This window comes from Amia ocellicauda, chromosome 6 (genome assembly GCF_036373705.1).
Source record: "Amia ocellicauda isolate fAmiCal2 chromosome 6, fAmiCal2.hap1, whole genome shotgun sequence".
NCBI classification, from domain to species: Eukaryota; Metazoa; Chordata; class Actinopteri; order Amiiformes; family Amiidae; genus Amia; species Amia ocellicauda.
In genome coordinates, this window is record NC_089855.1 from 19,338,973 (window position 1) to 19,406,913 (window position 67,941).

The following is a 67,941-nucleotide window of genomic DNA, read 5'->3' on the forward strand; positions in this document are numbered from 1 at the left end:
ATTAAAACCTATTGAATTCTTGTTTAAGATTTTAAGATAGCTAAATGTTAGTTTTTGTTTTTTCCACAGATGGAAATCCTTCACAGAGGAGTGTACATGACACGGATCATTTAGTAGCACAAGATTAAATTAACCAACATATATGGAAAATGTATTTCTATATTTAGTTTGTTTCCTTTCTCTACTGTGGAAGGTTGCTTTAAATTTCAGCTGGCCAGATATATTTTTTAAAATGGTCTTGGGATAAAATTTCTCTCCAAAACTGAGAAAAAAATTGAAAACATCTGTTTTAAAATTAAATTGAGGAAACATTCTGGTTTGATTTGAAAATACACAATTCATATTTTTAAAATAGCAATCTTTATTAAGATTATTTTATTGGGAATTAAAACCCTTCAACCTACAAAACCAAAACAGTAATACAAATTGTTTTTTCTGATAATCAGGCAGAACCACCTGCTCAAATTAATAATTCCAACCAGGATCATACCATTCCATGATCGAACATAAATCATTATTGCTTCTTCATTTATCATTGACCTTGAGGTCACAGGTTACGTGAAATAAAATACATTGTTCTATCATATCCATGTCATTCACTCATCCTGTTGAAGCTGTTTTTCTGCAGACATATTACATTTAATATATATGTATATAACACTCTACCCAGAATGCCAGTATACTTTTAAAAGATTTCCATATAGCAAATTCAGTTCTGAATCACATCCATCATGGTCTCACATGAGCTTAGTATATCCATAAATTACTGGTTTTCATGTAGTAGATACAAATACATGAAGTCATAATAATTTCATCAGTTTATTTATTTTTTATTCATGTTGACAGTGTTTGAGGCAAACTCCAATCTTTTCAACATGTCTTGCCAAAGCTATACAAATCATATTTTTTGACCTTAGCTACAGCACAAAACTGCTTATCAGATACAGGATACGGGAAGCACTCTGTTTATGGAAATTAAAACAGAAGGAAGAGATTCATACATTGACACACAATTATGTATGTGACCTGTCAAAAGCATTTTCAATTCAATTCTTTCAACAGTCCTACAAAAAAAAAAATATAGCAACATAATAATCAGAGCTCATGTTTGACATTTTTCCACTAATAATAAATACTACTACTCTACTAGTAATAAGTGCCCACCCTTTTGTTTTACAGCCACCTCTCTTGACTAGAAGTCACCTTCATGCTTCACTGGTAATATTATTCTGGCATGAAGAAGGAGTAGAGTTTAACAATCACCCTGTTGCTTTTATGACACCAGAAGCAGTTGGATTCAGCCTAGATAATGTTTCACTATAGAAAAGTTAACTAGTCTGTAGCTTGTGGGCTTTTATACAGGTTTTTCTTTTTTTTTTTTAGACAGTGTTCATTAACCAGAAAATGACAAAGGCGTCACGGGAAGGACTTTTCGTTTTGAAGCCAGCAGCATCAAAGTTCCTGCTGGCTCAAGGGCACATAATGGCATAACTTCATTAAATGCAGGAATTTGGGAAAGCATTTCTATTGTGTGCAATCATGTGAGAAAGTTCAAAGGTTAACTGCACAGGCATGTGAACTTGGGACCTGCCTTTGAGCTGATGACTATGGATTTTGTATTTATTTTGACAACTGAAATACTTCACGCAGAAATATTTCACAGAGGGATCATTTTAACACATTAATTGCTGTTGGTTGTGAAATTATTATTCATGATTTTGGTTATATATAAATATATTAAAGCAAACAAATTATAGGCTATATAACAGCTGGTCTTGCTTTTCTTTACCCTTTATTTGTTTTCTGAACATTTCTTCTACTCTCATTTGATCCTGTGAAAGCTAACTTCTTTTTCATTGTCCTAAAGGAAACAGCCCAAAACATATCAAACTTCAGTCCAACCAACCAGCTACAAGTTTCAAATTCAATACATGACGGTTTTCTTGTTTGTTTGACAGAGGATTCTTGCATCTACCTCAGGCAAACCCGCCAGGAATTTGTGAATGGCTGATCGGTGCCATAGTCCTTCTATACTTACCTAACAAAAAGAATCCTGACAAAAACATATACATATTTTATTAATTCATAATATTTTCTCTTAAACTATGGTATCTATTCATTAACATGTATAAAGAAATACAGTTTCCAGGAAGGGGATTATTAAACTTGTATTGAGTGGGCAAGGTTCATTTGCTTAGAATGCAACTGCACTGGCATAGTATCCTCAAGGCATATCCTTCTTTCTTGTATGAGGCTAAAGGGTTCTTGGATGTATTGGTTTATTTCCTAGGAATCAATTGTTTCCAAGGCACACTGCTCTTGAACTCTCCCGTGGCCCAGAGACAGATCTTGGAGGTTTTTCTGTATGTGCATCTCCCAAAGAAATGTTCTAATTGTCTTCTAATCTGAGTTGTAATCGGTGTACTGTTCATAGACGGTAGAATGACTGAGGGAAAAAGGAATAAATTACTTCAGCCAATGAAGTTGTAAATGCATTGTACAACAAGTAAAGATTATGAATGACATCAACAACTAATATATACAATCTTTGCTCATCATCCCACTCAATACTCACTATATATAAATTATAATGAATTGTAACAACAGTAATACTCGGGTTAATTGTTGTTGTAGTAGTTTCCAACTCTCTTTGACAAAATTGTGTTCTTAAGTAAGCAGAGTTGGAGTTACCCTCTGCAATTCATAAAATTTATATAAATAATGCTGAGTGGCAAATGCTTGGTGTGTGGTAAACTGAGAGGTAATTCCCATACTTGGCAAGAAAAAATCTATGCTAGACAGTTTGCAACAGAAAGATAAGTGACTATGCAGATGCCAATCTGCATAATATTCTGTTAAACTAAATGGATAGTGAAATACACACACACAAATAAATGCATTGAGTAAATGTCTTGTACAACACAGGATATGCAAAATATTCGTAAACCAAGAAAAGGCCATAGAAAATAAGATCAGTATCAGAATTTGTGAATAAAATACAAATTAAACAATAATATTTTTTCAAAGACCATGGAGATGGTGGAAGAAACTTTGTCAGTCAAAAGTATTATACCTAGGCACCTAGACAATGGGTATCTGTTTTTTATGTCTCACTATGAGGTATGTTCAAGATCCGATAGTAGTTGTAAGGTCAACAAGAGGACTTTAAAGGGTATTTGCAAACTAACAAGGAACAAGTGCAGTCAAATTAAGACCAGAATAACATGCAGTCCTTCTCATACCAGTCAGAATTGTTGCCACCTGAATTTAAACAAGCTTATTCACTTGTCAAGAAGGTAATAAAGGGAAGACCTTTATAATACTTGATACATTTTTAAAAGTAGGTGCCACCACACCCTTCAGTAATTTCTGTTTACAGTTCAGTGGGGGAAGAAAGTACTTTTCTTACCTGCATTTTAAAATTGACACATGTCATTAACAAGGCTCACTCTTTAACTTAGCTTCCAATTACATCATTTTGGCTTTGCTCTTTAATGACAGTGGATATTGATACAGAAAAAAGCTGAAAATAATAATTTCCAGAAATTACAGATGCTTTAAAGAAGCATAAAAAGTTACATGGTTGGAATAACAAGCAAAGAGAAACTAATACATTAATGAATCAGAAAAAATATGTGACATTGTTGAAAGAGTGAAAATGTTAAAATGGCAATAGCCTGGACACATTGTAAGAAGAATAGATCAGAGATGGACAAAGGAAACTATAGAATGTGTTGTGTTGGTGACCATCAAGTGCCAACAAACTAACTATGTTTGCAAATATAGAGTTCCTTCATCAGTAGAGCCCAACGTAATTAGAATAAATGAACACAGACAGAAGTTCAAAAACATACAAAATAACACTGTATTAAAGCCACAACTGAACTAGTAATACAAGAGGAGGTACGAATAGATACTAATAGTATATATGCCCAATAGTATATATGGGCATATATACTATTTGGCTTGTGATACAATCATCAATTAAAATGAAAGTTAATTTCAATCTGAATATTGTTAGTCTGACAAAAATATCTAATTGTGATAGTATTTTGTGTTCAAGAAAATCATCATATAAGTCTCATTATTTAATACCCCAAAATATTAAAAGAATATAAGAATTGATTAATATCACTTCAGATATATATGTGACGGTGCTCTAGCGTAGCCAATGTGTGCCCAAATGTGGCACGGCTTCCACACAGTGCCACATTACTTAAAACTACACTCAATGAACATTTACAATAGTTCTTATCAAACATGAACAGAAAATAAATGGGGAAAATATCTTAACAGGTTTTATCATTTATAAAAGGTATGCGGTCTTAGTTTATGCTTATTTCTCAAGTTTTTTGAATGCTGAATATTGAATGTGCAATATGTATCAATTTACTCTGGCCAAGAGGTTGTGATATGTTCCCAAGTCCCAAGGCTCGTGGAAGGCTGTTCTACATGAACAACTCTAGAGGTCTTCTGTTACTTTTGTGGGTGGCGTAACAGTTTGAAGGTTTTAGACTGTTAGGTGTACATTGATCATAGGAAACTGAGTATGAAGAATTCTTTGCGATTCAACTTCTTTGTTTAAAAGGACTTTGTAAGAATTAATATTTGTTCACCATAACTCAAAGCAATATGTTCTTGTTTCTAGATAAGGATGATTCTAGCAGTTAACAAACTGGTTTGACTTTGTTGAGGCCTTTGCACAAAAGTGAAGTTCAATAAAGAGACAATTCAGCAAACTTCTTATCTCTTCAGATCCTGTTCCAAGCTTGTTGGATCTCTTAGCTCTCGAGCCTGTGTTTTTGTGTGTTAAACATTTCCCCTAATCGCTTCACACTTTCCTTGTTCTTGGTGATTGGACAGTTTAAATTCATGGGTTGAAGTGATGTGTTGGTTCCTCATAGGTGTTTCTAGTCAGTGGACAAACCACCATTGTGGATTGGTTACGTGTCTAGCCAATGGGTGATGGCTGATCTGCATATCAGCAGATTTATAACTTTTCAGCCCAGCCTCCCTATTGAATTTATAAGAGCTTTCTGAACTCACCCATGCTGAGATTAAGTGTCCTGGTCTGCATTGTGTTCAGGACAGGCTCTCACCTTGTTTATATAAGCTGGTACTTAATGATAACAAAATGATTAGCCTGAGGATGTTATCACCTAGCCTGGCAGACAGAGTGACTCCATTCAGGGAAGAAACACAGAAATAGAGAATGTGTGTTCAAATTCATGACAGAATGTAATTTCTGTTATTTCATAACATTAATGTATGACACTGCCAGCATAATAATACAAATAGATCCTAATAGATTAAAAAAGATGGGAGGATAAATAAGTAGAATTTGCTGGCATGACCTGGAAAAGAGACATAATACATTACAACATTACAAGTGGAAATATGTGTGTGTGTGTGTGGGGGGGGCTTCATCCAGCAGTGGGTCAATAAGTGATGATGATAATGATATGATATATATATATACACACACACATTATTTTATACTCAAAAATATATGCTAATGTATGTAAGCATATTTGGTAGCAGAAATGTAGCTGTGCTGGGGGTGGAATGTAGGAGGAGAGGTCAAAGGTTCATAGAAACCCAATAATCCAACTGGTGAAAAACATCTCTTATACATTTTAATTAATCATACAGCTGTAAAATACATACCAGACTTAAGGTTAATGTTGTGCTTTCTGGCACAGAAAAAGTCAACATCCGTAGTTATACTATTTCCAATTCTCAAATCTTTAGTACCTTTGATAACATAATGCTAATCTAAACATACAAATGACGCTCTTGTGCAGTATTTCTTCTGTATTTGCTCTTTCCTGCACTGTTGGTTTTCAGCGAGGTGCTCACTGCAATGGCAATAATCACCCTTCCATTGTTTAAAATGAACCCTGCTGAGAGTGGGTTGTAAGTCTTCATTAAGACCATGAGAAACGAAAGGATTTTATCGAAAAGGTTAAGCATTTTAAAGGGAGTTTAATTACTCTTCGCTAGAATGGCTAAAATGATTTCTGTCAAACTGACATAAGCAGAATTATTAAATTCAGTTTCCTGGGGCCATCTGTGCTTGGCTAATTCATCTCACTGCAGGATTACTTTGTGCAAGTTGCCAGTTAAGAGTAGAGAGGTGATGTACCATTTAGCCATGACAATATAAGTAGAGCAACAATTAAAACCCTTTCCCATTGTCTTAATAAAAATTTTCTCAACAGATTTTTGAAGGCCTTGTAGGTGAATTAAGAACAAAACTAATTTGCCATGCCCACATGCTGTTTTGAAACTCATCAAGTTCCAATGCACCATGCACTGTCAAAGAATCCTGTTGAGACTAAATGTCAATATATTACAATTATTGATATGTCACTTAAATCAGTCAAAATGTAACTAAGCACATACTTATATATTACTTTCTTTCAGAACCAGGGACATTTTGAATTGGAGTCTAATCTATACACCTATAAATACTGCTGTAAAGTCTTCAATGACTCAATCCTAGTCTAGTCCAGTCTAGTCTTACAGCCAGGTATTTAAAATCCTTCAGTATCAGGTATACTTACATGACTACCATGAGTAGAGCAAAACCTATATCATAGGTACCTTTCACTAGCAGCTAAAAAACAATATGACCAATTGAATTTAATTCTGGCCTACAGATGCTTGAAACAAAATTATATATCCTCTTATCTCCACTGTTCTTTTAAAGTGCCTAAAAGCTCCCTGTCATTTCTATCAGTGGAATCAACAAAACATTGTTAGTATATGTCTGTTAAAAAGAAAAAAGAAAGAAGCACAGATTTAATCAACCCAGTAACATATAAAGCTGTATTTAGTTATCATCCTGATTGTATGTTGTTTAAATTAAATAATATATACATTGCATATACTCATATTCTTTGGTTATACCACTAATGAGCCATTCCTAATGAGAAAGAAAAAGGAATGACTTTTCTTAAATTGACCTTATTCCTTTTCCTTGATATTCAGTGACATAATTGAGCCTACAAACAGGAGTAATTATGTGTACCTATATGGTGTACTATTTGTATATATGTTACTGTAACTTTCAGGTTTAATAAAAATAAACATATAATTACATAATAAAAGCAAAATAAACATTGATTACATTTCCGGCCTAAATACATGTCTAATTGCCAGTACGGAAGGTCTCGTGAGGAAAACTCTTTTGGTATTTTCATTCATACTTACTGAGTCGGGAGAACCAACAACTGTTGAGGGTTAGTATATTAACTCTTTGAGCTTTCTGATCCCATGTAAATCTTCTCTTTATAGTCTATTGGTATTTCTTAATCCTTCTTAATCTGTCTTGGAAATTACTGTAAATACGGATGTGAAATGGGCTAACATAGCAACTCTCCTGTCATCAGCGTGCAAAGAGTGTCCAGAGACCATTCGGAGGGTTGACATATTGATGGATCTTTTTTTTTTTAAGACAGTATTTTTGTTGGATTCAGGAGTGATTACTGAAAGCAGTGTTACATCAGGATTGCATAACCAAAGTACCTTTTAAAGGCTACCATACATGCCTTAAACCTGGCAATCTTTTCAGATGTGAGCTTTAAAATGCCATTGCCATTTTCTTAACTAGGGCATTCAATGTGACAGACACTAGGAAGTGAATAATTGAACTCATTCCATATGTTTCATTAATGTTAAAATTGTTGGCTTAATTGCATTTTGAATAGCTTGAGCAAATATGTTTATTGAGTTAGAATAACCACAGAAGAAGAATTTATACATAAACCCTACTATTCTTTATTGTAATAAATTGTATTCTCTATACTGTCTACAATGAAAATAATAATTTAAGGTAATTATGCCATTAACCTTATAGCATAATAATAGTAATACACAAAAGCAACAAGTAGTGTTTATATGTGGTGCCACTTGTTTTCTTATTAAACTTCTACATTAGTGGTTCAGAATTTAAATGGAAATTGGCAATATGTATAGCTTTGAGAAAATATAAAAGCAAAATTATGATAAATAGTGGATATAAAACCAATTTACATTACTATGATCTTTAAACTTTAACATTTAACATTTTTAACTCAAATCATGAATTTTGTCAAAGCTTCTCCAAACACGATAATATTGATATTACAAAACACAGCACTTTGAGCACTTCTCTGATCCTGAAGCTATGATGTCCCTAGAGAGATTAGGGGGGGGAGGTATATCTTTCTGTTGACCTGGGAGTTCAAAAACAATGAGATGATTGAAAACTTCCTTACCAACTATCCAATCCAACTATTAATGTAATAATGGTTGTACATGTTTGCCATAGGTATACAACATGACTGTATATCATGGGTGTATAGGAATATGTGTTATTAATGATAAATGGTTATTAAAGATATTCATTCTGCAGGGTACGAGCAGGAGCAATAAGATGTAGGGGTATCCATGGCAACCAGACTCCATGTTGAGAACCCAACAACTATAATGAAAACCAAAGAGACAAATATATTATTTTTTGTCATGTTGATATGAACTGGTCAACAATTTTTGAATGACAGCTGTAAAACTTTATAGTCAAATAGATTACTGAAGAGGTATATTTAACAGTTGAAGACAGCTGACCTTTAACTGCGAGCTCCCCTGTGTGCTGCTTTCGTAAAGACGGACAAGTTTGTTTTATAAGTTGTGAGACCAGTAGCTAAGACAATGATGATCAATTATCTTTGAAAAGATCCCCGAAATTTAAAAAGTTTTTGTTCAGAGCTCCAAATTGCAAGTTGAGAAATTGCAGAATTATTGCCTTGGAAACAAGCTCACACTTGCAGCAATGGGTGTGAGAATGAGTCAGAAACTAGAATTAAAACACTTTCATATAATCTAATGAATACTTATAACACTTAAGCAGTAGTATAATCAAGGAATATGTGATATACAAAATACCTTTTATTGAAATCACAGAGTTATCTCCCCACGGTCTACATTTAAAAGAGAAAACATGAGTGTACTTTTGCTATTATTAGGACTAAAGTTCTATATTCTTGACTTTTCAGTACTGTATTATGCTTCTTGAATTGTGTATATTAAGTGACAATGTAAGCCACTCTGGGTAAATAAACAGTCTAAACAAATTATATAATATAAACGTCCTGCATCCATTAGTATTATATTTTATTAATTAAACCATTTGTCTACATCACAAATGTGTTATGCATTAACAATCTCTCTCTCTCTCTGTAATTAGTTTTATTAACTTATTCACATATTGTTTGAAATTCTGCAAACCTACTTAAATATCCACAGGACACCTGTGCTGCTAAGACTGTGAAAACATTCTTATTATAGACCCTATGAATAATTATGGTTTACTAAAAAATGCAGTTACTGTGTGTGGACACAAATTATGAATAAGGAATTTGCTGAGGTTGATGGAATAAACAAAACATGAATTGCAAATTGTAACAGTAGGTGTGTAACAGATTTATTCTCACATCTTTAAATACATGTGATAGGAGGGTTGAGATTCCATTGTAATGGTGTGGTGGGGTGTGATAGAGGATGAAATAATCCTCTTAAATTACCCTTTGTTTTGCTCTTTCCCTTCATTGTTGGAATAAAAGCTTTTGATTTTGTTATAGTCGTATGAGTAGTTTATTTCAATATTTTGGGGGTTCAAAGATGAAACAGTGTAAGGAAACCTGTTGTGTTTTTTACATTTCAATCATTATAAGTAGTACATTTAGTAGTACATTTGACTTTTCTGACCCAGTGTAACCTTGCATTTTAGGCCATACGTTTAGAAGTGTTCATTTCATGTACAGAAATACATTCAAGTAATGTTCTAGAAATATATACAACCCAGAGCACAGACAATTGCATATCACTGATGGTCACTTCTGAGCTCACAGCTTGTTTCTGAGCTCTGTGCTTGAATAGCATTTTGTAAGCTTATACTGAAATTACTGTTGCAGTGTTGTACTAATTTATTTGGCATGGGTACTACATGGCTACTACACCTGGTCTTAAGACAGAAAAACTAAAAAGATTTGAAAAGTCAGCCAAATAATCAGTCAAACTCAATAGATAATTAAAAAGTCAAAGTTTAGAAGACAAGTTGAATTCTACATCAATAACAGATCTGAGAAATGTGAGAAGAAAATTTTAAACTTGTAAATGAGTTACAAAACCAAAACTAAAAAAAAAAAAGAAAAAGGTCCAAGTCATCCTGATTGAGGACATTTGGTTAACTTTGACTGTCTCACTGGTAATATTTAAGAAAATTATCTAAAAGAATATTGATATGTGTGTGATAAGCTAATACTAAAAGAAAAAGTAAGAGGGAGCTGTTTATCTCAATTAGCTGTAGAATATTTTATTAAGGAGCTAATTTGAAAATTATCACAATTTCTTATTGTTCATTGCACCTCGCATTGATAAAGTGAATTACCTTTGCCTCACACTTGCTTGATCAATGTTTTTCATTTGCTTGTTTGTTTGTTTGTGTATGATTGTTATTTTAAAGACTGGAACTGATATTCTTCCTCCCCTTTCTGGAAAAGTAAAGCCATAAGGCTTAAAAAGAAGGTGTTGAAAGCAAGACACTGTCATCTATTCACAAGTCCCTTTTCAGTCACAAGTCTTTCATGTTCATCCCAGTCCTCATTTAATGATGATATCATTCATGGTTTGTGAAAAATAACATCTGTTGTGCACAATAATACTTTTTATTTTGTTGCTCTGTTATTTCGTGGACGTTTGGAGACAAACAAGCTGTACTGAGAAAAACCACAAGGCTTTCTCACAAGACTGTTGTTTATTCAAGAAGACAATAACACCCAAGTGCAAGTGCAAGAAAGCAGGTTTAGTCTGATGGCTACAAATCCTCCAGTTGTGTATTATAGTGCAACATATATGCAAAGGATTTTAGAAAGTAGTTTAATTCACAAAATGTATAATACCCAAAATAACTAATGTATGATAGTTATTTTTGTTTATAAATTTATTACTTTTGTAATGAAAGGGTATATTAAACAAAAATGTCTGCAACATGAAGGTGTTAGTAAGACAGACACACATGGAAAAGTCCCCTAGAAAAAAAGGATTGTGTTTTTTTGTTAAAAGCAATCAGCCAATGAAGATCATTACAGATAGGGTGGGGAAAAAAGACAATGCAGGCTGGCATGGTTGATTTTATTTTTTATTTTCAAGGCCACAGAGGTCAAAAGGGGCAAAATTATTGATAGTCATTAAAAATACCCAAAATAACATTCCATGAGAATATAACTCATTCCCAACATCCAAATACATGCAGGTTAGGTTAATTAGCTTCTCAAAATTGCCCTGTATGTGGGTGTGACTGTGTGTGTGTGTTACCCAGTGATGGCCTGGCATCTCGTGGTGGGTGTATTCCTGCCTTGCGCCCTATGCCTGCCGGGATCGGCTCTGGCTTCCCCTGCGACCCTCACCAGGATAAGCAGTTTCGAAAACCGATGGATGGATGGAAAATGTAACTTGCAATGCTTATCACTTAATTAGGTACAATGCATGTCATCCAACTATTGCAAAATCATTTTTCATGAAACTTCTAGAAGAATCCCAATTTGTTGGTATTTCAATCCACGTGACCTTGAGAACAACCTCCAAATATCAAAAGGGAAAACGGCACCTGCCTCTTAACCCTCAATTGATGTAACTTCAAAGACTAATTTTGCAAGAGAAGTGCAATCAGAACTCTATGCATCATATTCCATCTATCTCACTGTTTATGCAAATACCAGCTTTGTTTTGATATTTTACTGCAATATTTTATCTTCCTTTTCCTTTAATGTTAATTTTAAACATCAAACACCTTGAACCAGTCTGTCTATTGTAAAGCTTCTTTCTGGGATCCTTACACTGCTTTTGTGATTCACAGCTTAGAGTCTTGATCCAAACAGAAAAGCATGTGACTGAAGTCTCTCTCTTTTTATTAGTTCTTTTATGTCCTAGAAAATCCGCTCATTTCACATTGTTATGCTTTTTGGGAAGTTAATGTTCTTGCTTTCCCTGCATCATGTAGAATTGTCCTCTTCACTGTATCAATGAATAGCCCAACTGCTAAAAGGGGATTCTATTTTTCAGTCTACCTGATGTCTTAATAACTTACATTACTTAGAATGTCATATTCTGTTCAAATCAGTTGCTGATTGAACAGTACCTATAAAAATCTACAGAAACCCAGCCTCCAAAATCTGGAATTGTTTACCCCCGTTCATAACATTCTATACTTTGCAGTTTTACCTTTCCCCAGCAAGGGTAGCTTTATTAAATAGAGATATTAACAGGCACTGCTGAAAGTACATTTCCACCGCAGCTCCCAGCCACACCACCTGTGGAGTTCTTCAATGTCAAACATATTGAGCTTCATCAGCCAACAGCCTGAACAGATTCTTATTTGATATAGGCAACAATCAACACTGCCTTGCAGGAGAATATTAATACAAATCCATTATTTACAGAAAAAAATATATAATGCATCTCTTTAACATTAGATTTCACATAATGAACAAAATATTAAACATCCAAGTGTCACTACACATACTACGCTGAGCTTTTGTTCACTACCAAGTCCTACTATACATTTAGAAAACATGTCACTGAAGCAAATAATCAACTCAATCAAATGATTCACTATTGAAGAGGCATAACTTTTCACAAAAGAGCTTTTACCCAAACAAGCACACCAGCCAACTATAAACTCTGCCCAAAGCAGAACTCATATCCACAAAATGCCAGTTTGTTGAGCTTTTAAAGTGACCTCTGGGTGTATGATTGGTCACATGGCTAATAGACCAAGCAATGGTAATATGGAGTGAAGCTGCATTCTCAGGCTGCTTAATTAGTCAATCAGACGACAGCACTACAACCCCTAACTGATTAGAGGGCAGGGCAGCCTGCGTACAACATTACATATCTTATTTGGCAATGTTCGTTTAAAAATGTTCCTTATTTTCAAAACATTAGTGTTGCTAATTAAACATCTGATAATACAAAAATTGAATTTATGTGCAATTTAAAATAACTTCGTTTTATTTTATTTTTTCTTTCCTTTAGCAGCAGTTGCTGCATTTACATATAAATGTAAGTTAACATACACATATATTTTCACTATTTTCTCCAAAATAAAGATAATAAATTCTGTGAATATTAAACTAACCCAAATTCATATGTATAGCTTGCTGCCAATTGTGGAAAAAATAAGCAAGCAAACTAACAGTATGCCACCATTTGTAAAAGTTTTTTTTTTTTTTTAAGTTAAAATTGTGAGGCTCCACCTAAACTGCATATCAAGAAGAATTTGTGTCCATTTGGAAGATGCTACAGTTTCATCACTTACAAAGCTATTTTTGTCAGCTAAGTTGTTTCTTTTGTGCAAGTATATAAATAATTATCTTGTCTTGTATTGTATTCAATACTTACAATACATTGGTAAATAAATGCTGTAAAGTAAGAATGCTTTCAAAAATAGATGTTAATAGATTATATTTATCAATTAACTAAATGCAAAGCAAGTGAACAGAAGAAAAATCTACATCAAATCCATATTTGGTGTGACCACCCTTTGCATCAATTCTTCTAGGTTCACTTGCACAAAGTCAGGGATTTTGTAGGCATATAGTCAGGTGTATGATTAAACAATTATACCAAACAGGTACTAATGATCATCAACTCAATATGTAGGTTGAAACACAATCATTAACTGAATCAGAAACAGCTGTGCAGGAGGAATAAAACTGGCTGAGGAACAGCCAAACAGACAAAACTGAAGACAGTTTACTGTCAAAAGTCATACACCATAGCAAGACTGAGCACAGCAACAAGATACAAGGTGGTTATACTGCATCAGCAAGGTCTCTCCCAGGCAGAAATTTCAAGGCAGACCGGGGTTTCCAGATGTGCTGTTAATAGACCACCTTGAGGACCATAGACACGGTGGTCGGCCAAGGAAACTTACTACAGCAGATGAAAGACACAACATGCTTACTTCCCTTCGCAATCGGAAGATGTCCAGCAGTGCTATCAGCTCAGAACTGGTGGAAAACGGTGGGACCTTGGTACACCCATCTACTGTCCGGAGAAGTCTGGTCAGAAGTGGCCTTCATGAAAGACTTGCGACGTGGGAACAAGGCCAAGTGACTCCACTATGCATGAAAACGCAGGAAGTCGGGTGCAGAAAAATAACAGCAGGTGCTCTGGACTGAGGAGTCAAAATGTGAAATGTCTGTGGCATAGGCAGAATAGGCGAATGCTAGGGGCGCTATCCATCCATCCACCCAAATGAGTGAAGGGTTTTTTTTATGAATGCCATCAGCCCCCCCAACCCAATGGTCTCCTCAATGCTGAGAAATACAGGCAGCTACTTATCCATCATGCAATACCATCAGGGAGGCACCTGATTGGCCCCAAACGTATTCAGCTGCATGACAAGGACCCCAAACATACAGCAACAATCATTAAGAACTATCTTCAGTGTAAAGAACAAGGAGTCCTGGAAGTGAAGATATGGCTCCACAGAGCCCTGATCTCAACATCGAGTCTGTCTGGGATTACATGAAGAGAGAGAAGCAACTGAGGCTGCCTAAATCCACAGAAGAGCTGTGGTTAGTTCTCCAAGATGTTTGGGCCAACCTACCTGCTGCGTTCCTTCAAAAACTGTGTGCAAGTGTACCTAGAAGAATTGATGCTGTTTTGAAGGCAAAGGGTGGTCACACCAAATATTGATTTGATGTAGATTTTCTGTTCACTTGCTTTGCATTTTGTTAATTGATAAATATAATCTATTAACATCTATTTTTGAAAGCATTCTTACTTTACAGCATTTTTTCACACCTGCCTAAAATGTTTGCACAGTACTGTATATACAAGCTTATACAAAAACAATGAATGGCCACTGTTTTGGGTCTTTCACTGCTGCCCAATATAGTATAAACACCCAGTCCTTTTTACACCCCTAGTGTGCCTTGATTCACATCCCACCTCCTCTCCAGTCACTGCAGCAGCTCATTGACTCATTCCCTGTAAGGGTTGGGGGGGTTGGTGATCTGGATGTTCAGTCAAGCGAGAAAAGCCAAACTCCATTACAATTAATTAATCACTCAGTCAGTGAACTACTGAATAAATTTGAGAATTCCATCTAACTCCATGAATACTGAATGTAGCTGTAGAGCATTCTCAACTTAGTGATGGGCATCAAAAACATCTAAGGGAATGATAGACAAAATATACTATATGCTGTCACATAGCAACAGTTGCACCCCACATTAATAAAATCCTGTCAGTGCCACAGCATAAGGGTATAATCCTTTATTTTTAAGATGGAAAAGACTCAAATACTGACTGGGCATCACCCTGATGTGAACAAATAAACAAGAGATATGTAGATAGCTGCAGCCTAGTCTCTTGAGCTGGTTTAAGTTACACAATGAGTTCTGAAACAGCAGAATAGACACTTGCAGCTTTGCACAGTAACTATGAAAAATATTTTTTTTGTAAGTTTTTTGAGATGGTTGGAGAATTGTAATGCTCCTAATATTGACATTTATGTTACAGATAACAAATATTGTACTTTGAAATGTACCCAGACAATATAATTCTATTAGTTGGATACGATCTAACCCATTTGTTTCTAAAATTATATATGAAGCAAGCATAAAAATGATATGCTAAAAGATCAAAGAAAATATACTTTTAATATTTAAGCTCAAAATTCCAGGCAATAGCTAAGTATTTTCTAAAGGTGGCAAGCATGACAAACAAATCATTTAACAGAAAAGATCATTATCAGAAACTGAAAAAAAAAAAAAGTTTATTAATATGAAACTACTGTATACATTACCCTAATTTTAGCAAGGACATTTTCTTAAATTGTGGGATAAGTTATTATATTAAAATAGAAAAAAATGTTTAAAATGTAAGATATGAGGTCCATGGGGTTACAATTATCCAGCGATGTCATTTAAACAAACGGAGTCTTTGTGAGAAGCAGTGTATTATTCTTAAAAAACAAGTTAATTGTGTTATTGTTATTATAATGACAGGGTGCATGGCAATCATGTACCACGAAGTAGAGTGTTTGCCACAACCTGCTAAAATAAACAAGGGTTTTAGCTGGATCCATATATCCCACGGTGATTCAGGCAGGATTAGAAATGCAATGCGTCAGGAAATAGGCCAAACTATTTCAGAATGGAAAGGTGATAGATAAGAATAGTTAAACAAAATAAAATTTGCCAGGAACATTAGAACAGAATAAATAAGGGGGGGGGGATATAAAACCTCATATATAGTATACAAAATGTATTTTCAATACATGTGATTTAAAACAAAATGGTGGGGGTGGATAGATTTTCAATTTAATTAAACCAGTGTTTACTTGAGCTATTGCATATGCACGGCATAAAAGGGTTTCAGTCCTAACATTAAACAGTGTCAATATTTACCTTGCCTCCAAGTGATACTTGTATTCCTGTTCATAGTCCTTTCATTGGATACAGTTCTTTTGTTTTATAATGGGAGCTGTTGATTGATTACTTTGGCTGTGTCTGTCCTTCAAGGTGGTCTTACTAAGGGGAGGTGTTCCTTTATACTTTATACTGGATTTATTGTCATTTTATGTTATTTTATCATTTTCAGACAGGTGCTTCTAGGTAAAAGCATGTCTTTTTATATATATATATTTTTTTTCTAGAGGCTTATAAAATTAACTTTATACCTCAAATGGAACTGAATTATCTTCACTTCTAATAGATTGTACTGGAGACCCTGTGTGAAGGGCATTCACATTAAAAACACTGTTCTGGTTGTGTATGTGCAAGACACATCTATCATACAAACCTGACTGCATTCTGGCCATGACAAGAGGTGATTTGTAAGTGATTATAAAAGCCTTTAACCAAAGTTTATAATCTCTGCATATGTTTATTTAATCGTAGTATACCATTTGCACTATTGGTAATATTGTATAGAGTAGTGTATCTTGGCTACTATTCCTCCTCGGGTTGTTTTACATAATCTGAGAGTTGGTCTCCAGATGTGGTTGATTATAATTACTGTAGCTTTGATCACTGCAGGCCCATATCCTATCAGCAATCAATGTCCAGAACAGTTACCTGTCTGAATGTGCAGCATTTAAACCCTTGGTTCAATCCATTAACCGTTTAAAGAAGGCATTTTAGTGTTGCACTATTAACGAGATTATCTGTTTTGGAGCTTGTTTGTCTGACTGAGATAAGGCCTGAGCTCATTAAGGGACCTTGATAGCTCAGTCCTGTGTGGTAACACTCCTCTGTGCACCAGCTCTGGCTTACCCTGCTGTGAGTTCATATTTTTAGCAGCACATTTCATATTCAGCTGCCTTTCATTTCAATGCACAACATGATGGAAAATGTGTTGAATGGAAGGCTAACTGCAAAAAGAAGGAAAACAGAAGATATGTTTCCCCACATACTCTTGTGATATTAATCCAATTGCTAGATACACTTGGTTATGTTAAAATAAATAAATACATTATTATTATTATTATTATTATTATTATTATTATTATTATTATTATTATTACAAGGCACTTTTGACCTTGTAACTGGTAATAAAAATATAAAACATCAGAACATTATTCAGAACAAAATACATCTTCTGAACATTTACATTAGCAATAGGTTACACAGCCCTAAATATCAGTTGCAACCTCAAATTTGATTCTCCGTGAATCTTATTACATTACATTTTCATTTCTTTAAACCAACCTTTAGAACGATAAATAATTTGCAGTCATAGTACTTATTTGTCAGATTTATCTTTTTTAGCAGTTACACGTTGCTATGGCAACATTTCACTTTCTAAAATAAAAGCTGTTTAAAAGTTATTTTGATGTGTTGGCTTATTATCACATATAATTCAAAAGTACTACAGATTAAATCATATAATCTTTTAAACAAAATTTGTTTCCCTTATACTAGCTTTCAAATGTATGTTATGAAAACACCATTTAATGCACACTACTACTGTGGATGACCCTGTTGCCCCAGGATGTTTCTGGCAATAGGACACAAATCTTATTAAACTGCTCCGGATAGAACTTATAAACCTGGGGAAAACAGTTTGGAATTGCAAAAGTAATCAAACACATGTAGACATAAACACAAATATTATCATGGTCAGCTCATCAACAAATTACAATTTCAATTTCAATGATTAGGGTAAAATTTTATTCTGAATTACAATGCATTTTACTCATATTAAATATGAAAAATATAAATTGAAATACTGGTACTTTCATAACGTGTGGTATAATAAAACGTGGTTTTATAAATGCATGCAGTATAACCTACAAAAGCCATTGAGCTGAAAGTTTTCATTGTTTAAAAATGTCACCCGAAGGACAAACAGAAATTCTGTAAAGGAAAAAAAAAGAAACAGGAACAAATTGTATTTTTTCTATCACCACATTGCTATAAATGGAGATGACCATTGATCGTTGTATATCCTTATCACAGCTAAAAATATATTAATTCCTTCGTGCGGACGGAATCAGTTATTGAAATGCGATGATAAACATGACAAAGTGGACAAACCCTGGCATGTATTACCTTCACTTAATTCAAAGTAGGTTTGGACGCAGCTGAGGAAAAATGCATCAGACAGAGAAAAATGTGTTTAAATTCTACTGTACTCTGTGTGCGTGTGTATTTGTGTGTTTGACCACAGTAAGGCTTTTTGGCCTATAAAAACAAGTTTTATGCAGGAGGGAATGGTGGAATGGTAAATGATTCTCAATGCAATACATTCAACCTTTTATTAATTAATCTCAGAATTCATTACTACTTAATATGAAGTGATATACAGGTAATGTCAGTAGACAGGCAATGTATATTGCTGTAGACAGTTCCATATGAAAAATCAATTATATTGTTTTACACTTCCATCTTGTAGATATGTCCTTGAAATTGCAAAGAATCAATACAAAGATATAGCTTAAATGTGTTTGTAAATCTTAAATTGTTAGTAAGTAGACATCCTCATGGATAATAAATTAGCAAGTACATATACAATAAACAGACATATTGTATAAATACAAGGGATTTGGATTGCATTTTACTTCCAACATAGACACTAATTGACAATCATCTAAAGATATTGGAGTTTACTCATACAATGGAAGTGGATATTCATATTTCCAGATGTAATATATGTTACATAGTGTATTTTATTCTGCTATTTATTTTAATAGTGTTGATACAATGTTTGTTACCATTAACTCTCCTCGTTTATCAGTATATCAATACTTTTATGTTCCCAGCAACATTTCTCAAACTGAATTAAAATAGTGTCCTGTTGTATGTATTCTATATGTAAGATTCAAATTCTGCATGACTTTGGCTGGAGTATGTCACAATTCAGTCTTTCCTAACCAAAGATAATGTGCCTTATATGACTACCACAGCCTGTCTTATAAACAACTAAAACGTTAATGTGCCAAAAACGAATTATTCATTTCTTGTTAGTTTCCACAAAGCTGTAGACCTTTAAATCTTTAAATCATCAATAAATGCAATTAAGGTTTCTCCTGCATCACAGTAAGCTGATTATATGGTTCAAGAGGATTGCCAAAGGCTCATGTGGACAAAATGGAAAATGCTGCTGGATCTGGTTGTGCCCAGTTGCCGACCCTGGCTGTGATTACGTAGGCATTGTTTTTCCATTTAACCTGGGAAATGAAACACTGATAACACTATGTAACACAATTTTTGTTCCTGGGTAGTAAGTGTTATTTCCTAATTGCTTATGCCTCAAAAGTATAGAAAGGTCTATTATTCCCCACAAACTTTGATTTTGTGACCAGGACAGTGATATTTTGAAATGTAACTATTTCCAATGAGAAAATTGGAGAAATACAGTATAATTGTAAATCTTGAAAAACTACTCACTTCTAAATCTTTTGTAGTCATTTTTGTATTACTTTAGTATAAATACATGTTAATTTGGATTCATATATTGATTGTTTCTGACTTTATGTGAACGGAAAGACACAAAGTCACTTGTTTTCTCATTGGAAATAGTTACATTTCAAAATATCACTGTCCTGGTCACAAAAGCAAAGTTTGTGGGGAATAATAGACCTTTTCTATACTTTTGAGGCATAAGCAATTAGGAAATAACACTTACTACCCAGGAACAAAAAAACAAAAAATAATAATTTTTCTAAACCCTTTCAACTGGGGGGCATGGCTGGTGCCAGTTATAATATTAGAGGGGCCATCAATTGCTCTGGGCGGGGTGCTGGCGGTGTTTTGTCCACAATGTTAGTTAGGGGGGCCAAGTTTGTTGTCACAGGGGCACTGCCCCCCCCCGGCCCCCCCTGGCCCCCCCTGGCCCCCCCTGCCCCCCCCCGGCCCCCCCTGGCCCCCCCTGCCCCCCCCCGGCCCCCCCTGGCCCCCCCCAGAACCGCCACTGACAGGTGGTAACATGCAGGTATCCTACCTGAACCAAATCCTGCTGTTTTCATTGGGTGACGAAACTTCAGGTTATTTCTGTCATGAGAAAACGGAATGTAGAGAAATGAAACTACGGTAAGACATGTGCCATCGAATATCCTTTATGTGAGATGGCAGTAATTAGGAGAAAAGGGTAATCTGTGTGTTTATATATTTTATTTATTTTGAGGTAGATTTTCCTATAAAAAAAAGTTGCTCAAGAGTATGTCAACTAAGTTTTAAGCACACAACTTATTACTTACCCAAGTTATTTAATTACACTAAGAGCAGTTTAATGATATGTTTTGTTTTAGTTTTAGATTTTGTATGCTAGACAAAGAAAAAGGAAGAGAAATAAAACTAATAATGCATTGCATTTATTTGTCACTAGACTACATTTTCTCTCTAGTATTTTGCATTTTCCATGGGAGGTTCCAGATCTCCTATTGAAGCCTTTATTAAATGGTGCATTGATGCTCTACTAAGGGCCCTTTTCCTGTATTGGGTGGCTCATTGTTTCTCGGAAATATGGTTTGGCAAAGCAAACAAGCACACAGTTAGGAAAAAAGCAGGCTCTTGTTTTGTGCTGAGAGAACAAGACGCAGAATAAGCATTTTTTGTTCCTCTTATTTGCAAGAACTGCAGTTCAATCATAAATGCTGAACTGCAAACATTGATTCAGATCAAATGTTCTTGAGATTTTTCACCATTTATAAATGTGTCTTGGTTAAAACACTTACTGCCTGCATCTATGCCTTTCAATTTCACTTCATAGGTCAAACCAAATATATTGGTGGTGATTGATTGATTGATTTAAAAAAATACACCCAGCTCAAATTTATTTTAAATTCTCTCTCTTGATGAGTAATTTAAAACAGTTAGTGCAGATCTCTGGTGTAAACACCTCACCAATTTACCTAATTTTAATTTACATTGAGGATTTAAATAACTAACTGCTTTCCTGTAGGGTAGGAAAGGTATAACTATTCTGATGATAAAAATTAATTAAATGTATTCCAGTATACATAATATTTGAGAAATAACTGGATTTGATATACTTTAAAGGTACTTTAACTGACATTGTTATATTTCCATGTTCTGGGTGATTTTACAAGAAACCTCACACCAAAAATTAACCCTTTTATATAATTAGCCCTTAAATATGCACATAATCAAAAGCGTTGATTACATTTCAATCTGCAAGTGTTAAGTGACAGTCCAAATTATGTCCAATAATGAAAGCAGTCCCTTTGTTTCCTTGCTCAGAAAGAACAGATATGCTCATTATCACATGCTCTGTTTAATCACTAACAGTTTTGAAACACTCTTGAAATTTACATTCACATACACCTACTGAAGCTAAGAAGGCCATGCAGATTTCATTAGAAAAATTCGAATCCTTTAATTGATACAATACAATTAATTGGATAGGGTTACAAAAGTAATTGATCTAGTACAAATGTGTATCTCACTTATCCTTGTTTGTGCAGAGGTTAGTTGTGAAAAGGGTTAATGAAAAACCCTCAGCTCAGTCAGTAGCAGTAGACAAATAGTCACCAGAGGGATGCCATTCAGATTTCTCTCAGGAATTAGAAAGACTTATTGTTAAAACCAAGGGAGGTTTTCTAGTGTTGCTTTTGGAGTTTTTACTATTGTTCACAAATAATTTCCTAAAGTTGTACAGACTTTGGGGTTTTTAGAAAGCAAATGTTAAAGCTCACTGTTGAAGATTAGCAGATGTCTCTTATATATACATTTTAAATATATCATACTGTATGCTTTTTAAAATAATGTACCAGTGTTTTCAGGGCTGTCTCTTTCCCCCTTCCCATGGTACATCTGACAATTCCTGGAAATCCTCCACTGACTAGAAACATGTTCATGTACACTTCTTGACCTCCAACAACCTTGCAAACACACATTTACAATTGTTTACAATTATCATAGTCGATGAAAATGTTTGTGTTAATGTGCAATGTTAGAGAAAAAAAAAAACATAACAAGCGGGACGCTGACCTAGCCTGAGCAGTACCTCCCACTGTGTATTGAGCTCATTGGTAATGACACAGACCTCCCCGGAGCACTAAAACCCAAAGAAATCTCAGTGGAATTAACAATAATTTGAAGGTATGAGTAATAAACACACTTAGTCTTACCTTCTTGCTGATCCATTTTGATTAATGTTACAGCTCACAGGAGGTAACCACATCACATTTTATTGGGATTTGTTTTGGTTGTTTTTTTGGAAAAACAGGTTTTCTACTGATTACAATTCTTGAAACTGGGTGGGGGGGGGGGGAGATACATAACATCGACTATCAAAGTTATCACATACATTAGAAAAAAAAAGTCAAAAAGTACAGTGATTGATGATAAAACATTTTTTATTTAGCATGTTTTGCTTCCTGGCTACATTATTTTAGATCAATGATAAAACACCAATAACATTTTAACATGTCCTACATACATACATTTCACAGTCTGGTTCAACACTTTAAAATCTGTTTCTACCAACTTAACTGCTTCAATAAATTAGATGCTTAAATAAATTACTGTTAGGTCAGGTATTAGAGTCAGAAATGTGAAGTTTCTATCTAATAAATGTTACAGTCTGTTTTATTTGAAGCCAGTTAAAATGAAGCATGTATTACTTAAAATATACATGCAATATTCCTTACACCACTGCCTTATACACTGTGATGTAATCAGCTCAATTTTCTGGAAACCAAAAATCAAGATTTGTAGGGTTTTACATTTTAAAAGTATGTATGCTGGTACATATGGGTTATATTGATTATAATTGACAAAGACATTTTACCCACGGCCCTGCCCACAATAAAAAATAAAATAAAAAAATAAGCATGTAATTTAAGTCTGTTACAGCAAGACTGCACATGCCTGAATGTGTGGGTGTGTGCTCAAGAGAGTGGCTACATGTCCTAGAGCAAGTTTACTAAAGCTTCCCACCTGTACATGTTTTTTTGTTTGTTTTTCTTGAACTTTCTTGTACAAATACTGAATGAAAGACAGCATTATCTAGAAGTGTTATCTATATCTTGAGAACCAACTCAACACATTGCACTGTTTAATAAATAAAAACATTTCCACCCTTGAAAGAAGTTTAAAATTATAATGTTAGGTTTAAATAAAACCAGCATTTCCATTTTTTAAGACTTTATGAGAACATTTGCATAGAACAAAGATTTACAGTACTTTAAAAAACAGTTTTTCAAGAATGGTGTACAGATAATAAAATGCCATGAACAAAGCTGAACTTTGTGAAGTTCCCATCGATCATTATCAAAATTTCACCATATGAAACAACTTTTAGAATGGAATTTAAATCATGTGGCACATTACAGTGTATACATATTTACAGGGTTATGTCATTTTATTTTATTTTCTCCCTGGCTTCTTGACAAACCTTTTCTAGCAGGGGTTAGATTGCATTTATTTTTGGGTAGTATGTTGTGAAGATATTAACAAATCAGATTTTATTTAGACATTACTAATGTCATCGATTAAACAAACAAACAAAGGCATGGCTTTACATTATACTATCCATTAGCAATTACAAACCTTTACATTGGTCCATATTTCACAAGTTTCTACAAGTTAGTAAGTTGTAAGTATGCCTGCTGGAGTGGTATCACTCCCCCAAGTACAAATCCACAACCTGGTAAGTAGTCTTTAGAGCAGTTGACTGGACACTTGTTTGGGCTGTGCAGATCACTTGAAATCCAAAATCTCACACTAATTAATCTATACATTCAAATTGTGTCAGATATTTTGCAATAATAACGGTCAATACCTGGTCCATGGTTTCTTCCTGCTTAGGTGAGAGGTTCTGAATCAGTTTGTTCAGTTATTGTGCAGATATTTTATCTTTTCAGGCTGTGTTTGAAACAATGAAGCTGATTTTTCTACAACAGATGTCAAGCAAAGGCCCCAGTGACAAAACAAATACATTAATAAAAACCTCACTCCAGTGGTTAATTCTCACAAGCAACTTCATGACTAATGTGATTCAGAGGCTAAACTTTTAAGTAAACTATTAGAGCTCACACTGTAGATTTCCAGAGGTCACTGGTTTTTTAACATAACCATTAAATAAGAACATTTGCACCATCACATAGAAGACCCATTATACATTTTTTTTTCCTTTCAAAGTTTCATTATAGTTCTTAGGGTTTCTAAAATTACAACACTGAGAATTAATGACCAATGAAATGTGTTAATTAAAAAATCAGTTCTACCCAAATTCAAGAAGTGCAGAAACAAATGTAGGCTATTGATTAAAATGATTTAGCGATTTTATTGTTATGATTTGCTTTCAAAGCACAGAAAATAAATAAAATAACAGTTGCTTAGAATAGTTGGTCTTCATGCCTTTTGGATAAAAAAGTGCTGTTTGTAATTTGTGCTGCAAGAGATCCAATTACATTTTAATTACAATATATTGTATGCAATTGCATTATTTTTCTACAATAAACATATAATCAAAATCAATACACACTTTTAAATAAAACAAATAAATAAAGGAATTGAACAGCAAAATATATTACTAGATGGGTAAAGCAGCAGATCTGTATTCATATGTGCTGTGAATCATACCTGTGATCAGAATCACGGGAAAATGTGTGTCTGCTTGTATGCAAACACACCTTTTAAGTGACTGTGTATGGGAAGCAATACTTAATGAATGGTAACAAGACTCGTGTAGCTACCAGTCAGATCTTGATTTAAATCCAAAGAAATAAGCCAGTCATATCTTAGAAAGATAACAAAATAATATAATGCATAGGTAAAATAGAATATCAAACTGAATTCAATAGAGATCTTAGATGTATATTCATATTGTATATGTTCAAGATTCATTATACACTCACCTAAAGGATTATTAGGAACACCATACTAATACTGTGTTTGACCCCCTTTCGCCTTCATAACTGCCTTAATTCTACGTGGCATTGATTCAACAAGGTGCTGAAAGCATTCTTTAGAAATTTTGGCCCATATTGATAGGATAGCATCTTGCAGTTGATGGAGATTTGTGGGATGCACATCCAGGGCACGAAGCTCCCGTTCCACCACATCCCAAAGATGCTCTATTGGGTTGAGATCTGGTGACTGTGGGGGCCAGTTTAGTACAGTGAACTCATTGTCATGTTCAAGAAACCAATTTGAAATGATTCAACCTTTGTGACATGGTGCATTATCCTGCTGGAAGTAGCCATCAGAGGATGGGTACATGGTGGTCATAAAGGGATGGACATGGTCAGAAACAATGCTCAGGTAGGCCGTGGCATTTAAACGATACCCAACTGGCACTAAGGGGCCTAAAGTGTGCCAAGAAAACATCCCCCACACCATTACCATTACCATTGCTTTGCTGCATACCTCGGTTGTAACGAGTGGTTATTTCAGTCAAAGTTGCTCTTCTATCAGCTTGAATCAGTCGGCCCATTCTCCTCTGACCTCTAGCATCAACAAGGCATTTTCGCCCACAGGACTGCCGCATACTGGATGTTTTTCCCTTTTCACACCATTCTTTGTAAACCCTAGAAATGGTTGTGCGTGAAAATCCCAGTAACTGAGCAGATTGTGAAATACTCAGACCGGCCCGTCTGGCACCAACAACCATGCCACGCTCAAAATTGCTTAAATCACCTTTCTTTCCCATTCAGACATTCAGTTTGGAGTTCAGGAGATTGTCTTGACCAGGACCACACCCCTAAATGCATTGAAGCAACTGCCATGTGATTGGTTGATTAGCTAATTGCATTAATGAGAAATTGAACAGGTGTTCCTAATAATCCTTTAGGTGAATGTATATATATATATCAAAAAAAAAAAAAAAAAACACTGACGGTCAACTTTTATACAGATCTTCTAAAAAAGTTTTAAAGGGATTGAAATACAAAATGAATTCAGATGCATTGTTGTTATTGTAAATGTTATTTTTAAGATTAAGAAATATTTTCTTTTCAGTGGTTTAGCAGAAATAAAATTGTAGTGTATTTTAGAAAAGCAAACTGCTGTTCTGCATACAAATTGCTCAAACATTACCTGATCTTCCCTATGTAGGAGTAGCAATCTCCCAAGTGTGTAGGCTGATCAGTTCACCAAGCCATTTCTGAACTTGTGCCCACCCACCTGGGGAGGGGTGACTTATTTAACCTCATGTGCAGTCAGAGAACACATGATTTTGTAGTCCAAGCTGCTTAAAACCTTTAGAAACCCTGTTTCAAATCAATAATTCAAAATGAAAACGCAAGTAAAAAAAAAAACTAAATGCTATTAACTAGAACTTGGATTTGAGCCACCACTGTCAACTGGTTGCATGAAACCTTACGGATTACACCTTACATGGCTATCAGTTATTAGTGGCAGTTATATTGTGTAGGCACATTCACTACAGATAACATGATACTGTGGGTACATTAGGTAATTATGCCTTTAAGACACCTGTTGCTTCACCAAATTCATTCATAAAATGTCTTGGGCAATCTTTATAAAACTATTATCACATAAGTATCCTGAAAAGATACAAGTGAATGAAAAGGTCATAATTACATATTAAATATTAATGTAAATCCTGGATCATAATCCCCCACCCCCCTTTCCCTACAGCTCATTAAAACAAAAAACAAAAAAAAAAAATCCTACATACGCAGCAGGTTGAGCCATATGTGGGTCAAGGAGGATCCAGATGCACATTTAATAACCATCAATGCAAAAAAAGCACCCGGTTTCTAAGTGGGGGGAAATGGAAAATAGAGCACAATATAAAACTGAGGGTGGAGTAGCTAAACTGCCTATTGTTTCCCCTCGATCGGTGAAGAGTACATACTAAATGGTTTCCCAAGGTTGAAAACGTATCCCACTAATCAACAGCTGCCAGGCAGCAAAACAAGTCATTCCAGCTGCTATAGTTACTGCACTATTATCATAGTGAAATGCTAACCATATCAATTCTGGACATGGATACAACACTTGGAAACCTAAATCCAAAAAATGCAAGATATATATTATGCATTATATAGTCACAGGTTCCATTAAAATTTGTAGAACAGTAGTTTTATAGTTCCTTTGGTAATGTATGCAAGCAAAATCCCCTCCCCAGCCACATTCATATTTGCATTGACCTAGTTAAGCATTCATGCATGTTCATTTGAACACTGAACAGGTAAAATCAAACCTACACAAACATTTGTTATACTTTACCGTTAAAACTAGGTGAATATTTCCATCAGCATTTTAGGTTTGCTATATGACCTAAACCCTGTCTGAATGTTTCATTGAAATACTTCCATTAATGGCATAAGTTTCTGGGTTAAATTGCATCAAGACCTGATCATAGGAGGTGGTTGTTTAATCTAGTAATGTAACAGGAATCTTAAAACAATATTTAAGATAACATTCATAACAAGATTTCTGGCATTTCAAGAATGTCTTTGCAACCCTTCTCTCCACAAGAAACTGTTCATGTGTTGGAGGAAGAGGACAGACTGTACTGTTGCATGTGGCAATTCCTGGAAAGGGGAGTACCCAGAGAAGAATCCTGGGTTTCTGGCATTTCATTTCAGCTATCTAGTCCAAAGAACCACCAGACACGAAATTAGACTTGACAAATTTTTTTTATTACACTGTTAAAAACGTGTATAAAATTGGTCCTGCTCCAGAACAAAGGCACAGAATGTCTTGGTTCCCCATCTCAGATCTCGGAGTTTTCTAAAAAACACATCTGAAGTTACGGAAGTTAAAAGTCAGAGCAGCAAGACTATCATGCATGGAATGGTGTGATGAACAGTGATGGTTTAATAGTACGTCTCTCTCTCCACCCAACCTGAAAAGACAGATGAGGAAGTTAGAATTAGTTTTAACCCAAGAACAAAAACAATGGAAGGGGAGGAGGGGGGTCTTAAATCCAAAACTCAGAACTACTACATTTCAGCGGTTAATAAGGAGCATTTTAAAACAAGCCTTAAAACTAGTTTAAAATTGAACTGGTTATAAACAATACCAAAGCTAAAAGGCTACTTTAGCTCTAAAAGATTATTCTACATAAATTCACTGCTACCTTCTCCAACAATGGAGAATACAAGAGCTACTAACAGGGAAATCCAGTTAAAGCACAGGCATGAGAAACTAGCAGTTGTAGACCTACTTGAAATTACTGCAACAAGCTATAAATACAATTCTTACCCCCTGGGCTGCGTCGGAGGATAAGTTTTCTGATTTCATCATAAATAAAAATAAGGAGGGAGTAAGGGAAAGCGCAGAACCACCAGTTTGGTCTAAAGAGGGGTGGGGGAAAAAAATAAACAGTTCAATTTCAAAATTAGTGGCACCATATACACTGAAGCATCTCAAGGCACAGCACAATTTAAAAACCTAAAGTTAACATTAACTATACAAAATTTGTACTTCAAATAGTCAAACAAGATTTAAAAAGGGGTATAGATTGCTCCAATATCACTCAGTAAAGAATAGAATTGACATCAAATGACTAAAACCACCTCAGTGACCTGACTAGAGACAATGTACAACAGGGTCTCCAACCGATAAATGTATACGGTAGTCAAGCGCAAAGCTTTAGGATTTGGACATTGCAATGTTTCAGACTATTCTGTATATACATGTTGGGTACCAAGTAAAAAAAAAAAAAAGTCAATTAACATTTAGTATTGTGTTGGATCTCCAGAATTCCTTCAACTGAGGTAGTGTACTGTGGGTAAGGTCATCAAAAGAATTTCCCTAAATCTCATCATGTCCATCAGCAATACTATGAACAAACCCGTAAACAGGCCCAACCTTAACGTCCCACATACAGTTCAGTCCACAATGTTTGAAGTTTATAGGTTATGCATCAAAATTGCCATTATCTAATACAAATTACAAACATTAACTTACTTTAGGGGGTACATTCTGAGGGCAATGTCCATTCCAGGGCAGTAAGACAGGAAGGCAGCCAGAGCAGTTTCTTCAAACAATCCAAATATGAGGATCTTGTTCCTGGGAATAAAAATGTCGATAGTGCCAAATGCTTCCAAAAAAGCCAAAAGTCAAATTAACTCCCACCTTCCTTTGCAAATACATAAGAAAACTAAACTACTGCATGTCAGATTTAAACCAGGTTTTAGGGAGGTTTCATTTTATTCACAAGGTTCTGCTTCATTACTCTTGTTGCAGATGGGCTACAAGATACGTACTTCATTCCCTGCTGGAAGACAGAGTTCCTCCTCGTCTTACAGATGATCAAGTCAGTCCACTGCACAATCACAATGCTGGTAAAGAAGGCTGTGTGGCAGGTAAACTCAACAATCTTTCTCTGTTCATAGGTCTAATAAAAAAAAAAAAAGATACAAAAGGGGTTAGTTACAAAAGGCCACCCCTTTTCCATCACTTTAGCTGAACTAATCTGGTTTCAGAGAAAGACTGTTCAGAATACTCACCCACTGCTGTCCATAGCTGTCCTCAACATCATTTACATATTTATTATCCCAGTCAACACGGATGCCAAGTAGTCTTGATGGCAGGAAACCATTCTCGGCAAGAATGACAAAATAGGTGAAAAAGCCTCCCAGAGCCTGGATCATACCTGAAGACACAAATTTCCTGGTTATTCTTGAACTAAATTTTCTCCCCTCTTCCAAGCGAGAATCTTAAACTAGTGCTTGGTCATAAAATACTGCCCCCACATGCCACCAGTTAAGACACTTACCAATTTGACCATAAGCCATACTGATCAGCCTCTCATTCACCAGTTTGTCCGTTTTGGGATTTCTGGGCTGTCTCTTCATGATGTCGCTCTCTGCTTGTTCATAAGCCAGGGAGATAGCCGGAACCTTGCATAGATTAAAAAAAAAGTAACAAATTAACCCCCCCCACAGATAATGACATCATTCTGGACCATGCATACAGTTTGATCGCTATTTAAACCTTCAAAATAGGGAGATTTCTTGAATACTACAAGTCAAAGCCACATGCTCACCATGTCAGTACCCAAGTCAATGCAAAGAATGGTGACTGTTCCCAGGGGCAGAGGGATGCTGGCAATGATGAAAAGGAGGAAGGGTGTGATCTCAGGAATGTTACTGGTCAGGGTGTAGGCAATGGACTTCTTCAAGTTATCAAAGATCAGACGGCCTATGGAAAACAGAAGTAAGGGGTGTAAACAATGCACTGCAAAATACTACATTCATTTAATCATAATCCAACAAGTTTCCAGACTATTTCATCAACTTGCTTTACCTTCTTCTACACCAGTCACAATGGAAGCAAAGTTGTCATCCAGAAGGATCATGTCAGCAGCCTGTTTGGACACATCTGAGCCCGCAATACCCATGGCAACACCAATATCGGCTTTCTTCAGGGCAGGAGAGTCATTCACACCATCACCAGTCACAGCTACAATAGCACCCTGAAAATGAAAAGTGTTGATTAACAAGCTTTGAACTGTAAATCTCAACTTCTATTTAGGAAATTAACATTGTCAGTGGAGAAAAACTTCAGCAGCCTTGAGGGGACCTCCAATTATAAAATGGGAAGTAATTTAACTGGAATGCAGGTTTCCGAATTCTAGGACTAAGAATAATGTTCTGTACCTGGTTCTGACAGCCTTCCACAATGATCAGCTTCTGCTGTGGAGAAGTTCTGGCAAACACAATCTCAGTGTGGTGTTTCAAGATCTCAGCCAGCTGTTCTGGGGTCATATCCTTCAGGTCACTGCCATGAACTACACAGGCCTTGGCATCTCTGAAACAAGATGTACATTGAGGCTACAGATGTATTTTGGAACTCTGAATCCTATTACTCAATATTTCAGGGCCATATGTGGACTAAACTGCTCAGACATTATATCAAGCACTGCTCTTGCATAGTTCTACATTTCTGTCAAATGTCCCCAGCTTTCATAACATTACCATTTACAGATGCTATCCAGCCATCATTGCTAGGACCAGTTTCTATCGCTCTGTCCCTACACCTGCTCTGGTTTTCTTCATTTCCTCCTATGTTGAAGATTCTCAACCATTTCAAAGTACATGGAGAGCAGACTATCAGCAAACGTCTGTTGGATGACATCACAGGTTCAGATTCAACATTCAACATCTACTCTACACTGTTGCTTCATTGCTCTGGTTTGCCTTGCATAAATCAAATCTGACTGAATACAGTATACTTATTTCATTAATGTTATCCAATACAGCCCCACTGTATACAACAGGTTTGTCAGGGACGTTTTCTTTATTATACAATGCTACTTAAAATTAGTGTTGCAGAAGGCAGTTGCCAGAGAGGAGGGCCTCAGTAATGGGATTAGACAAAAATGCAGTTAATCTTTAGATTCAAATCTCAAAACAAGCAAATTATAGGAGTTGAGATTCTTAACCTTTTAGTTGCAAGAACTTTACTTCTCAGGTTCCACATTTAAAAAAATAATTCTGTAATAAAACCAAAAACACCCCAAAAAAAATAAATAAAAAAAAAATAAAAAAGTCACTGGTATCACACCTGGGGTTGACTTCGCTAATCGGGATGTTCAGACGGGCTGCAATGTCTTCAACAGTTTCATTGCCCTCAGAGATGATCCCCACACCCTTTGCAATAGCCTTGGCTGTAATTGGGTGGTCACCAGTGACCATGATAACCTGAGACAAAACCAGGAATAAAATCAATAATTAATAAATAATTATTAAGAGGAGGAGATTGTTTATAGGACAACAGCTGTACCTTAATTCCAGCACTCCTGCACTTGCCAACTGCATCAGGCACAGCTGCACGAGGGGGGTCAATCATGGACATCAGGCCAACGAAACACAGATTCTCAGTTGGGAAGTTCACCTCATCTATGTCAAACTGAAATCCTTCTGTGAACTGGTCATCAGGGAGGAAGAAGTGGCAGAAACCTAAAACGAAGGAAAAGCAGAACCAAATGCACACAGTGAGGAACTAGTGCCTTCAGCATCTTAGCATATCTGAAAGGTGAGAGATGCCAAGTTGATTCAAAGCTAGGACAGAATATGCTTTCTGCACATAAGACTTCAGGCCAGAGTGAAGATTCACAGGAGGAAAGAAAACTAATGAAAGCAAATGTTTACGTTGTACAAACTGACCGAAAACTATCCAGGTCAGATCAATAGTTGTACAGATGTTTCAATTTCCTCTAGCCTTACACCCAACATAGATCCACTACAGGTTTAATAAGACATTTAGCCTAAATATTTAATGTGCAATTACCAAGCACTCTCTCTCCTAGGCCACCAAGCTCAAGGTAGGCATTCTGAAAAGCATCCTTCATCTCATCATCCAAAGGCTGTTCCTTGCCCTGAATCAGAATGGTGGAGCAACGATCAAGAATTCTCTCCGGGGCTCCCTTCATCACCAGAAGGTATCGGCTTTCAGATGGGTTTGCGTTCTTGTGGATAGAAAGCTGGGGGGGTAAGAAATTGGTTTTATTAATTCCTAGAACTTCATAACGTTGATGCTAGAAGTTTATACAGAATCGTCCTTTACCTGGTACTTGTTAGTGGAGTTGAAAGGGATTTCTGACACTTTAGGGTATTGCTCCCTCATCTCTTTCACAGATCCACAGCACAGCTCAATACATTTCAGCAAGGCAGACTCCGAGGCATCACCAGCAACATCTCTCTGTGGAGTTTAAAAATATATTTTGATCTAAAATCCTATTCAATTCTTCAGATGCGAGATTTTGACCTGGTTTCTACAGGGACACCTTGTTAACCATTATGGTTAAATAAAAATAGGTTTAAGGATGGTCAGTTATAGGTTCTTTAGTTAAAGCTGTGGAAAGTTGTTACCAATAAGGGAACAGGCTGCTTGCACTAGTGGTAACTGCCTGAAGGCAAGCAGTCAGCCAGCCAAACACTTCCTCTGGGGAGTGCACATTATGATTCAAGAACAATAACAATACTTAAAAACAGCCTGATGAAGTGAAAGGGAAACAGAAGCCAAAGACAAAACTTCAGGCTTGAGCTAAATAATTCAGGCCATAACTAAGTTTGATTAAATTCCTAAAACATTTCCAAAATATTCTGCATCTTCCATTATGTAATTTTCTATAAGAATGCATATAGAACACTTTATATTTATTCTTCACAAAAGAGAAGATCTGGTAAGTTTTGGCAAAGCTAAAATTAGACAAGTTAAATTAAACCGATCAGTATGAATTAAAAAAAAATCAGAACCTCTTGAAAGTCCTGGCTAGTGAACAAAATTATGGAACAGTTGGGGTCAGCCCTAATCTTAGAAGACCCAGATAAATCAATTAAAATAAACATTTAAATAAACTGCATAACTGGAGACTACTTGCATAAATGGACATGCATAGAACACCATACTGGAGAACAAGTTTACCTTAAGAATTGGCACGTTGTCTTGTGAAGACAGAAACACAGCACGATTGCATAAGCCAGCTACACGGGCAAGAGCAGCCCAGGTTAGGGAGCTTCTGTCAAAGGAGGTGCCTGCAAAAAGATGGAGGAAAAAAAAAGGTAAATATACAGCACATCCTGTATGTGCTAATCACAATGTTCAATACAATGGGCTTCCTGCCACAAAAGGAGGCAGCAGGGGAGGTTAAATTTACCGCTCTGGTTTTCAGTGGTGTCAGCTTCATGAATCTGGTTATCAAACCACATATGGGCCACAGTCATTCTGTTCTGAGTCAGGGTTCCAGTCTTATCAGAGCAAATGGTGGAGGTGGACCCCAGCGTCTCCACAGCTTCCAGATTCTTCACAAGGCAGTTCTTACGGGCCATACGCTTTGCTGTGAGAGTCAGACACACCTGTCAAGGCAGAGGGGAAGGAGTAGGGTTAGGTATAATACCTCAATGCAGGAAAAACGCTGAAGTTCAGACCTGTACAACCAGTAAAAAAAATGTAGATTGAAAACAAAAGGGTAAGCTGTAGCCATGTCCTTCCAATTGTTCGGTTAAATTCTTACAGTGACGGTAGCCAGGAGACCCTCGGGTACATTGGCCACAATGATTCCAATGAGGAAGATGACAGCCTCCAGCCAGGTATAGCCAAGGACCAGCGACAGGATGAAAAAGCTAACTCCCAAGAAGACAGCCACACCAGTGATGAGATGGATGAAGTGCTCAATTTCAATGGAGATAGGAGTGCGCCCAACTTGCAGGCCAGATGCAAGAGTAGCAATTCGTCCCATCACAGTCCTGTCACCAGTGTTGATGACAATGCCACGAGCGGTGCCTGAGAAAAGCAGAAAGAGGAAATCTAGTGATCTAGAGCCAAAGTTAATGGATTGGTTTAGTAATATTTTGGTAGAACTGGCTATGAGAAATACCTTCCATATGAATTGCCATAAAGCAAAGTATGGAGAGTCGGTTAATGGTTAATAACTTCCCATGCTTTCCAAGAAAGTGGAGTGGGACAACCATACAATTTGACACTTCACTGGAAATTTTAGCATACATTACTCAAAATACGTAAGTTTCATATCAATAACCGTGAAAGCTTACCTTCAACACAGTTGGTAGAAAAAAAAGCAATGTTCCTGGTCTCAAGAGGGTTTTCATTGGAGAATTCAGGCGATCTGGTCTGAGGCTCAGACTCCCCAGTGAGGGAAGAATTGTCAACCTGCATAGCAACAACAATTGTCAATTCTGCCACTTTGGAAAATGCCACTTGGCATGCATTTACTTCGGCTTGGACACAAGCTAAACCAACCTTGCAGCCCTGAGCAGAGATGACTCTCAAGTCAGCAGGTATTCGGTCTCCTCCCTTTACTTCAACCAGGTCTCCAACAACCACATCTTGTGCATTTATGCTTTTCTTCCCTCCATCTCTGATAACCAGGGCTTGCTATGAAGGGGGAGAAAAGTCAGCCTTTCCAATTAAACAATTGAGCTTGATTTTATGGTTCCTTGTGACAACACCCAATTCTACCTCTTCCTGCCATTCAGTTAAGAAACATCCCTTCACTTAAAATAAGGATTTGCAGGACTCCCCCCCACCCCCATGCATGCACTGGACTGTACTAGTGATGAAAATTATGACCCCCCCTTCCATTATATATGCAAAGCAATACCTGAGGGACCATGTTCTTGAAGGAGTCCATGATCTTTGAGCTCTTAGCTTCTTGGTAGTATGAGAAACAGCCAGTGACGATGACGACAGCAGAAAGTACAACACCCAAATATAACTGAAAATAAGGATGACAATTTGATTATTTTCCATAAATGGCTATGAGAAACGGTATGCTTTGGATGGATCTACATGCTTACATTGTCATTAACAGGTTCTTCCTCCATGACAGACTGGATTCCATAAGCCAAGAAACAGAGGAGGGCTCCAGTCCAGAGAAGCATGGAGAATCCACCGAACATCTGCTTACAGAACTTGACCCATTCTGGAGTGGTGGGAGGAGGAGTGAGAGAATTGGGGCCATCTCTTAACAGAATCTCAGCAGCACGGGCAACACTTAATCCCTGAAAAAACAGAAGTCGGAAAGAAATAAGTACTAAACTATAGCCATTGACCCAGAATCGAAATGGAGACACTGGGCTGTATAGAAGTTTAATAAGTATAACCGGACACTTTAGCGATATAATGGCTCAGTAAATGCAGGCTTCATTAGCACTTTCCACATTTCAAGTTCATCTTAGGATGTCTAGAATGGAAAAAAAAAATCACAGCATTCCACAAAAGCTTTAAAATCCATCTTACAACTCCAAACTAATCCTAATAAAAGGTTTTGCATGATTCAAGCAGTTAAAATACATTAATCCATTGTGTACACCATAAATTAAGTTACAACAAAAACAAAAGGTCAAAATCTCCATAGCTTTGAAATGCAAATCAGATGCAAAAAGACTGAATACACACTTGCCAGTATGAATGAACAATAAAATTAAAGACCACCCCCTTGCTGGTTATATAATGTATATTATATATATATAAAAAAAAAATGGGTTTTGAAAGCAGCTTTAAGGGGGAAGTAAATGTCAGGGGGTCTTCAAAGGGAGAATACTGGAATTACAGAAGGACAAAAAACACCATACTAAGTTACCAGCACTCATGGTATTGGTGGAAGCATAAGCCAAGAAATATTGATGTGCATTTTGTTGCAAGGACAAGGTAACATTACAATACTTATTTTCCTGGAAAAATAAAATCCCAAAGAGAATAGGTTTTTGCTGTTGCTAGGAAACCAGCTCAATTCATGAAGATAAGGCTGCCTATACACTGAAGAGAAAACAGATAAAAGTTCAACTGATGTCCTTGGGCAAGTCACCATAGTAAATAATTCAACTACACACAGTTAAAAGGAAGAGCAAGTGCATTTTTCTTAAAATGTATATTAAAACAATGTTCTAGATTTAGTAAAAAAAAAATAGTATTTCACATAAATGCTTTCCATTAAGAACCTTAATTGTAAACCGTTTAGAATTAATACCATTTAATAATTTGTTACTAGAAGCATCATACCACGGTTTCTCCCCCCATCATTAAGTCAATTTGAATTTACAAATAACCAACAATAACCAGAAATTGATAAAAGCTTACCCGGTTGAGATCCGTTCCATACTTCACATTAATTTCATCCAATGTGAGCTTGTGATCATCCTGCACAAGAAATCATTTGCGAGATGAAAAACATGTCAAATGTGATTCCTTAAGATGTAAAGGGATATCCATACAAAATTAAAACTTAATATTTACAATATGCAGATGTCATTGAACCATCATTTGTTAAAGCCATTTTCAAACCCATGTATTCATTCTAATAAAGTTTTTCACCAGAAGAAACTAGTTGCAAATTCTTAGCACAAGTCATAAAGCACTTCAAACTGGACCTTACCAAGTCTACTTCCTTCTTCAGTTCATCCATATCCCTTTCCTTCTTTGCCTTCTTGGCCTTCTTCCCCCCCTGCTCCGATGTCGCAGCCAACTCATACTTGTCTCGTCCTTCCTGCAACAAAACAGTTTAACTTAGAACTATTCTGTAGCAGCGAACACAAAGAGGTAGGATGAAGCAAGATTAAGTTTCCTTCAGAGAATGTCAATGCAAAACCATTAACAATGTGATTTGCAATTTGAGAAGTTTTGTAGAAAGACTGCTCATGTTAACACTGCCTACCTCCAACCATTTATACACAGCTCTGAATCTGCTTCATTTAAAAATCACCCAACACTGCTAAACATTTTGCCCACACCAGAGTGGGGTATTGTACTGCAATTAAACAGGGCAAGGAAAAACGGATACATTTATAGTTCTAGTTGGGGTAGCATTAGTGGATACCATTTTTTATTTTTTTTTGAAAGTCCTAAAAATACTATTTCTATGCAACATGCTTATTAAATGAAACCCTGCTTATTATGCCATGTTTTTATAAACTGTCTAGCATCCAGTCAGTTTCATTTTCATACACAAACATGTTTTAGCCTAATTGTTTCACTATAGCCTGGTGAACACTTTCTAGCGTAGACTAACAAACTTATAATCCTTGTGCTCAATAAATGTTGTATTCCCCAATCACTAGTAATTGCTCTAGATTTCACTTATCTTAGAAACCGTCTCATTTCACTGCAGTTCCAGAGAGCAGGGTCAAACATGAGAGGCAGGCCTGTTACATGGACTATTACCCCACCACACCTCAAAGTCTGGACTTCCACCCTCTCTACTGGCAAATCAGCTTGTATTTTCCCAGCCAGTCAGCAGAAACAAATAACGAGTTGTCAAATGGAAAACGGGGAGGCTGAAGTTCACGGTTAATTAAATGTCCGATTAAAATAGTGACAAAATGAATACCAGCTACCCAGAACAGTCTTTATACTTCTGGATTTCTCACATAATAATCCATAATACAAATCACAATACAATAAGCCAAATTCAAGCATGAGGAGGGAGAAAAAAATAATGCATCTAGCCCTTGAATAACTTCCTAGCCATCACAGAAGAGCAGTCTTCAAAAATATGTTCAATGACCTGACAGTTCTTGTACTTTGAAGTATAGGCCTACCGCACTGCAAACCCATCTGAATTTAATGAGTGAGAGGTAAGTAATTTCCAAATTACAAAATCCTTTACTAGAATTACATATTTCTGCAAGCCATTGGGGACACTGCTTCAAACTGAACAAAACCGTTCTAAAGCCAGTTTACTTGGAGCTCAATTCGCTGGCCAGAGCAGCTCTACATGAATTGCATAAGCAATGATGGTCAAGAGCCTGACACTGCTTTGCACTTCCTGCCATTACAGACCTTCCTGTGAGTTTAGGAAGAGGAAGACAATCTGCCCGGAGGTTTGACCTTGTAGATTTTACAGTAAGGCAATGACTCTACTTACAATAAGGGAATGGCAACAAGATTCCAACATCCCTTCACCTATTGCTCAACTATGCATTACTGAAAATCAGACTACTGCAGATCATGTGCTATATGAACAGGGATCTGAAGTGCAATTCATAACATCTGAAGAACTAGTGGATAAACTGGGTTATAATTAAACAAGTTGGTGATAAGGATGCCAGTGGCACTCTAGTTTGAGCATAAGATGGCAGATAAGTGTAATATTAAAATAGTACTAGTTTAATTTACATTTCACCAATTTAAGCATTACCTTTATTATTACCAGTTTAACCTATTCTATGGTCAAATTAACACACAGGGAAGATTCAATTAAGGTTCAAATTCATCAATTTCTGCCCCACAAGTGTCACTTAACATTCCTAAGATTTAATTCCACAAGAATGTTGAATAGTGAACACAAACCACCACACACCTCAGTTTTTGCAACATTGAGAGAAGGTTAAGATTCACAACTTCCTCCCATTACTGAACATTATACAAGCAACACTGAAGATACAGCTTTTTTTGTACACTACAAGTTAAGTTAGCAAGAAATTGTCCTCCAAAAATATAACCTGAACACTTTAAAATCCTCAATTTCTACATCTGACGAATGGGTTAAAGACTTCACATTAGCAGGTTTTCGAATACATCATATTTAGTACAGCACTTTAAATTCATACTGTGTTAAAAATGGAGTAGTACACAGGAGATTAAGGGATCCAATCATCACCCTCAGCCAAGATCGATCCACTGCTGGATGAAGGCCTCACCAAGAGGTGTCCAGTCCATCTATATACAATTCTGGTCTGCGTCAAGTAAAAGCCAAGACAAGCAAGATATTTTGGCAGGCACACAGTGGTAGAAGGAAGTCCACTTTCATGGTATACTAGAGAGATGGGTTAGTGACAAAAGGGATTGTTAATAAATGACTAAAATGGAAAGAATGTTAAAACCTTAGGGGGAACAATGATTGCCTAGTTTAGCTTGTATTAGGCACTCCGGAGATTTAACAGTGCACAGCATGGGAGTAGAAATGTAGAATAACTAAAGACATTTGTAGTGGGGGGAGAAAGTTGGTGCGCACAAACGGGATAAGTACTGAACACAAACTGTGCTATTGATAAATATTAATACAATGTAACCCGTTTATCATGTTCAGAGTTACGAAGCGTGCGATCATTTTAAGATTTTATTTTTCCAGTGGCTACATTTGCCTCGCGTGTATTCCAAGAGTCATTCCATACGCGCGTGCAGCTACAGACGCGTTCCAGAAGCGCCCGCTTCCGCAGATCTGCGCAACATCACCGATCCCATTGGTGGGGCAGCGAAAAGGGCGCACAACTGCGCAAACCTGCGCAGCACGAACACGACCTAGGATTACTGAAGTTCAGGATTTTCGGGGCGGTGGGGGGGGGGGGGTTGGAGTTCACTGGTAATGCCTTCCGTATACAGTGCAATCTCGGCAGGCTATACAGGTAGAGCGGTAACCCAATACTTCGGTTTTGCGTGGGAAGATCTACCACACAACTATAGTTCAGCGCTCCTATTGCTTATAGGACGTCGAAGCACCAAAATGTGGGCTAAACACAAAACCTAACACAAAAGTAGTACTGCTTGCAGACACGCTGTCGGCTTTGCAGAAGCTGGTGTTCAGGTGAAGCAGCGGGCATGGAAGGCATGCGAATCTGGCAGCACCTTTGCGCCGATATTCCCCCCGATCTGCTTTACGGAAGTTGAAAACAAAGCTACAGGTTTACCTCTGCTTAAAATGACCCGCATATGGTGGGGTTTGTCAAAGTAGCAATAGTTTGACAAATCTTTTAACAATCGTGTCGGCAAACGGGCGCAAGCCATTGTAGTCCTTATCAGTTTCTAGCTGATTTTTTTTTTTAGCCCTTTCCTCTTTTTCGTCCGGTGTTTTATTCAGCAGCCCTCCCCTCCGACACAATCGCCCCTTTCATTGCCACCACCGCCTGCCTCGACACCATTGTGCCGTCTGAATGACAAACACGGCTATCGCTCTTGCATTACTTTCACTAAACGCATCGATTGTGCCCTCAACTCGAAAATGACACGGAGGCAGACATCCGAGATCCGACCAGCAATCTGCCGCGTAAGTCTTTATCGAAATGAAGAGTTTGCTATAGCAATGATTGTAACGTGTTGTTGGAAAACTAGAAAGTTGCTACATTTGTTTGACCGAGTCACAAGACCCGTTTCTCGGCTGTGGAAGCAGCAGGCCACGCTATGGCTCTGGAAGACCAGAGGAGGAAGTTGTGCATTGTTGATATCTTGCGACTTTCGCCTCATTGCATTCTGCACTCACATTTATAGCCACTTTCATTGTTTTTAAACAGCAGCGATGATAGCGAAGTCACAAGTTAGCTTTAACAGACAAACGTTAATTAAATGACTGGAATCAAAACCAATTAATGAAGCTTTCCAAGTCACAGAGTGTTCAACTACGATCAACTAAGCTGATGCTGGAGGTTCATTTCTTCCAATTCTGCAGAAGCAACAGTACAAGGTGTCGCTATACTGGATAGTCACATATACCCGAGCAGGCATGTGGAATCGGTTTGTATCGAGCCACAACGTCAGGAAGATCCTTTTTTTGTTGTTTTGGAAGAACCACATGTTTGAGTTAGATCTGCTGTTTTTGGCGCCGCTCAAGCAGCAACTTAACACTGCTTAGGAAGTGCTAGAAATGTTAAATACTACGGATACAATATTGGAAGATTACTTACTCCAAGTCCCATGTTGGCTGGGTTTGTGTAGTCTTCTTGATCAGTTTCCAAGGATAATCGCTGTAATTCAGATTTGAGGTACTTCTCCGCGCCTGGCCGTGCTCAATCCACACGTGTCACCCCGGACGCGCAGCAGCTCCTCGGCGCTCCGGCGCGGCCAGCGCTTATATACCGGCCGCCTTGAGCGTGACGTCGGCACGTTCGCCATGGTAACCCGGGCCGGGGGTGGAGTCTGCCCTCAGAGGAGCCGCGGCGCTGTGTGATCCGGGCCGCTTCAGATGCGCCGTGCAATATACCTTCTATATGGTTTGGTGCTGAGGAAGGCAACAGCAAATGGTGTTTCGTGAAATGTTGTTTTTCACCATTAATTCGTCTGTTTAACATGTTAGTTTCGATTTGGTAGTCTGTTGTGTTTTTATCTTTTAAAAACTGTTGTGTTTTTATCTTTTAAAAACTGTTAGAGACTTGCAGTTTCACTTTTGTGTCAGTCATAACCTCACCACCAGCAGCAGCACACACACATACACATACACATATACACACACACGCACACACACACATACACACACACATACACACACACACGCACACACACACACGCACACACACATACACACACACACGCACACACACACACGCACACACACATACACACACGCACACACACATACACGCACACACACATACACACACACACATACACATACATACACACACACACATATACACACACGCACACACACACATACACACACACACATACACGCACACACACGCACACATACACATAGACACACACGCAGACAGATAGGCGTGATCAAATCATTTGTGTAGTAGGTATGAACTACAATTCATTCCATGTTGTCGCAGGTTGAGAAAAAACTATTTAATACATCAACCTTAATCTCAGGTGTCAAGACGTTCAGACTTCAAATGCCAGTGATTGTGCAACAGACTCTGATCCCCAGTCATTGTGAACTTGCATTTGGTTAATGTTAACAGTTCATTTGCTCAATTAAATATAATAAGTTATTGATATGATGTATATGATGGAGTTTGCCTAAAATATAGATTAATATATTCTTTCACAAACATTATTGCATTGCTCTCACATGTTAAGGACATATGGGTTACTAATCCAAAACATTGGCTTTAATAAAGCAAGAATTCCACATTGTATGATTATATGCATGTGGGATTTGTACTCCATATGTATCTCTGCTGATGAGAAACTACATTATTCTACTGGTGTGTAGGCAGAGGCCAAGGGCAGGTTTCTTTAACCGTAAACACTCTGACTTCTTTGTCGTGAATGTGCCCATATTTTCTGGCCTAAGTCCTATGACTAATTACAACATACATTAATTGGGTGCATGAGGCCAGGTCTTTTAGAGGGGGCTGAAGTTATCAGAATCAGACTAAGGTGTTGCCCAATTTAATCTTTTGTCTTTGTTTTTGTTGCTGTTTTCATTAGAACTCCAGTTCATTAATGGTCCTTTACAAACACTTGGTCAACAATTAAATTTGTGGAAACAATAAAATGTCAGATGTCTAGAATAAAAGAGCATAGATTTAGAGGCACAGAATAAGTGCTGACTTTAACAGTGGCATTTATATTAAGATATCATTGATTTAAATAAAAAACAAAACAGTGATTTAATTGTATATTTACACTCAGAAATACATAGTAAAGAAGAGTTACCAATTCTGGGCATTCTTGTGTTTTTGGTATTCTGTATATCATTTATTTTTTCAATAAATAAAAATACCAACAGTGTAATAACTATACGTAGATTCAAATCTGTGAATTTGTTTCTATGGAAAAAGCCAGGCCCCTGTCCTTCAGGTACGCAGTTTGTTCTTTGCCTGGTGCCCTCTGCTGGAACTCAATGGTTTGTGGTCTAGTATTTGATTCTAATATCATCATCATTTTTGTTGTTTGTTCATCAATAGGATATGTACTACTGATAGATTAATTGATACATTACTGTACAGCTAATGTTGCTACCCTTGTAAATTGTGTTGTTTTGTTGTTTTCGTATCATACTGTGCATTTATAAAATACAGTAAAAAGACACATGAATGTTTTTTTTCCTCTGAGGTTATCAAAATGTTTATAGTACATTTTGACATAAAAGGACATTATATATGGTGCCTAACAGATGCCAGGCATTTTCTCAAAAAGGGAATAAATAAAATAAATGGCTATACAATGCCAAATCAGGTGCAAACTCCAGCTGCCTTGTCTACACATATGTAAAAGGTTCACCATAACCCTGAAGGATAAACTTACACGAGAGTCTGATTAAAATAGACATTTGAATAAACAAATTCATTTAAAATGGACCCCGATCAATGGAAGACATTTGTTTTCAACAATACTTCGGAATCGGGCTGTTTTAAATGTTAATCACATCTTCATCTTTGATCCAGATGAATATCCTTTTATCATTGCATGTGATAGTAGGTGAATAATATGGCATCACTCAAACAAATGCCTCTCATTTTGACGGTGTTCTTTGATACAACATAAAGCAAACACAACACAACACACATACCATATAACTGCTAGAATCAAAACAAACAGGTATGTTTTATAATCTGTAATTTTCAATTTTAAGTCCTGAATTTTAAGTCACATCATTATTATTATTATTATTATTATTATTATTATTATTATTATTATTATTATTATTATTATTATTAGTAGTAGTAGTAGTAGTAGTAGTATTGTTATCATCATTAGCATTAACAATCTAAAATTATAAATATTTAGAGTAATGGAGCTCAAATTAACACTATTATGCAATTGTAATGACAAATGCAGCTATACTACAATATATCAATATGTTTTCAGTGTGTTTTTCTTTTCCTTCTGATACATCATCTGATTCCTCCTCTCCACTCTCCTTCCTCCTTCTCATCCCTGGCCCCTAAATGGTGGAACGACCTGCCCACCGAAGTCAAAACAGCAGAGTCCTTGACCTCATTCCGGCGCTTACTCAAGACACATCTTTTCCAACAGCACTTGTAATATTAGTCCTCTATCCCTGCTAGATAGCACTTCACAGTTTTTATTATACTTCTCGTGTTCTTGATTGTTTTCCTCCTTGCTCCCTTTCCCGTAGCCCTTGACTGTGACCCTACATCTTGACAGCACTTAGCTTTTACCATCCAGGATGTAGGAAGTCACTTACTGTACTTGTGTGTAAATTGTAAATTGTAAATTGTAAAATGTATTATTCTGAAATGCTGTTTTAGCTAAATTGAATTTGTAATGATTGATGCCTTGTACTTCACTGTATTTTTGCACTTATGTTGTAAGTCGCCCTGGATAAAGGCGTCTGCCAAGAAATACAAATAATAATAATAATAATAATAATAATAATAATAATAATAATAATAATAACATCAACTGAATATTTCTTGTAAGTTGAAACCTTTCCACATTATTTGATATAACTACTTAGAGGTCATTAATGAATTAATTAAAGTAATGTTTACATTTTTTTCTGGGATGGTATTTACCTGGTGAGGCCTTTAGAGGTACCTTTGATTTATAACCAAGTCTGTCCTGCACTTTAATATCTATAATCTCTGTATAAGTCACCACTACAGAAACATGTTGGATATTTTCAATGGAGAGAGTTGCATGCTGTTATGACCACTGACTGCTTTTTTTTCAACCAGGTGCTACAGATAATTTTTTTTAATAACAGCTGAGAAACGTTTTTTCATTGTTGTCTGTTTTGTGCTGAATTGCAGGTTTTGTTTGGGGTTTTAAAAGAATCGTTCACAGTGCTGAAGGTAAATGTTCTTCTACCGTGTTTATATTTGGGGTTATGTATAATAGTAAACATAAGTATCGAGAGCAAGTGCCTATAATCTCTAAGGTCAGGCAAGCTGGCTATATCAGAAAAAGATGTAAAAACCAGGACAGGTGGGTGTTGACAGATGATGTGCTCCTGTGTTTAAGGTGTTGGTTTCCTCCCAAATTAGACTGGAATTTACTAATTATAAACTAGTGCATCAACTGGATATGGAAGAGGGTGTGGACAGTACAGGAGGTGGTATGCTCAGTGAAGGAGGGGCAGTAGTGGTTGGAACTTATTTATTTTGGGTAAGAGTTTTATTTTTAGTTTTTTAGTTTTTTTAACAACTATGTACTAACTTGATACATTCCTTGAATGTGGTTTTAAGATTGTTCAGTGTTTGTACTGCCAGTTATTCATACACCGATCAGCCATAACATTATGACCACCTGCCTAATATTGTGTAGGTTCCAAAACAGCCCTGACCCGTCGAGGCATGGACTCTACTAGACCTCTGAAAGTGTGCTGTGGTATCTGGCACCAAGACGTTAGCAGCAGATCCTTTAAGTCCTGTAAGTTGCGAGGTGGGGCTCCATGGATCGGACTTGTTTGTCCAGCACATCCCACAGATGCTTGATTGGAATGAGATCTGGGGAATTTGGAGGCCAAGTCAACACCTTGAACTTGTGATTCATCAGACCAGGCCACCTTCTTCCATTGCTCCGTGGTCCAGTTCTGATGCTCACGTGCCCATTGTAGGTGCTTTCGGCAGTGGACAGGGGTCAGTATGGGCACCCTGACTGGTCTGCGGCTATACAGCCCCATACGCAACAAACTGCGATGCACTGTGTGTTCTGACACCTTTCTATCAGAACCAGCATGAACTTTTTCCGCAATTTGAGCTACAGTAGCTCGTCTGTTGGATCGGACCACACGGGCCAGCCTTCGCTCCCTACGTGCATCAATGAGCCTTGGCCGCCCATGACCCTGTCTCCGGTTCACCGCTTTTCCTTCCTTGGACCACTTTTGATAGGTACTGACCACTGCAGACCGGGAACACCCCACAAGAGCTGCAGTTTTGGAGATGCTCTGACCCAGTCGTCTAGCCATCACAATTTGGCCCTTGTCAAAGTCGCTCAGATCCTTACGCTTGACCATTTTTCCTGCTTCTAATACATCAACTTTGAGGACAAAATGTTCACTTGCTGCCTAATATATCCCACCCACTGACCGGTGCCATGATAACAAGATTATCAGTGTTATTCACTTCACCTGTCAGTGGTCATAATGTTATGGCTGATCGGTGTATGTGGGTGTGATACTATGAAATGTGAAATGTCATTATTAGTCTGTATTTGGAAAATTGTTGAAATAGAGGGGAATTTATAACCCAACTTTGATTGTATTAAGTATTGGTTATGTAAAAAATTATGATTTCCTTCACATCCATGGACATTATTGATCCTGGATTCTAGTCTTGTTAATTTAGAATTATTTTTCTCTCTTTAGGAAGTCTGTTGTTACATTTGTGATTGAAATTGTCATCATGCTAAAATGTAAGTTATTGGTAAATTATGGCCTTGACCAAATCAAAACCTTTTCCTTACTGCAAATTGAAAGATACTTGCATGTACCCTGTTGTGATATTTTAAGAATCTACATTACACAGCTTTTAAATGAAATAGTGATTGTGAAATTATGTTACAGGTTTGTATTTTGCAATTTGTGGGTAGGTCAAAGTTTTTATTTGGTCTCAGCCCATATATATGAGTCTATATGTATGAGTCTTCATTCAGTATTGGTATTTATTTGCATTTAATCATTTAAGAACTGGTAAAGTAGGCACACACCACAATGGGAACACAATGCATCATAGTTGGCAAAACTAATATTATTATAGACCATTGATTATCAGAATAATATCTTAAAAATGTGCTGTGTTGTGGTCCACTGCTATATCGGTTGTCAATGAAGAGCATAGTGGTTTTTTTTTGTTAGTTTTTTTGGAGTCCTGGTAAGGCTTGATTGTAATAAAACTTTCACTTAGGTCTGTAGACACTAATGTAGGATACACATTTCACAAGACCTCCCACCATATGGCATGCAAACAATCTAGAGATCATCAGATTAAAAAAAAAATATATATATATATATACTGTACCTATACATAATAATACCAGAGAAACTGATCATTTTGCAGTGGTCTCTTAATTTGTTACAGAGCTGTATATTCCACAATTTTAGAATGGAATATATTCCAAAATAATTATCAGAAAGAACTAAAGTTAAAATGCATGCAGATAATATTCTATAATTTGCTTAACAACATCATCAGATAATATACATTATTTGACCAAGAAAGATTATTCCACATGGACTAAAAGGAAAAACAACCAAAACAAACATAAAATTCCTCCATAAAGCTCTTGTGTCTGTAAACAATCATTGACACTATTATTTGTGACAGAATCTACTAGTGTATGAACAAGGCCAGCACTGTTCTTTGAGCAGCCCAGGAAATGACAACAGGGGGGCAAAATTTAATAAACATGTCAGTGAAAGCTGTCACATTGTTCTCAGCATCTTTGTCTTTAGAATTTAGATTTAAAATAATATGAAAAAACACTCCCTGGTGCTGCAATATAATAACCATAAAATGTAATCCTAGTGAAAAGTTTTATGGACAAAAATCACAAGGATTAATGAAAGAGAGTTCCCAATGCCTTAGTATATACTTTCTTGCATTAGAAATGATAGATATGTGTCAGAAATATTTTAGGAAAGATGTAATGAGAGTGCTTCTCATTTGCTTTTAGTTGAATTTTACATACCCTTAGTATTCTAGTAATGAGTTGCAGATTCATTCAAGGCAAAATGCTTCACATTTTCAAAGTGTTTGCTCTGTTCCAGCAGGGCTCTCACACATGTGAAAGGTTGATATGTCTACATCTTCCAAGCACATCTCACCTACCTGTCATTGCAGGATATAATAGTTAAAATATGCTTTCCCATTCACATTCTTTCTCTCTTTGCAGAATACACAGGATAGACTAGAATTTAAATTTGCACATTAAAAACTGATTTAATGAAATCCAAGCAAAGTTTTAAGCAATTGTACATGAAACCATTGAGATGAAGTTTAGGTACATCTCTCTACGATATAATCAATATTTTGTCTCCCATGTGAAAAAGTTATCTACCATATACTTTGTAGAGAAGATCAAAATAAGTGATGCATCCAAATGGATGAAACATGTTTCTGCAGGGGATCTTCTTTGAACTGGGACTGTCATCTCCTTTTTATACATGGTTTTATTAACCACTAACAACTATGGAATATCCCCAAACTGGCCTCTAAGCCCAGGCTTGGTATTGATGTGAGAATGCAGCTTTCTTTTTGTTTTTTATAAAGCATCAAGTCAACAGTCTGATTGTAAGCTGATTCACATTGGGTTATTATTCTGCAAAATCTCTGCAGAATGTGAAGGCCCATTGTTACAGTTCAGTTACAGAGCTGTTTCCAGAAAAATGTTCCAAGAAGTTATTCCTTCAAGAGCTCAGGTTACCAGGCGATTTCCTCCTCTGCTGCACTGGAGCTAATTTTAGTGGTCATATACTTTTCTTTCTTTCTGTCTTTTTTCACTTTCTGATCAGATATAAAATTGGATTGGATTATTGTTTTTTTTTATTAAAAAAAGATCCATATAGGTGCAATATATCTACATAATTCTGCAAATAACTACCCAGAGAAAGAATTAGCCAGAGATAATAGAGTGTCGTTTACAACAGCAATTTCTTATATCCATAGTGACAATGCAAAATTAATCTAATTTCTTCTTCAGTGATGACCAGAAAATAGTTTTATTGAAATTGCTTAACTTATTCCAATCAAAATAGAAAAAGAGGTTTACACAATGCTGAATGGTTTATCCACTTAGTGCACTGAACAGGGAGCATGTGATCCCTTTGGGGCTGACTGATTTTAATATTTTGGCACACATCTACTTAGTTAATGGTTTTGTTCTTTTGGCTCAGTAACATTGCGTTAAGCCTAAGACTAAATAATATTGGCTGATTCATTTTTCATTGCCTTCAGTTGTACAAAAATAAAATTTACATTTATTTATGGAAGCAGCACCATATACATTTAACTGAAACAGTTTGTTCCAATTGGCTCTTTATTACATGGTCATTGCTCTGTTGTGAATGCAAATCTACTGGATCCACATTAAGTTTTAATCAGAATGACTTATTCCATTTATCCTATTGATATGCAGCATGGGATTTTTAAATTATTAATGATAGTATTCAGTATTCAGATATCAAGCAAAAGCAACAAAGAAAGAAAGCAATGACTTGAGGTATGTAGAATGATTTCAAGATTAATCTACAAAGGCTTAAATTCATGGAGGCACATTTGTTTTTGTTGAGACAATTAGATATTGGCTAATGCTATTTCTGCTCATCCTTTAGTCAGTGTTACAACAGCTTGGTTTGCCTCCTGCTTTCACTCCAGGGGACATATATTAATGATCTAGGTAGCAGCAAATATAAAACTTGCTACTGCAATAATGTCTGAGACATTCTTGGGACTGAATTTAATGTATTTTGGGTTTTAATGTATTGTAATTGTAATGATTTGCACATATTCCAAGCAGGTTTGCATCAATTATCTTTTTTTGTTTTGTTTTGTTTTTTAACCCATCATCTGTCCCACACATTTTTGTTCTGTCTGTATCTGTATCATAGGAATTTGTATAGAACATCTTGTTGATAATGCAACCTTTGGAAACAATTAATTAGAATGCTATGTATGGACACCGTTTTTCAATGCTTGGGGGACATTTATTTTATGTACCATAATTATAAGAAATACACAGCAGATCATTATAATGAGGTGCAAAGTAAACATCATAACAGTTTAGTAAACAGCAAATCTCCAAATCAAAACAGTGTACAGTAATACACTCTAATACAGTGTTACTCTAGCTTTGTGTTTGGGTGGTGTAGGTAGAACACAGAGGCACATCTTAGGGTGCAAAGTACAATTTGTCTTGAACATAAACAATCAGAACACAAACCCTCCCGAAACAGAAACAAAATGAGCAGGATTGCTTTGTAAACAGCAGGAACAATCAGTACAATTGACCAAAAACAAAGAATCCCCTCCTTACGCCTGGGTCATTAATAAGCCTGGTGTTTCCCCCCCACATGTATGAGCAGCTGATTGACCAACCAATAAGAACAGGGCACACATATGTATTCTCATGCAGGTCAATCAACCAAGCAGACCTCTACTAGGAGATAACAATCAATGATTTGAGCTAAGGTATGGAGAGTATATTACATTTCACATTGATTAGAATATTGTCTCTTGTGGTGAAACCCATAATGTGCCCTTCCTCAATTTAATAATAATACAATCTTCCCAAAATCTGGTTATATTAAAACACATTAATTATTTTTGTCATTGAATTGCCTGTTAAGAATACCGCAATTGCTTCTTTTCTTTTAAACGGCCTCTAGATTTAATCTGACAGTTCGTATAAGAGTAGTTATTTACCTACTTTACATATAAGTCATTGTTTGCATTTCAGTGAAATGGCACATGATTTAAATGAAAGAAAAGTGTGCACATTCACTGCACCATCGAAAGGTTAGCATGCCATTTGCTTCTCTTGCCTCTCCTATGTGAAACCTGCTGAGGGCTGGCACTCACAACAAAGGGCCTCTGTTGCTTCTAACCTAGACAGAAAAAGCAACAAGGATATTTGGTCAACCGAAAACTATGTAGCAGCTTATGAAAAGCTATTGAATAAACACATAAAAACAGAAACACATGCATACAAAAAAATACAATCCTGAATGGGAAAATGAATGACTGTATCCTCAGATCTCAGCCTTATGTACCTTTCTTACTTTTTCTTCATGGTCAGGTACATTACATTAAATATACTGTGCGCTGGAATACTGTACATATACATACATATATATACTTCTCTCTCTCTTTCTCTCTACCTCTCACACACACATATACATGTACACCTTTGAATTAGTTAGAAGAGAGGGACCTCTGTTCTTATTCAGTATGAGGGATCCTACTCAAGAGTTAAACCTTTCCCACAGCAAGTTAACATCATTTACATGAAGACAGGAGAACAGGTGCAATTTCAAAAGGTGCTTATATAAGCTTCTCTGTATAAAACAATTACACATTTTCCAAGTTAAAAACTGTTAATAACTGGCACTAAATACTAATGAATCCCCAAGTTAGTCTGGAAAGTAAGAGGGGAACCTAACATTTGCAAGATGTTTTTACCCTCCCAATGCCTTACCACAGCACAAAATAAAATGTACTGTCAATACATTTGAAAAACAACTGAATAGAACTACAGCACTGCAAACACATTGCTCTATAAACTACTAACATTAATTATAATGAGGAAATATCAGTCTTAGTCGTAAATTTCAAACCGTGCACAAATAATAAAGACCACACCTTAACCATGCATTTGAAATTCCCCAAAGACCATTATCCCAACCCCAACCACTAGGCACCGCTAAAGTCAACACTAAAAGAGTTATGTACAAATTGTAATTAATACAAACCCTTTGTGTACAACCAATTAGTAGCTGGTCCAAACATATATACAATTATATTACTCACACACGAAAATTCACGGCAACTGAAAGTAGTGACCCTCAGTGTGTATATGCGGTACTCCTGTTATGGCAGGACTGGGTGCTGAGTGGGTGGTTCCAATAGTCTGCAGTTTGTGGTCTCCACAGAAGCCCTAAGTAAATAGCAACCTGATATCTCTGGGCAGCGAAGAGACCAAGTGCTTTACAGGAACTTTACAAAACAAGATACATTTTTTTGCTATAATTTTCTTTAGTTATAATTCACTATTTTTAAGGTTCAGATTTGGAGAGCTGGGGTTCAGTAGAAGAATTGGCTTTTGTGGATGGAATTGGTCAGGATTTGGATTTTTCAATTTTTTTAATGTATATATACATTGTGATGCCATGTCAGGTGGGACACGGTGAGACCACCCTGGTAGGCAGTGCCCTTACATGGACCCTGGTGGAGGCAGAAATATAAAAAAGCTGCGCACATATAGCGCCATCTAATGGAGCTACAAGCACACCAGCATTTAAAGAAAAACAACCCTGCCCCTCTTCTAGGATGGAGGCCATCCACACCTATTAGGACCTGTTTAAATACAAAATAAAAAAATACTGCCAATGCATTGTAAATATGTTCATAACTTACAAACTTTTGCTTACATTTGTTTGCTTTTCCCCCCTTGTGTTCAATATATTTTGCACTTGCAAAAACAGTTGCTGGTTTAGACCTGGCTAAGCTTAATTTCAATGGTTTTGGAAAAGAGCACATTCATTTTATTGATGTTTTTTCATATCTTTTTTACAGTTTGATGCTTCCTAAGCTATGTGTTATTTTTACTTTGAAAACCCTATTTGTTCATGTTCATGTTATATAAAGCATTTCCCTTTATCGTGTATACTTACTGAGGTTTGAGCATAAATTTAACAACAGACAAAAAAGACAAAATTGCCTGGGTCTAATAGGGCTAGAGCATCTCACACAACCTTGTTTATTAACAAACAAAAGGGGGTTACATTTGCAATAGTAATACTTTAATAAGTAAATCTAGGACACACTTTGTACATAAATAGAAAGGTGACATGTTCGCGTAAAACTGGAGAAACAGTTTATTGAGCTCAAAACCGAAAACAAAAAAAAGAAACCCATTACATATATATTATTTTTATTTATTTTTTTCTCCCCCATCATATATAAAGTATTTACAAAGCTACTAACACATCACCTTCAAGACATCCTGGACTTTGCCAAACCAAGAGAACAAGCAGAATTCAAAAGTAGAAGAAGCACACAGACTTCATGCCTGGCACCTTTCTTTTTTTTTGGATTGTGTCTATAACAGAACAATAAATTCCTTTGAATTATCTTTTGAGATAAGTTGAGAAGAACATACAGGGGATACTGAGTACCCAAGCCAGCATGAGGGAGGACTACCAACAGAGCCCAGGAAGGCCACATCAGATAAAGCAAGCAAAAAGGACTTCTCCTGTATTCAGAGGGAGAGGTCCAGCATGGCTTCAACCACCAGATCAAACGTAAAGCCTGGTGAGATAGGTGCATGTAATAAACAAACCCTAGCTGCCTCAGGCACACACTTGGCTTGAGCCAGCCAGAATTAGCAGCGAACAGTGACCAGGGAGGTAGCATCCCATGGCCCAAGCACCATGATGCAGAGACTCACCCAGGAAGTCTGCAGCAACAAGAGGACATTTTAAAGGAAAATTGAAAAAAAGGATATTATTTTGTTGGGTAAAATATTAATGCTTAATCCCCACGGAATGTAATGACACGAGCTGCTGCTTGGAAGACAAATCCTGTGCCTCTGTAGTTTTGTGACTGTTTCTGTAATCCAGGAAGTTATGATACAACATATCCCAAATCCCGGAAAGAGTGTACATGCCAAAGTTTAGCATCCACCGTTATTTAGTAATTTTGAAATGTTGCTTATATAATGGAATCAAACTGGAACAGTGCTATACATCTTACCAATCTTATCATCTAACAAGCAACTTAATGACTAATGTGACCCAAAGGCTAAATATTGATATTAAAAAAAACAGTTCTATCTTCACAAATTACAATTGTGCATTTTAAAGATTTGGAATGACAATGTTCTGTGCTTGTAATTTGTAATATAAAAGAACCAATTAAAAAAAAAGAAAAAAGAAAAAGAAAAAAAGCAATACATTTTCAAAAATAAATATATAATCAAAATCAATATTTACATTTTTTAAGTAAAATCTGTCTGCTTGTATGCAAACAGGTTTTAGGTGCAAAAGTAGCAATTCTTCTTGAATGATAACAAGATTCTTGTAAGTATCAGTCAGGTCCTGACTTAAATCCAAAGAAAAAGCCAATCATATCTATAAAATAATATAATGCATAGGTATAATTGAATATCAAACTGAATTCAATAGAGTTCTCAGAAGAATCTTAAACATATACAATAATAATAATAATAATAATAATAATAATAATAATAATAATAATAATAATAATAATAATATTATAATATATTATAAACAGAATCAATTTATATGCAGCTATTCTTAATGAGAGGGAAAAAAATAAACATACAAATTTAAAAGGCATTGAAAACATCACTGAATAATATTATCTTCAATGGTCCAGAGGAAATATGTTTTTTCTCCTCATATTTCAAGAGAGGAAACTGCTGTTCTGCATACAAATTGCTCAATCATTACCTGACCTTTCCAATGTAGGAGTAGATATCTGTATTTTTGTGTAGGCTGATCATTTCACTGAGATTTTTCTGAAGTCCACCCACCTGGGGAGGGGTGATGTTTGTAACACGTACGTTTTTAGTCAAAGCTGCTTAAAACTATGCCTTCAGAAACCACCTTACATCAATAATCAATACAACAATTATCTTAAAATGTATTAAATGCCACACAGTCAACAGGTTCTATATGAACATAGTGATTATAATAACGTATTATCTGGTAGTTATCATCGGCAATTTTGGCATGTATTCTTGAAATTCACTACAGAGAACATGATGCTGTGGGTTTGTCACTAGGTCTCTAGTGACTTAGTTTAAGAAACCTGTTGCTTCAGCAGTGACAAGTTAATTCATAGAAAGTCTTGGGCATGATATGTAATTCAATTAAATTGTATGTATTTTAAAAATAAGTATTTTTAATAAAAAATGCAAGTGATAATTGAATATTCAAACAAATTCTGTATCATGATAAAAAAATTAAAGCCTTTCCCCGCAGCTCATTAAAAAATCCTGGATACCTGGCTGTGTAGTTTGTTGATTACATTTAACTGTGACAGGTTGAGCCACGTGTGTTCCTCAAGGAGGATCCAGATGCACATTTATTAACCTCCACTGTGAGAAAATCATCACTCTGTCCCTTTAATTGCGGGGAAATGGAAAATAACTATGGCACACTGTTGAATTAACACTGAAGGTGGAGCAGCCAAAGTGCCTGTTGTTTCTTTCTACCTGTGAAGAGCACATGCTAAATGCACGTTTTCCCAAGGTTTAAAATGTATCCCGATAATCAACAGCTGCCAGGTGGCAAAACAAGTCATTCCAGCTGCTATAGTTACTGTACTATTTTCATAGTGGAATGCTAACCATATTAACTCTGCACATGGATATGCCGCTTGGCAACATAAATCCAAAAATAATATATGAAGTAGATGACAGGTTCCATTAAAACTTATATAACAGCAATTTTACATTTCCTTTGGTAACGAGGTATGTGCAAATCAAAACTACACAATGACCATTTGCATTACTTTTGGTTTAAATCATATCTAGATAGATTACAATTTGTAAGGTAGTTGCTTAATGCGTTAGGATCAGTAACAGAAAATAGTGAATTTCATAAAACCTTATTTAGCTGTAACATTCATAATGAGAGTACAAGCATTTCAATAATTGTTTTGTAAACCTTTATTCAGTACAAAACATTGTGCTCATGTATTGTGGTAGGGGGTAGGCAGTGACATTACCAGATTGTACACTTCTATATATCACCCATATTTCAGGAATCATCACATGTAACAGTACAATCAAATTAAAAAAAAAGAAAACTATGCACCCAGAGAAGAAACCTGTGTTTCTGGCCTTTCATCATAGCTTCGATGGGCACCTCAAGAAAAAAACATAATGAACTGTTGATATTTAATGCTATCCAGTCCAAATAACCACCAGACACAAAATGAGATTTGACAGAAAGTTTATTTTCTTTATTACACTGTTAAAAATTGGTATACAATTTTTCCTGCTCCAGAACAAACACAGAATTTCTTGGTTCACCGTCTCCATTGATTTGAATTGTTCTCCATAAAACACATCTGAAGTTTTGGAGATTAAAAGTCAGACCAGCAAGACTATAGAAATGTGTGATGAACAGTGATGGTTTAATAGTATGTCTCCTTCTCTAACCAACCTGTAAAATAAGTTTGAGGAAATTAGAAATGGGTTTTATCCCAAGATCAAAAACCATGCAAGTGGAGGAGTGGTCTTCAAAGGGAGAATAAAATTAATAAATAAAATGGGACCTTGGGTCTGGAAATCTAATAAACTCACAGATCTACTTTATTCAACTGCTCACAAGGAACATTTTAAACAATTGAGCCTAACTTTGATTTAACTGGTTATAAACACTACCACAGTTAATGTAGAGGCATAGTATTATTATGCTACATTAAAAAGCAATATGGATATTCTTCACTTGTTATCACTGCTAATTTTTCCAACAATGGGTAAGTAAGAAAAAAATACAGGAACAATGTCTTTTATTGCACAAACACATTATGGGGACGTTAGCAGATATGCTTCAATTGATTGAAATAACAAACAAAGTTTATAATACAATTTCAAATCAATATATTTTTTTAGTGTTTTACCTCCTGGGCTGCGTCTGAGGATATATTTCCTGACTTCATCATAAAGAAAGATTAGGAAGGAGTAAGGGAAAGCGCAGAACCACCAGTTTGGTCTAGAGAGAAAAAAAAACATGTGCATGGTTTCAAAAAACAGACACGAATTTATCAAAACTCCCATATCATGAGAACAACATAGATATATGTATGTATATGCAGAATCGTCTGAATTTGTGTATGTTAGGGTACTATTAACTTACAGTCAAAAAACAAATCAATTATCATGTTAGAATATTTAGTATTGTGCTGGATCTGCAGAATCACTTTAAGAACTTATATGTAACATAGTTACCATAGGTAAGGGCATCAAAGAAATAAAGACAACATTTAGGGATATGATGTGTCCATCAGCATAGTATTAATAGGTTCATGTTCAAATCTTGCATTTTGCTAAACCAGTAAACAGTGTGTTCCAAACTCAAAATGTTCCACATCGAGTCCAGTCCACAATGTTTGAAGGTTATAGGTTGTGCATCACAAAATATTGTTGTGATCTAATACAATGGACAAACTTAAGCCTTAACTTACTTCAAGGGATACATTCTTAGGGCAATGTCCATTCCAGGGCAGTAAGACAGGAAGACAGCCAGACCAGTTTCTTCAATCAACCCAAAAATAAGGATTTTGTTCCTGTGAAATACAAACAAATATACCACTCATGTATTTCTAGAAAAAAAAAAAAATCGATAATCAAAGAACTGCATGTCAAATTTAAACCAGGTTTTACTTGATAGAGTTTTAATTTTATTCACAAGGTTCTGCTTCATTACTCTTGTTGCAGATGGGCTACGAGATACGTACTTCATTCCCTGCTGGAAGAGTGAGTTGGTCCTCGTCTTACAGATGATCAAGTCAGTCCACTGCACAATCACAATGCTGGTAAAGAAGGCTGTGTGGCAGGTAAACTCAACAATCTTTCTCTGTTCATAGGTCTAATAAAAAAGACAAACAGTAGAGGATACAAAAGGAGTTAATTACAAAAGTCTGTCTCCCAGGCCACCCCTTTTCCATCAGTTTAGCTGAACTAATCTGGTTTCAAAGAAAGACTGTTCAGAATACTCACCCACTGCTGTCCATAGCTGTCCTCAACATCATTTACACATTTATTATCCCAGTCAACACGGATACCAGGTAGTCTTGATGGCAGAAAACCATACTCCGCCAGAATGACAAAATAGGTGAAAAATGCTCCCACGGCCTGGATCATACCTGAAGACACAAATGTCCTTGTTATTTTGGAACTTGTTGAAGATTTGCAGTTGGGAGAGGGGAGAAAATAAAAAAGTGCATACTGCCCCCTCATACCAGGGTTGCCAACCATCCCTAAATTTACGGACAGTTAGTTAAAAAAAAAAATCTTAATTTAATCTTGTCCGTAAATCCGTAAAAAAGTTTGACTGTCCATAAATTTCTGACTGCGATCAAACTTTCCTAGTAGTTACGAACATTATTTCAACAAAAGTTTCATGAAGAGCGTAGGTAGGTCAATATTACTGACAAGTAAACGTGTTAACCAATCTGAGGACGAAGTAAGCGGATCCGCCCAAAAGAGCATAAATTATTAATTATTAATTATGAATCAAGTATTAATTATCGGAGAAATGATTTGTTTATATTCTGCACTTCCTGGTTTAAGAAATTCAATGCACAATGCAACACATGGGTCTGGAATTGACCATTGGAGAGGATGTTACTGTGTGTGTCATGAGCCATGGAGATCTGCTTTTACTAGCCAATCCAAAAACCCCTGTCTCAGGCAGCTGGAATAGATCAGCTAATGAGAGGAGTCTGCCAGAGCCAGAGAGAGAGAGGCTATGTATGTGGTATCTATGGATTCAGAACAGCTTCAGCTATGCATGTGTGCATGTAGTATGTACTTATAATGCAGTATATATTATACTATTATATAATATAAGTGGAAAATGTGCAATGAAGTAAAAAAAAATCCAGCAATGGAAAACAGAATCTGATCCAGATTGGGCACCCATTCTGCCCAGATTTACCCCTGCCAGACCCCCTGGGGTGCAACTAGACCAAACAAAGACTCACAGTGCACTTGATCACAGGCAAATAATAATACACCCTTACCAATTGCCCCTCTAGACACAGCAAACCCCCAATATTGGGATAAAGATAACTATAGAAATGCATACTGCGTGTGGTGCAAAAAGTAATTTTCTATTGCTTCTGGTGGTGTTGGGGATGTGCGGAGCCATGCTAGCAGCATGAAGCGTTATGCATTTTCTAATGCTTGTCAGGAATAGCGAATTTCCTCGTACAAAAGCCAACAGGGCAGCTCTGCACCATGGGTGTGTAAATACATTTTATTTTCACACTTTAAGACCAAAATAGGGGTGTCAGTAACAAATATGGCATGACAGTAAAACCTCAAATGTATGGTTGGCAACCCTGCCTCATACCAGACACTTACACAAGTCAGACACTTACCGATTTGACCATAAGCCATACTGATCAGCCTCTCATTCACCAGTTTGTCTGTTTTGGGATTTCTGGGCTGTCTCTTCATGATGTCGCTCTCTGCTTGTTCATAAGCCAGGGAGATAGCTGGAACCTTGCATATAATAAAGAAAAAGGAAGTTAAGAAACACCACAATAGACACCCCCACAGGTCATTATGACCAAATCATTCTGGATCATGCATACAGTTTCATAGTAATTTTTTTAAATGTTCTAAATACGGAGGGGATAGATTTATGGAAGAATAATACAAATCATAAAAATGCCACATGCTCACCATGTCAGTACCCAAGTCAATACAAAGGATGGTGACTGTTCCCAGGGGCAGAGGGATGCTGGCAAGGACAAAAAACAGGAAGGGTGACATCTCAGGAATTTTACTAGTCAGGGTGTAGGCAATGGACTTCTTCAAGTTATCGAAGATCAGGCGGCCTATGGAAAACACAAGCAAGAGGTGTAAAGAATAGCAACAAAGAGCTCCACATACAGTGCATCCGGAAAGTATTCACAGCGCTTCACTTTTTCCACATTTTGTTATGTTACAGCCTTATTCCAAAATTGATTAAATTAATTATTTTCCTCAAAATTCTACAAACAATACCCCATAATGACAATGTGAATGAAGTTTGTTTGAAATCTTTGCAAATTTATTAAAAATAAAACAAAAAAAGCACATGTACATAAGTATTCACAGCCTTTGCTCAATACTTTGTTGAAGCACCTTTTTGAGTATGATGCTACAAGCTTGGCACACCTATTTTTGTGCTGTTTCTCCCATTCTTCTTTGCAGGACCTCTCAAGCTCCATCAGGTTGGATGGGGAGCATCGGTACACAGCCATTTTCAGATCTCTCCAGAGATGTTCAATCGGGTTCAAGTCTGGGCTCTGGCTGGGCCACTCAAGGACATTCACAGAGTTGTCCTGTAGCCACTCCTTTGTTATCTTGGCTGTGTGCTTAGGGTCGTTGTCCTGTTGGAAGATGAACCTTCACCCCAGTCTGAGGTCCAGAGCGCTCTGGAGCAGGTTTTCATCAAGGATGTCTCTGTACATTGCTGCATTCATCTTTCCCTCAATCCTGACTAGTCTCCCAGTTCCTGCTGCTGAAAAACATCCCCACAGCATGATGCTGCCACCACCATGCTTCACTGTAGGGATGGTATTGGCCAGGTGATGAGTGGTGCCTGTTTCCTCCAGACATGAGTTAAATCTTTGTTTCATCAGACCAGAGAATTTTGTTTGGTATTTTGTTTTGGTCCTTCAGATGCCTTTTGGCAAACTCCAGACGGGCGGTCATGTGCCTTTTACTGAGGAGTGGCTTCCATCTGGCCACTCTACCATACAGGCCTGATTGGTGGAGTGCTGCAGAGATGGTTGTTCTTCTGGAAGCTTCTCTTCTCTCCACAGAGACACGCTGGAGCTCTGTCAGAGTGACCATCGGGTTCTTGGTCACCTCCCTGACTAAGGCCCTTCTCCCCCGATCGCTCAGTTTGGCCGGGTGGCCAGCTCTAGGAAGAGTCCTGGTGGTTCCAAACTTCTTCCATTTACGAATGATGGAGGCCACTGTGCTCATTGGGACCTTCAATGCTGCAGAAATGTTTCTGTCCCCTTCCCCAGATCTGTGCCTCGATACAATCCTGTCTCGGAGGTCTACAGAACATTCCTTGGACTTCATGGCTTGGTTTGTGCTCTGACATGCACTGTTATAGACAGGTGTGTTATCACGTTTCCCTCGGGGTCTCGGGAACAGGGGACCCAAATGCAGTGCTGGATCGCAGGATGGTCGGACAGGCGTGGGTCGGGGAACCGGCAGAACAGGGCAATGGAGGCTAAGCAGAGACGTGGTCGTGGTCACGGACGATGGTCGAGGGAACAGGGCTCGGAGGAACAGGGCTCAGATTCGCAGGCAGAGCTGACGAAACTTCGCCCCGACTGAGGGAAGTGAGGGGATTATAAAGGGGAGCAGGAACCAGGTTTGGGAGGTTCAGGGCGAATGGGAACAGAGGGGTAGAACAGGAGTGCACATGGGTGACCGGAATGTTAATAGACAGAGTGAGGAGAGCAGGGAGAAGGCAGGGAAATGGCGGCCCCTAGTGGGGATAGAGGGGGAGCGCTAAGAGACCATGACATGTGTGCCTTTCCAAATCATGTCCAATCAACTGAATTTACCGCAGGTGGACTCCAATCAAGTTGTAGAAACATCTCAAGGATGATCAGTGGAAACAGGATGCACCTGAGCTCAATTTTGAGTGTCATGGCAAAGGCTGTGAATACTTATGTACATGTGCTTTTTTATTTTATATTTTTAATACATTTGCAAAGATTTCAAACAAACTTCGTTCACATTGTCATTATGGGGTACTGTTTGTAGAATTTTGAGGAAAATAATTAATTTAATCCATTTTGGAATAAGGCTGTAACATAACAAAATGTGGAAAAAGTGAAGCGCTGTGAATACCTTTACCTGTGAATGCACTGTATTTCATTCAAATCTAACAAGATTCCAAAAACATATGTATAAGCTTGCTTTACCTTCTTCTACACCAGTCACAATGGAAGCAAAGTTGTCATCCATAAGGATCATGTCAGCAGCCTGTTTGGACACATCTGAGCCCGCAATACCCATGGCAACACCAATATCGGCTTTCTTCAGGGCAGGAGAGTCATTCACACCATCACCAGTCACAGCTACAATAGCACCCTGAAAATGAAAAGTGTTGATTAACAAGCTTTGAACTGTAACTTCCTCAAATTCCTCAAATTCCTCAAAGTTCAACGTTCTAAAATGTCATTTTTAAGAATAAGGAACCCTGCATTCCAGTTAAATTAAAGTATTACTCATAGTAAGAGTAAACCAGCAGTGTTCTGTACCTGATTCTGACAGCCCTCCACGATCATTAGCTTCTGTTGGGGAGAAGTTCTGGCAAACACAATCTCAGTGTGGTGTTTCAGGATTTCAGCCAGCTGTTCTGGGCTCATATCCTTCAGGTCACTGCCATGAACTACACAGGCCTTGGCATCTCTGAAACAAGATGTACATTGAGGATACAGACGTACGTATTTTGGAACTCTAAAGTCTCAATATTTCAGGGCCATATGACGACTACAGAAAACTGTTCTCTCTGACCTCATATCAAGTAACTGCTCTTGCAGAGTTCTCTAATTATCTTTCTGACAATGTCTCCAGCTTTCCTAACATGTCCATTTATATAAGTTACCCAGGGATCACTGCTAGGACCCAGTTTATCTCCCTCTCTCCCTACACCTGCTTTAGTTCCTACATTTCCTTCCAGTTTGAAGATTCTCAATATGTATTTTGAATTACAGGTAATCCTCACATAACACGTTAGTTACATACACATCACCACATTAAGTGGAACTGAATTAATGGAAACACATGTTATCATATAAACCAAAGCAAGTTGAAATATCTAAAAAAACAAACAAACATAGAAACACAGTCATAGTTTCTTCAAAATTAGAGACCCAGAGCTTTCCAAAGACATCTTATTCTCATATGTACGGATTTCTTAGCCTGAGCTGCAATATTACACTCAGGACACTTCTCAGTTTAAAGGACTAATGTGCATATGTTTGCTTTTGTGTTTCTTTGTCTGTCAATTGAGTGGTGTGTAGTTCCAAGTGGTTGGTAGCATTGTAAGGTATTGCTTTCCAGCAATACCAGGCACTACCATATACAGTGAGGGAAAAAAGTATTTGATCCCCTGCTGATTTTGTACGTTTGCCCACTGACAAAGAAATTATCAGTCTATAATTTTAATGGTAGGTGTATTTTAACAGTGAGAGACAGAATAAAAACAAAAAAATCCAGAAAAATGCATTTCAAAAAAGGTGTAAATTGATTTGCATGTTAATGAGGGAAATTAGTATTTGATCCCCTATCAATCAGCAAGATTTATGGCTCCCAGGTGTCTTTTATACAGGTAACGAGCTGAGATTAGGAGCACTCTCTTAAAGGGAGTGCTCCTAATCTCAGCTCGTTACCTGTATAAAAGACACCTGCCCACAGAAGCAATCAATCAATCAGATTCCAAACTCTCCACCATGGCCAAGACCAAAGAACTGTCCAAGGATGTCAGGGACAAGATTGTAGACCTACACAAGGCTGGAATGGGCTACAAGACCATCGCCAAGCAGCTTGGTGAGAAGGTGACAACAGTTGGTGTGATTATTCGCAAATGGAAGAAACACAAAATAACTGTCAGTCTCCCTCGGTCTGAGGCTCTATGCAAGATCTCACCTCGTGGAGTTTCAATGATCATGAGAACGGTGAGGAATCAGCCCAGAACTACACGGGAAGATCTTGTTAATGATCTCAAGGCAGCTGGGACCATAGTCACCAAGAAAACAATTGGTAACACACTACGCCGTGAAGGACTGAAATCCTGCAGCACCCGCAAGGTCCCCCTGCTTAAGAAAGCACATGTACAGGCCCGTCTGAAGTTTGCCAATGAACATCTGAATGATTCAGAGGAGAACTGGATGAAAGTGTTGTGGTCAGATGAGACCAAAATCGAGCTCTTTGGCATCAACTCAACTCGCCGTGTTTGAAGGAGGAGGAATGACCCCAAGAACACCATCCCCACCGTCAAACATGGAGGTGGAAACATTATGCTTAGGGGGTGTTTTTCTGCTAAGGGGACAGGACAACTGCACCGCATAAAAGGGACGATGGACGGGGCCATGTACTGTCAAATCTGGGGTGAGAACCTCCTTCCCTCAGCCAGGGCATTGAAAATGGGTCGTGGATGGGTATTCCAGCATGACAATGACCCAAAACACATAGCCAAGGCAACAAAGGAGTGCACATTAAGGTCCTGGAGTGGCCTAGCCAGTCACCAGACCTTAATCCCATAGAAAATCTGTGGAGGGAGCTGAAGGTTCGAGTTGCCAAACGTCAGCTTCGAAACCTTAATGACTTGGAGAGGATCTGCAAAGAGGAGTGGGACAAAATCCCTCCTGAGATGTGTGCAAACCTGGTGGCCATCTACAAGAAACGTCTGACCTCTGTGATTGCCAACAAGGGTTTTGCCACCAAGTACTAAGTCGAAGGGGTCAAATACTTATTTCCCTCATTAACATGCAAATCAATTTATAACTTTTTTGAAATGTGTTTTTCTGGATTTTTTTGTTGTTATTCTGTCTCTCACTGTTAAAATACACCTACCATTAAAATTATAGACTGATCATTTCTTTGTCAGTGGTCAAACGTACAAAATCAGCAGGGGATCAAATACTTTTTTCCCCTCACTGTACCTTATCATGTGGAGGGGGTTACAACCTCTAAAATAGAGTATTTCATTCTGTTTGAAAACTCATTGTTTGAAACAGTGATATTTGAGGACTACCTGCACATGTATGATAGTCTTTCCCTAATATTTTCTTGGGTGATATCACATATGTTAAAACATAACATGTTTAGATCCCATCTTCTCTACACTGTTGCTTCCTAACCCTCGTTTGTTTTGCCTTGCATAAATCACCAATCTGCCTTAATACATTAGAATTGTTTACTTAAATTATTTCATCCAATACAGCCCAAATGTATACAACATGTTTATGAGGGACACTTTCTGCATTATACAAATCTAGCCTTAATTTAGTGTTGTAGAAGGCAGAGTTACCAGAGAGGAGGTAATCGGTAATAGGATTACAACAGACATAAATGCAGTTAAGCTTTAGATTCAAATCTCAAACACATAAGCAAATTATAGGAGTTGAGATCCTTAACCCTGTAGTCAATATCTGAATATTCAAGAGCATTACTTTTTAGGAACTACATTTAGATGTAATTCTAAGGACGGCCCCCCCCCAAAAAAAGTCACTGGTATCTTACCTGGGGTTGACTTTGCTAATCGGGATGTTCAGACGGGCTGCAATGTCTTCAACAGTTTCATTGCCCTCAGAGATGATCCCCACACCCTTTGCAATAGCCTTGGCTGTAATTGGGTGGTCACCAGTGACCATGATAACCTGAAGCAAATAACCAGGAATAATAATCAATCATCATCATAATAATAGAGGAGGAGGTGGTTTATAGGACATTAGCTGTACCTTTATTCCAGCACTCCTGCACTTGCTGACAGCATCAGGCACAGCTGCACGAGGTGGGTCAATCAGAGACATCATGCCAACAAAACAGAGATTCTCAGTTGGGAAGTTCACCTCCTCTACTTCAAACTGAAATCCTTCTGTGAACTGCCTGTCAGGGAGAATACATTGGCAGAAACCTAAAACGAAAGAAAAGCAAATAACCAAATGCACAGTGAGGAACCAGTGCCTTCAGCAGGCACAGATCTTAGCATGTCTCACCCATCAGAATTATACAGTTCAATGTTCATTCAAAGTTAGAGCAGAATGCATGCTCTTTTTACACTTAAGATTTCAGGCTGGAGTTAAGATTCATAGGGGGAAGAAAACTAAGTTGTAATTTTAAATAAGTTGAACCAGTTTTGACAGTGAAAACCTGAAAACCATCCATGTCAGATAATCAAAATGTATTAAATTCGGAACAACATTTCAATATCTTCTTTAATCTTAAACCCAATCCCAATATGCACCCGTTCTACAGGTTTAATAAAAATATTTTTTTTACAGCTGTGCAATTACCAAGCACTCTCTCTCCTAGGCCACCAAGGTCAAGGTAGGCATTATGAAAAGCATCCTTCATCTCATCATCCAAAGTCTGTTCCTTGCCCTCAATCAGAATGGTGGAGCAACGATCAAGAATTCTCTCCGGGGCTCCCTTCATCACCAGAATATATCGGCTTTCAGATGGGTTTGCATTCCTATGGATTGAAAGCTGGGGGTGGGGGAGATCCATAAATGATAAAAATGGTTCTCAACGTCTAGGGATGAATAATTTGATGCTTAACATTTATATATATCGAATCCTTATACCTGGTACTTGTTAGATGAGTTGAATGGGATTTCTGCAACTTTAGGGTATTGCTCCCTCATCTCTTCTACAGATCCACAGCACAGTTCAATACACTTCAGCAAGGCAGACTCCGAGGCATCACCAGCAACATCTCTCTGTGGAGTTTAAAAGTAAAGTAAAAATGTGAAAGCGAAATAGACAATTACACTTTTACAGCTAATTAAATAAATACAATTACATTAAATGTGTGATTTACTAGTCAATTTTTATGAATCCGAATACCCTGATGAACCTCTGGATATTCAGATAATCTTGGGAGACCTGGCTAGTGAACAAACTCTTGGGGTCAACCCAAATCTTAGTAGACTCAGAGAATTGTAAATTAAAGTATTCCATTTCATTTAAAAAACCCAAAGCACAATTGGAGATTTTAGTTGCAGAAATGAACATCGTTCAAACCATACTTGAGAACAAGGTTACCTTAAGAATTGGCACATTGTCTTGTGAAGACAGAAACACAGCGCGATTACATAAGCCAGATACACGGGCAAGAGCAGCCCAGGTTAGGGAACTTTTATCAAAGGATGTTCCTGCAAAAAAACATTAAAGAAAAATGAATTAAAATGTACTGCACATCCTGTATATGTTCGTCACCATGTTGATGAGATTAAATCAACTTACCGCTCTGGTTTTCAGTGGTATCTGCATCATGAATCTGTTTATCAAACCACATATGGGCCACAGTCATTCTGTTCTGAGTCAGGGTTCCAGTCTTGTCAGAGCAAATGGTGGAGGTGGACCCCAGAGTCTCCACAGCTTCCAGATTCTTCACAAGGCAGTTCTTTCGGGCCATACGCTTTGCTGTGAGAGTCAGACACACCTAAGGCAGAGGGCAAGGAGTAGGGTTAGGTATAATACCTCAACTAGTGCAAATTATATATTGAAAACTAAGAGTAAGCTGTAGCCATGTCCTCCCAAATGTTAGCTTAAATTCTTACAGTGACGGTAGCCAGGAGACCCTCGGGCACATTGGCCACAATGATTCCAATGAGGAAGATGACAGCCTCCAGCCAGGTATAGCCAAGAATCAGTGACAGTATTAAGAAGGTAACTCCCAAGAAGACGGCCACGCCAGTGATGATGTGGATGAAGTGCTCAATTTCAATGGAGATAGGAGTTTGCCCAACCTCCAGACCAGATACAAGAGTAGCAATTCGTCCCATTACAGTCCTGTCACCAGTGTTGATGACAATGCCACGAGCGGTGCCTGAGAAAAGTGGAAAAAGAGGAGAAAATCTAGTGATTGTTGACAGTGTAGAGACAGAGTTAATTGATTGGTTTATTAATGGATTTTGGTATGATTGGCTTTACAAGACAAATTCCTTCACCATGAATTGTCTTTAACCACGACAATTAAAAACCATTAACAAGCTCTATTACTATCCAAGAAGAAAGTTGAGTAACAACCATATATTTTGACATTTGACTGGTAAATAATGCTAATTAGCATGCATTACTCCAAATGCATTTGAAGTTTAAGTGATACTTGACTAAAAGCATACCTTCAACACAGTTGGTAGAAAAAAAAGCAATATTCCTGGTCTCAAGAGGGTTTTCGTTGGAG

The 67,941-nt window shown here is 37.0% G+C and overlaps 4 protein-coding genes across 4 annotated transcripts in view; all 4 read right to left on the bottom strand.

Moving 5' to 3' along the window:
• Positions 1–28,113: 28,113 nt before the first annotated feature.
• Positions 28,114–41,737, bottom strand: LOC136751173 (sodium/potassium-transporting ATPase subunit alpha-1). Its single transcript, XM_066706549.1, has 23 exons — positions 41,582–41,737; positions 37,342–37,452; positions 37,047–37,106; positions 35,765–35,968; positions 35,569–35,682; positions 35,208–35,342; positions 35,000–35,117; positions 34,462–34,730; positions 34,105–34,303; positions 33,873–33,982; positions 33,012–33,146; positions 32,736–32,928; positions 32,229–32,404; positions 32,010–32,146; positions 31,103–31,253; positions 30,750–30,918; positions 30,490–30,644; positions 30,220–30,343; positions 29,951–30,096; positions 29,708–29,838; positions 29,409–29,510; positions 28,701–28,792; positions 28,114–28,341 (listed from the first exon to the last, which is right to left on the bottom strand). Exons 1-23 carry the CDS (start codon positions 41,591–41,593, stop codon positions 28,313–28,315), a joined length of 3,072 nt encoding a protein of 1,023 aa, XP_066562646.1. The 5' UTR covers positions 41,594–41,737; the 3' UTR covers positions 28,114–28,312.
• Positions 41,738–56,220: 14,483 nt separating this feature from the next.
• LOC136751174 (sodium/potassium-transporting ATPase subunit alpha-1-like) lies at positions 56,221–62,123 on the bottom strand. Its single transcript, XM_066706550.1, has 8 exons — positions 61,949–62,123; positions 59,697–59,851; positions 59,390–59,513; positions 58,005–58,150; positions 57,743–57,873; positions 57,470–57,571; positions 56,906–56,997; positions 56,221–56,445 (listed from the first exon to the last, which is right to left on the bottom strand). Exons 1-8 carry the CDS (start codon positions 62,040–62,042, stop codon positions 56,417–56,419), a joined length of 873 nt encoding a protein of 290 aa, XP_066562647.1. The 5' UTR covers positions 62,043–62,123; the 3' UTR covers positions 56,221–56,416.
• Positions 62,124–62,254: 131 nt separating this feature from the next.
• On the bottom strand, positions 62,255–66,238 carry LOC136751844 (sodium/potassium-transporting ATPase subunit alpha-1-like). Its single transcript, XM_066707602.1, has 4 exons — positions 66,047–66,238; positions 65,492–65,667; positions 65,274–65,410; positions 62,255–62,438 (listed from the first exon to the last, which is right to left on the bottom strand). The coding sequence occupies exons 1-4, from the start codon at positions 66,186–66,188 to the stop codon at positions 62,255–62,257; spliced, it is 639 nt and encodes a 212-aa protein (XP_066563699.1). The 5' UTR covers positions 66,189–66,238.
• Positions 66,239–66,331: 93 nt separating this feature from the next.
• Positions 66,332–67,941, bottom strand: part of LOC136751845 (sodium/potassium-transporting ATPase subunit alpha-1-like) — a gene marked incomplete at its 5' end in the record, with an annotated part of 2,217 nt that continues 607 nt past the window's right edge. Inside the window, 5 exons of the mRNA XM_066707603.1 lie at positions 66,332–66,472; positions 66,798–66,907; positions 66,999–67,197; positions 67,316–67,584; positions 67,880–67,941. The exon at positions 67,880–67,941 is cut by the window's right edge and continues 56 nt beyond it. Coding sequence (XP_066563700.1) covers positions 66,332–66,472; positions 66,798–66,907; positions 66,999–67,197; positions 67,316–67,584; positions 67,880–67,941 — 781 coding nt within the window. The remainder of the gene's footprint in view (positions 66,473–66,797; positions 66,908–66,998; positions 67,198–67,315; positions 67,585–67,879) is intronic.

Excerpts from the sequence above, each read along its gene's own strand:
- LOC136751844 (XM_066707602.1), bottom strand. The coding sequence starts at position 66,188 with ATGAAGGGAGCCCCGGAGAGAATTCTTGATCGTTGCTCCACCATTCTG. Across the intron at positions 65,668-66,046 it reads CCTAGGAGAGAGAGTGCTTG|GTTTCTGCCAATGTATTCTC; the intron begins GTAATTGCACAG and ends CTTTCGTTTTAG. Across the intron at positions 65,411-65,491 it reads GCAGGAGTGCTGGAATAAAG|GTTATCATGGTCACTGGTGA; the intron begins GTACAGCTAATG and ends TATTTGCTTCAG.
- LOC136751174 (XM_066706550.1), bottom strand. The coding sequence starts at position 62,042 with ATGGGTATTGCGGGCTCAGATGTGTCCAAACAGGCTGCTGACATGATC. Across the intron at positions 59,852-61,948 it reads TGTGACTGGTGTAGAAGAAG|GCCGCCTGATCTTCGATAAC; the intron begins GTAAAGCAAGCT and ends TGTTTTCCATAG. Across the intron at positions 59,514-59,696 it reads TTGACTTGGGTACTGACATG|GTTCCAGCTATCTCCCTGGC; the intron begins GTGAGCATGTGG and ends ATTATATGCAAG.
- LOC136751173 (XM_066706549.1), bottom strand. Across the intron at positions 29,839-29,950 it reads ACAGCTATGGACAGCAGTGG|ACCTATGAACAGAGAAAGAT; the intron begins GTGAGTATTCTG and ends TTTTTTTATTAG. Across the intron at positions 28,793-29,408 it reads CTCAGAATGTACCCCCTAAA|ACCAAACTGGTGGTTCTGCG; the intron begins GTAAGTTAATGT and ends ACCCCTCTTTAG.